Raw genomic sequence first — 54,958 nt, 5'->3', positions numbered from 1 at the left:
CATTTCAGATTATAATATCTTTAAAGAAACTAAATTTTTAGATTTTAATTAAGGAATACTTATTCATAAATTCATACGATCTAAGAACAAAATTGATTCTACCAATAATATGTAATTTAACTTTTCCTAATCTATATATTCAATTTATGCAACAAAATAATATAATGTTTAATTAATTACCTTGATGCAGAAATTTTAACACAAAGGAGAGAGATTTGAGGGTCTCCTTTGGTACTTGTGAAGAAAAGAGTGAAAGAGAGATGTAGCACAGAGAGGGGTTTAATTAAATGCAAATTAGTTGTGGTGCGGTGCGGTCTGGGTAATATTGACTGGGAACGCTATTTTCCAAAATATTGTTCGAGCCTATCGTAATTATTCAAATTTTGTTTAGGCTGATGCTATTATCGATAATAATAAAAGGTCAGTGCTATTTTCCAAAATATTTTTGTTGACAGTGTTATTTTCAGAAATAGTTTTCGAAAAATGTTGTTATCGAAAATATTGAATGGTCATTGTTATTTTCAAAAATATTAACTTGCGAACGCTATTTTCGAAAATATTATTCCGACTAATACTATTTTTAAAAATTAACGGACCATGAATGTTCAGACCAATACTATTTCCAAAAATATTGTTCGGAACAATATTATGTTCGGCCCGTCAATGCTATTTAGACACCATTTTCTTTGGGCTTTTTAGGCCGAACAAATTACCAGACTTTGCTAATATAAAAAAAGTGTATCTCAATTTTACGGGCCGTCAATATTTTCTTTGGGCTTTATTCGTCTTTCAGCTGGTACTTCGTTTTAATAGCTATTCGATCTGAATTATTTTTCCATTTTTTCGTCCTCTTTAGTTTGTCATGTCATCAAGTGTCCCAATTATCTACCTCCAAAAGGACTGCTTTCTCAATTGCTGAGTTGCGGCATCTGCAATTTGTAAAATTATGGTCTATACCAATTTGGGTAATGTATATTATATACTTCTGTCCCTTTTCCATTGTTCATTTTGGTCACAGATTTCATGTAATTACGAAATTACCCTTTATGAACCCTGTATATCTCACTTTATGACCAATTGACCATTATACTTGCAAAATAAAACATAGGAATTGTACAAATGCCCACACACATAATGAAGTCAAAATTTAGCATATATACCTTTACTGCAGAAAGTAATTAAGCTTCATTCTGGTAAATATTAGCTGCACCATGCTGGTAACTGTATTCCACTCATACAATAAAATACAGAGTAAAATACACAATTTTAACTAGCACTTGATTAAAATAGAGAGTATATTGCCTCCTATAGGGACTATTACCATAAGAGTAAACATGGCTGATAAGGTCAAAATCCAGTGGTGAAATGATCTCTAAAGCAATTTCTCAGACCTGAGGCATGCAACTTATCCTACCTTTTATCTACAGAAATTTCTCATAATTGATAACAATATTACCCTTTTATCCTCCCTTTTATATACAGCAAGTAATTGATAACATGATGAAAGAAAATGCTAACAAAAGCAAGAGAAAATAAAAATAAAAAAACAGTTGACTATTTGAGCAAGTCAAACACCACTTGACTATTTCAGCAAGACATACACCACCATATCAGTTCATAATTGGAAGCTTGATAATTGCAATTTAACACTTGCCCAACAACTACTACTATTAACTAAATACATAAAAACAGTAAGAACAACCAGTCCTGATCCAAAATACTGCAAGGACAATTGACCCTAGACACGGCCTTCCCAGAGGCACTGAAGCTTCGTGCCAGCTGTCGCTGACACAACGGCTGGTGCTGCAAGGAGATCACGCACATGAGGTGGTGGATGGAGTCCCATGGATGCTGTACGGGTAGGGCGTCTCTTATTTTCTCTTTTTTTTATTTTTATTTATATTTTATTGTTTTAAAGTAAAAAAAAAAAACAAAAAAAAACGGAAAAAAAACGAAAAAAAAAAAAAAAATACCCGTACCCGGACCGCCCTACCCGTCAAGGGTACACGGGTACGGGTATAGGACGGGTAGGGTATGGTTTTTGAAAAAAATACCCGACATACCCGTACCCGTCATACCCGTACCCGCCCGACCATTAATACACTAGACTCAGCATTCTACCTTTCGAATTCGTCTCCCCTAAAGTAACTCAAATAGTGACCATAGATCCGGATTGGTTCGGATTCTAATCGGACGGTCCTGATCTAAATACATAAATTGGGTTTCTCTATTGTCAAATATTAAAACACGGAATATAAAGTTAAGTTATTGACTTTTAAGCGGGTCATAAACCCTCCAACTAATGGGTGCGAAACATATGACCTTTTGAGGGATTCACGTCTAGCATGAAATAATCCATTATTTTTTTCTCTCTTAACTACTAATATATGCAAATATTATAAGTGTGCTCTCCACCAAGAACAGTTTATACTTTAGTAATCTAAAACTCGGGTCTTGGAATTGAAATATAAAATATGGACCTTAGAATCCAAATACACATTTTTCATTAGCAAAGTGTCGCAATTTATTGGGCCCAAAAAGCCCAAACAAAATCGAAATGCACACATCTATACTCTATATAATGTCTTGTAGAACACCATTTTTTTTAGCATTTCCAGTTATTTTCCCATTTCTACATTTTTACCTATTCCATATTTTCAATGTAACCCGTTGGGCGATCCAATTATTTTCTAATTTGTTCTGCTCAATCTTGTTCGTCTTTCGGTTGATAACTAGTTTTAATCTGAACTATTCTTACCCCTTGCAACTTCCCAGTTGAATTTAGATTTGAATTTACTACGTTAAGCAAAAAAAAAATGGTAAAAAAAAATAATTTTTCAAAAAAATATGTTAAGCCAAAATATTATACTCAAATAATCTAATAAATAAAGGATTTAAATCATTTAATGTTAACTTATGCATTATTGTAAGAGTAATGTCAAGATCAATTTTCAAATATTTGTAAGAAATACATTTTTTATTTAGTATTCAAATCATTCTTCAGAAAATTTCAATCTACGATGTTAAAATAAAATAGTGTACTTACAAAAAATAGTGTAATCTGCTTTACATACTAACATTCAAAAACTTATTTTTCAAAATTAAGTCAGGGTGAAAGATTTTATTAACATAATACACTAATATAGTAATTACAATCATACAAAAAATAATCAAAAAGCTATTACATTATAAATTGTTTAAATTAAATAAATGAAAAGAAAATTTCCTTATGTTTCAAAACACAGTGCATCACCTAATAAAATAAACTGACAATGAATACAAATTAACGTCCCAAAATCGTACAAAACTCACGAACTAAATTACGACAGGGGTAGGCAATGAACCCAGGTAGGGGTAGGCGACGATTTTTGGTTGACTGTGGCTCTGTCATTGGTTGTACATCAACATCTGTCGAAGATCCGAAAAAAAAACATAAAACAAGGAAAGCTAGGAATCTTTCTGACTCGGACAAAAAATCGGATAAATCAGCCGAGTCAACCCAGTTCAACTAATATTTGGTGAAAAAAATCACCCATGCGAGAAACAACTAAATAAAACCACAATGCAATACCAATACTTGCCACAAATGGTACGTACAACCTTTCAAGATGATGTTATAATCTCTATCAGGGTCGGATTTATGTATATATCAAAGGATGCTAAGTCACCTCATAATGTGTGCTTGTAGTCTAGTGGTTATGTTTCACTTGATGTTTATGAGATTTTAGATTCAATTTCCAATGACTAAACTTTTGTTGTCTTTGAGCTCCTACTCAAATTTTCTAGTTTCGCACGAGCTTAAACCGGCCCTTTAAATTAACCGCCATGCATCAAGTTATTTTAATTTGCATGAAAGAAAACCATCTTTAAAAATAAAGGAAGCGTCTAATTGTCCACAGCCTTTTGTCCACCATTTGTCCACAGCTTTGACTTGCGCGAATACTCTAAAATTACTTTTACATGCTGTATAATTATACAATATATCACATAAAATATATCAGTTAATCACAAAACATCCAGCAACTATTTGAAGTGGTCCCATGATAGTTAGAAAAAGATTGCAACTTGCACAACATGACAAAATAAATGTACTTTCAAACTGTACTTTCGAAAATTACAGTTATAGGAAGTTATTGGCAGTTAGAGTTAGTTATTAGCGGTTATTGGCAGTCAGAGTTAATTATTAGCGTCCGCACTGGGTTGAATCTTGTATACTGTAAAATTGAATCTTGTATACTGTAAAATTGAATCTTGTATTCTGTAAAATTGAATCTTGTATACCGTAAAATTTTAAATTGAATCTTGTATACTGTAAAATTGAATCTTCTACACAGTAAAATTTACAATTGAATCTTGTATACTGTAAAATTGAATCAGCAGAACTGTAAAATTGAATCTTGTATATAGTAGAATTTTCAATTGAATCTTGTATACTGTAAAAATTAAAACTTGTATACAGTATAATTTTCAATTGAATCTTGCATACTGTAAAATATATACTGTAAAATTGAATCTTGTATACTGTAAAATTTTCAAATAATACTGTAAATTTTCAATTGAATCTTGTATACTGTAAAATTTTCACATAATACTGTAAATTTCCAATTGAATCTTATATACTGTAAAATTTCTAAAACTAAACCATAAAATAATACCATCTATATTGTAAGATAAAATGTAACAAATGCTACATTTCAGTTTAAACTACAACCTATAAAGAATCATGTATACTGTAAAATTGCAAAACAAAACTATGGACAAATAACTTTTACATTCAGAATAGCATAATAGCAACAAAAAAACAATGAACAAATAACTTTTACATTAAAAACCTCTTGTGTTCATTGTTCGGATGAATAAGAAGCCTCTCTATCATCTCTTTCCTCCAGATTTTCACAAGATGAATACTATAAAATTACAAGATGAATACTGTAAAATTAACAAATCAATACTCCATATCGCCTTTCTATCATCTCTTTCCTCCAAATTTCCAGAAGATGAATACTGTAAAATGACAAGATGAATACTGTAAAATTAACGGGGCAATACTATAAAATTAACAGATCAATACTCCATATCGTCTCTCTATCATATCTTTCTTTCAGATTTCTACAAGATGAATACTGTAAAATGACAAGATGAATACTATAAAATTACCAAGGCAATACTGTAAAATTAACAGATTGATACTCCATATCGCTTCTCTATTATCTATTTTCACAAGATGAATACTCCATATCGTCAATACGTACATGTACTTAGAAATTAGGATCCGATTCACACTATTAATTCGTTTCTTTTCTAACGGTAACGGGTCACATATTGATATAATTAACTATTCAATGAAGTTTTTACTTTTCAACAAAATATATAGTTGAAATTCACCCGACCTACAACTAAAAGAGCAAAGATCAAGGAATCATAAGTGCTTAATTAGAAATTAGAAGTGATTTTGATACCTTCCGAAGGAGGGTTTGTTACCCGAGGTGGTAGACTTTGAGCCGGAGCCGGAGCTGCTGGAGCTCTAACTGTTAGCAGCGCCGCCCCACTATAGAATGAATAAATCTCGTACCGAATGTTACACCTCACACCAAGAACTCTCCCTCCTTGCTTTCCAATGAAATATTTGGGCATCAGATTGATCAGATTTTGCAAGCACGAGTTGCAGTCTGTGCCTGACATGTCTGGTGTACACTGAACTAGTCCCATTATCACTGGAAAAGAATCAGTGGAATTCATCTGTGACGTCCCAAACTTCTTTGAATCATTGAATGCCGCATAGTTGGCTGTGGAGTTCATGAGATAATCAACGCGATTATCAAAGAGGGTAAAGGATGTTGAATCAGAGAAGGTTATTGATCTAAGACGTGGATCTGTTGAATCGTGGAGCGAAAGAGAGATCTGTTGAATCAGAGAAGGTTATTGATCTGTTGAATCGCGCTCCACGATCGGAAGAAAATAAATAGAAAGAGAGAAAGAAGAGAGAAAGAGAGATCGGAACTTTTTGAGGGATCGGGTGTTTAAATAGCAAGACGAGGTGGGGACCGACAGTTAGAACGGAAGTTGGATAAAGTTGTGGACAGATGGTGGACAAAACCCAGTGGACAGAAACTTTTTCTCAAAAATAAAATATTGAGGTTCAAATCAAGCAAGTAATTCAAGAATGCATAGTACGTTTTCGAATGATTAATATTCACATTAAATTTCACCTACAAACAAAATTAAACAAGGGCACATTTTATTTGTACACTCTACAATTACAACAAGAGAACATATATATTCTCATACAATGAGACAAAGGAATGACGCGTAATTATTATTCATAGATCCCTACAAGTTGTTTCACAAGTTTCGCCGATTATTGTTTTCGCCAGAACACTTCAAGCACGGTTTTTTTTCTTAAAAACCGTGTATTAAAATACGAACCCTAGATAATTCATATTTTTGTTAATAACAAATACTAATGATGAAAATCCTAAATCTGAATTAAAATTAATTAAACACTACATTTACCAATATATCAAAAACACTAAACTAAATTAAACAAAAAAAACTATCAATTTAACAACAACACAATAATAACACTACATTTTACCAATATAAATAATATTTACAATTATATAACATATTATTAGTTACATAAATAACATTCTAATTATGCTTTTGCTTAACGAGAGACATCTCAGTAACCTCCTTTTAAGCATTTTTTAAATATTTTGTCTTTGTATACTAATTTATATCTACAATTAATGAATTTATAAAATACGTGTATATATATGTGTGTATGTATATATATAGAGGTTGGCTACTCTACTTACATAAGCATATGAGAGTATATGCTTATAAGTCATTTTTTCGTTTTCAAAATCCAAAAAGTTGATCTAAACCGTTAGATGTGATCTCTATATTGAAATGTGCTAGGAGACCAAATTTTACATTTTTCTAATTTATTTTACTATTTATTAAGCCACTTGAAAGTCGCTGATCTAACGGTAGCTTAACAAAACAGTAAAATCAGAAGCCACCGTTGGATCCGCGATTTTATAAGTGGCTTAATATATAGTAAAAAAATTCAGAAAAATGTAAAATTTGGTCTTCAAGCACATTTCAATATAGAAATCACATCTAACGGTTCAGATCGACTTTTTAGATTTTGAAAACCAAAATTTGACTTATAAGCATATACCCTCATATGCTTATGTAAGTAGAGTAGCCAACCCCTCTCTCTCTCTATCTCTCTCTCTCTCTCTCTCTCTCTATATATATAGAGTTAGGCTGGGGTGCTATGGATAGCATAGTGGCCTCTATGCTACGGCTCAATATTCGAGTTTTCAAAATCCAAACGGTCGATCCGAACCGTTCATCTTATTCTCCATATTAATATCTGCTTGGAGACCAAATTTTATAATTTTCTGAATTTTTTACTATTTATTAAGCCACTTTGAAAATCGCTAATCCAACGGTTTTACTGTTTTGTGCAGCCACCGTTGGATCAACAATTTTGTAAAATACTTAATAAATAGTAAAAAAATTCAGAAAAATGTAAAATTTGGTCTCCAAGCAGATATTAATATGGAGAATAAGATGAACGGTTCGGATCGACCGTTTGAATTTTGAAAACTCGAATATTAAGCCGTAGCATAGAGGCCACTATGCTATCCATAGCACCCCAGCCTAACTCTATATATATATATATATATATGAGTAGAACTAGGGTGTCGTTCTTAAGTTCACCAAGCCTCTTGGTGAATTCAAGTATAAAATCCGTCAAATCGGCTTTAAATAACGAATCCGAACTGTTGAAACCCGCCTACCTTACGAATGATGCATCTACATGTGAAAATTTTAAACATTCGAATTAATTTAGTATAAAGTCAAGTGATAAAAAAATATTCAAAAAATGAATGCATTAAAATTAATTTATTAACCTTCTAATTTTGACCGATTGACTTTATTCTAAATTAATTTGAATGTTTAAACATTTCATATGTAGACGCATCACTCTTAAGGTAGGCGGGTTTCAACAGTTCAGATTCGTCATTTGAAGCCTGTTTGACGAGTTTTAGACTTGAGTTTACAAAGAGGTTTGATGAACATAAGAACACCCTAGTTCTACTCTCTATATATATATATTATATATTTATTTATTTATATGTACATATAACATTAGTGTGGTGGACAAATTGACATGTGAGTGAATCACCTATAAATGCGCACATCAGAATTATTGAAGTCATAATATTCTTTTGATTCACTACTACAAAAATATTGACTATACATAGTTAAAAAATTAAAAAAATGAAGTTATACACAGTTTCACAGCCGTACCGTGGGCGTGTATGAAAAGCTCATTAAATTGTACACAATTATATATGAATCTATGTACATGTTTTTTCACAAATTTCGTGGATTTTTCTCGTCAAAACACATCAAACACATTTTTTTTATATTAAAAATTGCGTATGAAAATACTAATCCGACACGTTTTTATTAAAAACTATGTATAATTCAAATTTCTTTTAATAACAAATACTAATGAAACCCTAAATTTGAATTCAACTCAAACAATACATTACCAATATACCAGAAACACTAAACTAAATTAAAAAAAAAACTATGGATTTAAGAAACTCTACCTATCTACAAAAAAAGTATTAAATTAATTTTTTATTGGAAATGTAAATTTTAATCAACAAATATATTTTCATATTAAAATCATATTGAATGGTTCACAAAACACAATATTTTACCAATATAAACCACATTTACAATTACATCACATATTATTAGTTATATGAATAATATTCTAACTAAAAAAATTGAAAATAGAGAAAAGAACCCTAAATCTGATACATTATACTTTTTCATGAACAATGCCTAAGAAAAATTTTAATAAAAGAGTACAAAATAAAACAATAGAAAGGAAAAAAAAACTTAATAAAAAACATCAACTTATTTTTTTAGGCTCTTCCCTTTTTTTTGGATTGAAAAATGCGGTTAATTAGTCACACTCGTGTGAAGTTTCTTCATCCGAGATCGATCGATCGCCTTCTCAATGAATATATTGCCTCGATGAATATATCGCCTTAATTTCATTTGTTTAGATGAGATGTCTAAAGAGAAATACATATACATGGAAGAGATGCTTTAGAAATAAAAGAAATGTCATCGAAAAAGTAGCTAGAGACGCATTATAATATGAAGCCGCAGATCAATGATGTGTAAAATTTTGTATTACTTTCATTACACACGGATTATACAATAAAAGTATGTACAATTCTTTGAGTATTCATATACATTCCTTCAAAAATTCGCTTCAACATACATACACGGTTTTTAATAAAGAACCAAATTTATCTGTACGGTTTACAAACCGTGTATAAATGTTTGACCAAATTTTCGAAAGCACGTTTTCTTGTTTTGGACATGTATTTAATGAAAAATTTGAATTTTTTTTTTTATACATGTACAATGGACAGTGTATAATTAGTATTTTTGTAGTACTGGTTTTATATTTATTTTAAAATAAACAAGGATCAATGCTTCTCATCATTCTCAATTCACGGGAGTACGGTCGTGGTATGATACCTTTTATTATTTAACAAGTCTTAAAAGTTTTTTTTTTCAATTTAACATAAAAAAAAAACTATTTTTCTAATTGTCATAAAAAAGGTTTTTTCAAATATTATGAAAACAAAGATTGATTGATATTACTTAAATATAATAAAATTTTATCTTCTGGTCCGTTACTCTTAAGCAAGAATAGTCTCTCTTTTTCGAGACTATGCGGCCTAGCATCCTACATTCGTACCTTTGAAACAAGATCGATATTGGGCTTTCTCAAAGTAACATTTAGGCCCATGTAAGTTTATATTGGGCTTGTCGAAATTTATTATCCTCATTTTAAACCCCAAGAATGACAAGTGTTTATTGATGTTCCTCAATTCCACGCTATGTTATGTTATATGCTATTCCGATCCACTGTTAATTACAGGCACAAACACGCCATTTGCAATGAAGAGCTGCAAAACCACATCTCTCAACCACAGAAAGACTACTTTCTGACAGTGCTGAAACTAGCGTTTTCACAGGATGCATGCTGATATGCTGCTATATGCACCACATTTCAATCATGTCCTCAGATGTCTCATCGACTATTTCCAGTGGGACATGTCACATGGACAACTGCCAATTGCCACTGAAAATAGAGGAACTTTACCTTCACCTCTGTCATACTTGGATTTGGCTCGATGGCAGCTTAAAGGTCATTTTATAATGTCTTCTTTTGTGAAATTTTTTTGAAACAATAGTTTTTGTTATGTTTCAGGTGACTGTATAACTCTGTTCTTTACATGTTTGGTGTGAAAAAAAGGTTTCAGAAACAATGCGGTTTCTGTTTAATCTTTTTTTTTTAGCACATCTTTAATCTATTATTAATAAAGAATTTTTAGGCAACATCATAAAGAATAGAGTTATGTCCCCACATCATAAAGAACAATAGATTTTAGGCACAAATTCCATGACCCCATATAACGCTGATTGTAATTTATGTGTCATTAATTGACCAGCCAAAGTTCGCACGTGAAATATTTGATGAAAACTGAAATCTTATATATTTTTTGACCAATGATATATGATGATAAAAATACTTTTCAAAAATTGAAAGTTTGAAGGACCAAAAATTAAATTTTCAACGATACTTTCAAATTTAACAATTAAACTAACAAAACCTCCAAACTTTAATAATTACTTGTGTAATGTATTATATTAAAACAATCAAATTAAATAATATAATTTAAACCGTTTAAGTTAAATTGCACAAAAAAACTTAATTTATAGAAATTATTAAAATCAAACGTACGGAAACATAAAGAGTGTCTTGTTTCCAATAAATATAGAAATATCTGACTTAATAAGTCTGATCCAAATATATAGATCGGACTCAATGGTCCAAAATTATTTTTTTATTATGTAAGAGTATATTATTTTTACCATCTAAATTTTTACTAGCTGTAAGAATATATTATTTGTAACAATAAAATTAATTTCAGAAATTGAAAATTTTTAGGACCAGATATTAATTTTTAGGACCAGATATTAATATCCAGTACCTGAGTAGGCATTTATAAAGTAACTTCCCATGCAGGCCAACTGTTTCCCTTGGATCCCATAGCAGCAACACTCACACTCACACTCTCACTTCACCATCAACGCCACGTGTGCATTCCCTTGGATATCAGTGTATCCTCTAACATTAACATGGAACCGGAACAAATAATGCATACATCCCAATTAATTTTTTTGAAAACTTTCGCAAAAGCTATCAAGTCACGAGGAGGAATCGAACTGTCGAAACAAATCAACAGTCTTACGATTTTTTTCTAATCAACTATGATACCCATAGTAGGAAATATCGGCCTACCCCGATCCGATCCTGAGCCGATCCTCATATAGCAAATCATAAAGAAAAAGAAAAAGAAAACTCCGATCCTGAGCCGATCCTGAGCTGATACCGATCCGATACCCCGATCCCGTATCAGTATCGGCCGGGACCGATCCCGATCCCGATACCGATAATTCCTACTATGGTGATACCTTCTCTTTCTCATACATCCCAATTAATCGGTTTATATACCCAACAGTAATTTGAAAAGAATACTTGCATCAGTCCTCAAATGGAACTAACTATAACAAACAAACGAATAGAACTATCAAAGTTTCCGTTTCAACTAACAACAACGGAATTTATTCTATTGTAGGTTTTAAGTAGGCATCAAGGCCAACAAGAGCAGGTTGAAGTGTCTCACAAAACTAATAAAAAATCTTCACCAATTCCACAAAGACACGGCCTCACCCCATTCATGATCATCATCCAAATTGCTCAAACCGTCAACAGGGGGCTCCATCATCAGCCCCTCAGCCAGGTTCGCGTAGTACAGTCCCGAATTCATATCTCCATGCTCATCCACATTATTAAATTCTATTTGATCATGGGCAACCGAATTAGTAGATTCAGGCATATGCGTTGAAGCCACATCTTTCTTCTCTACCATCTCAACTGATGATGTAGAATCAGAAAAATTGTCAGCCGGGTTTGATGAATCACTTGAATGGAGCGCCTTGGCAACCTCGGCAGCTACCTGCTTCATCTCTTGCACACTGGAGAAGGAAGAAGGGATGTTGATCAGCGTTGCTGAGTCAGCAAAATTAAGGCAAGCAGAGCGGCCCCGTAGTGCCATCACTGCAACGTCATGTGCCCGAGCCGCCATCTCGGCAGTCGGGTAAGAACCGAGCCAGATTCTCAATTTATTATTGGGATTTCTTACCTCGCAGACCCACCGGTTCAACGTTCCTCGACGACGAACTCCTCTGTAGACAGGATGCCTTGTTTCAATATACTTGATACGTCCTGACGGCTTCTTTGGAGGTGCTGATGATACGGTCATGTAATCGGGTTCGTTGCTAGAGGAGGAGTCCATTTGAGAATTAATAGAGAAGAGTAGGAGAGTATGAGTTTAGACTTTAGAGTGACAACTGTAAAACTATTGGTGTTTTGAGTTTGAAGGGAAGACAGTATTTTATAGGTTGTGGGAGCAGAGGGCAGGGAGTCGCAACGCGGTGTTACAGAAATAAAGGCAGCGTTAAGCAATCTCTATGTGAGAAACAGCTGGGGACCAGAAAGTGACTCCAATGATGGAATCTTGACATTTGTTTGTATTTCCAGGATTTATCTGTTGTTTTTCTTATTTTGAGAAAGACCAATTGCAGATACATCTTTTACAATTTCAGATATTTTTTTTCCAAGGTTTATAAAAACATTTTATAATTGTAAATTATCTATAATTGATATGATTATTCAATTATTTTTTAGGCACAAGTGATCAAGAGAATATGAGCTCTAAACACAGAAATAAAGGCGGAGGCAAATACAAATTAATTTTGACATTTTTTTAATAATAAAAGACACAAGAAGAAGCAAAACGGGCAAATAGATCTATAATTTTATTAATTACATGTTTAATTATATTTTGAATAATATAGAATATGATTAATCTGAGTTTTTGTATATTTGATATATATTAAAATATCTGAGTTTTTGATATATTTGATATATATCTAAGACACAAGAAGAAAAAAGGGAATGCAAACGTGGCGTCGATGGTGAAGTGCGAGTGTGATTGTTGAGGCTATGGTATCCAAGGGATGAAGGGAAGCAGTTGGCATGGAAAGTTAATTACATTTTAATGCTATTTCAGGTAGTAGATATTTTTCTATTTATGTGTTATTTTCTCTCGTTACTCGCAAGTGGGGTACTATCCTTTTCTCTGAGCATGGGTGCGCATGAAAGGTATGGCTTAATTAGATTTTGATAGCTCTCACATTTTGAGCCCTACAATTTAACTTAACGGCTTAATATCTTAAATTCGATCTTCAATATACATCTGCATGTTAATGTTAGTTATTGAATTGTATGCGAAATATGTGATAACACATGCTAATAATGTGTCACAATAATTACTCTTAACTAAAATTTAAAAACTAATTAGCTATGTAACTCCGATACTTCATATTGGACTTCATATCCATATCAGATATTCATACGTATCTGATACGTCAGCTGGTTTATTAGTTTACGTGGCAGATCCTTACTCTACCAATACGGATTTATATCCGTGCACCGCACATGGACCAAGTCCTAAAAAATAAGTTTTAAAGCACTGCAGGTATCAAACCCAGCCCCTTTTAGTGTAACAACATATCCTTTTACCACTATACTAACTCATATTTGTTGTTAGAATAGAGTAGTTATGATATTTAATATACATACTGGATTATAAAAAACTGTGTATAATTTATATATTTTTTATAATAACAAATACTAATGAAACTCTAGATTTGAATTCAAATCAATCAATACATTACTAATATACCATAAACGTTAAACTAAATTTAGAAAAAAAAATGTATTTAAGAACTTCTACATATCTCAAAAAATTAGTAAAATAGTTTGTTAAAAATATAAATTTTAGTCATCAAGTGTATTTTCATATTAAAATCATGCCGAATGGTTCACAAAACACTATATTTTATCAATATAAACCACATTTATAATTACATCAAATAATATTAGTTACATAAATAATATTCTAACTAAAAAAATGAAAATACAGAAAATAAACCCAAAATCTGATACTTCATAATTTTTATGAACAATGCCTAAAAATATATATATATAATAATAGAGTACAAAATGGATAATTAAAAATGAATAAACTTAATAGAAAACCTCAACTTTAATTTTGAGCCTCTTCTCTTTGTTTTTTTGAATTGAAAAATGTGGATAATTAGTTACGCTCGGTTGTAAGTTTCTTCATTCGAGATCGATCACCTTCTTGAGGAATATATTGCCCTAGTTTCATCTGTTTAGATGAGATGTATACAAGAAATATGTACATATACATGGAAAAGATAAGATGTTTTAGAAATGAAAGAAATGTCATAGAAAAAGTAGCTAGAGATGCATTATAATATAAAGGCACCAATCAATAATGTGTAAAATTTTGTATTTCTTTCATTACATGCTGATTATATAATAAAACTATATACAATTTTTTTAGCATTCATATACGCTCGTTCAAAAATTCGCTACAACATTGATACATGGTTTTTAATAAAGAACCGTATATTTATATATGGTTAAAAAACTGTGTATAAATGTTCGAGGAAATTTTCGGAAGTGCGCTTTCTTGTTTTGGACATGGATTTAATGAAAATTTTGAGAAAACATGTATGATGGACAGTGTATAATAGCATTTTTGTAGTACTGATTTCATATTTTATTTTAAAATAAACAAGGATCAATGCTTCTCATTCTCTATTCCCGGGAACTGGCGTGGTATGATACCTTTTATTATATAACAAGTCTTAATGTTTTTTTTTTGTCAATTTAACTACATAAAAATAATATTTTTCTAATTGTCATAAAAAAGGTATTTTCAAATATTATGAAAACAAAGATTGATTGATATTACTTAAATATAATAAAATTATATTTTCTGGTCCATTACTCTCAACAAGAATAGTCTTTCTTTTTCGAGACTATGCGACCTTTCAAACAAGATCGCTATGGAGCTTTCTAAAGGAACATTTAGGCCCATGTATGTTTATATTGGGCTTGTTAGAAATTTTATATCCTCATTTTAAAACCCAATAATGGCGCAAGTTTTTATTGATGCTCCTCAATTCCATACTATGTTACAGGCACAAACACGCCTATCATCTGTTAAATGGGTGAGAGAGGCAAGAAAATCAAACAAATTTTAATAGATTTTAATGGATTCTGGATCCAGGGTGACTAGAACAGTTTATTCAATTGTGAAAATTCCAAGTACACTTTCTATAAGAGTACAATGGCTATTATGGAGTTTTATACTAGTATATATTATAATGAAAATTAATTTATTGTATGTGAAGCTTATGTATATATATATAAATAGCATTTACAAGATTGATACTACCAATCTTTTTTGAGATATACTAAATATCAGTATACACAAACACTAGAGAGAGCTGCAAAAACCACCTCTCTCAACTACCGAAAGACTACTTAATGACAGTGATGAAACTAACCTCTACACAGGATGCATGATGATATGCTGCTGTATGCACCACATTTCAATCAGTGCTCGATTCGGATGATTTGTGAGAGCACCTCATGTCCTCAGATGTCTCATCGATTCTTTCCCGTGCGGACATGGACAACCACCTATTGCCACTGAAAGTAAAGGAACTTTACCTCCACCTTTGTCATACTTGTATATACACTACAAAAATCTGTCACTATCCGCGAGGACAAAAGTGTTTTTTGCCGACGGGATTGTCATGAATATTTCTATCGGTAATGCAGATCATACACTTAGAAATAACACCTTTTCAAGGAAAAGACTGATGTTGGCAACTGTATTTGGCCAATCTGTAGATTCACATCACTCTTGATTCTGTTTACTGGTATTGCTGTCAGTCTACTAATTCCATCAGTTGATCGGATTTGGTTCAGAGCTGAACTAAAATAAATAATTAACTTTTCGTATATTACAACTGTATTTGGCAAAGTGGCATGTGCCGTTTGGCTAAACATTATTTTATATAAGAGAGGAAATGTGCCAGATTCAATTCTATATCGATAAACAGTAGGAAGGGGAAGGGCCGAAGGGATTCAATTGTATATCAATTGTATAAGATTAAACATAATTAATCTCGATTTTTAGTTAATTGGGTAAATTTGTGATGACTTATTAGAATTTAAGATGGTAACTAAATGCATAATTATAAAATATAGAGGGATAATACGTAATTTCATAATTTTAGTGGTATACGTTAAAAGTCCCTCCTTTTTTTATTGGATATAAATTTTGTTCTGTACATTTTACCTGCATAACGCTGAATGTAATTTATGTCATTTACGTGCCAAAGTTCGCACGTGAAATATTTGATATAAACTGAAATCTTCATCTATATTTTGACCAATGATGATGACAAAATTAATTTTTTAACAATACTTTAAATATTTAAGAAATAAACTAACAAAAACCTCCAAATTACTTTAATAATTACTTGTGGAATTTATTATCTTAACAAATTCTGAAACTAAATAATATAATTTAAACCGTTTAAGTTAAATTGAAGGGCTAAAAAAGTTATAACATATCGTTGTCATCATTTTCAAGGCCTTTTATGCAAACAGTAGGCTGTGAATGAGTGAATGCAAAAGACAGCGGACCCACATACCGAGCTCGTGGTCAGGAAAGGAAAGTGCCCCACATGCAAAAAATACAAAAATAGAAAAAATATCCAGGACCTGAATAGGTAAGTATTAATGATGTAACTTCCCATGCACGTCAACTGCTACCCTTTATTCCTTAGCAGCAACACTCTTTTTTATTATTATTAAAACGCGTTGGAGCAGCAACACTCAACAGTCTCACATCACCATTAACGCGGGTCCGGATCCCCTAAAGTAACCCGATCTTTGGGCTTTGGATCGAGACCGTTCGATTCGAATCTGTCGGTCGGAATTACTTCATGATTCGAATTCATCTTTCATAATGTATGCGCTCTACTTCAGATAGATTATCACGTATTCGAATCGGACAGTCTCGATTTAAAACCCAAAAATTTGTTTGTAGTTTAGTAGTTAGAGTTTCATTTGATGTTTGAGAAATCTTTGATTCAATTCCTCTATATTATTTTTGTCTTTTATCATATATGTATTTTATAATTTAGTTCTATTCTAAAAAAATTAGTTCCGCCCCGTACGTATATCTAGTGTAGCATGTCACAGTAACATGCATACATCAGATGAGACTTCAAGGTTTCTAGCAATCAATCAGTTTATATAAACAGTGATTTGAAAGATAATATACATCAAAGTCATCAAATGGGACGTGAACCAACTATAACAATTAATATATTCTCAGTAGGTACAAAGTTAACACGTACACAGAGCAGGTTGAAATATCTCTCGAAACTAATAAACATGTTTCTAAACCTTCGTTAATTCCACAGAGACACAGCCACACCTAATTCATTATCATCATCCAAATTGCTAAAACACTCAATAGGAGGCTCCATCATCAGCGCCTCAGCCAAGCTCGCATAGTACAGTCCCGAATTTATCTCTCCATTTCCATCCCAATTAAATTCCGTTTGATCATAGGTAACCGAATTGATGGTAGTTTCAGGCATCAGTGACGAAGCCACTTCCTTCTCCTCTACCATCTCATCACATGATGTAGAAACTGAAACATTATTTGCTGAGTGTGATGAATTGCTTGAATGGAGTGCCTCGGCGACCTTGACTGCTACCTGCTTCATTTCTTCCACACTGGAGAAGGAAGGAGGGATGCTGACCAGCCATGCTGAGTTGGCAAAATTAAGGTGGGCAGAGCGGCCGCGCAGCGCCATCACTGCAACGTCATGTGCCCGAGCTGCCATCTCAGCAGTCGGGAAAGTACCGAGCCAGATTCTAGATGTACTTTTGGGTTTTCTTACCTCGCAGACCCACCGGTTCAACGTTCGTCGGCGCCGAACTCCTCTATAGACGGAGTGGCTTTTTTCTATATACTTGATGTGTCCTGACAGGTTCTTTGGAAGCGCAGAACCTACCTTCATCTATTGTTTGTTGCTAGAAGAGGATTTCATTTTAGAATTAATAGAGCTGAGTAGGAGAAGGAGAGTATGAGTAGAATTTAGAGTTCTGAGTTTGTAAGGGAAGGGAAGACGGTATTTGTAGGTTCTGCGAGCAAGGGACTACAGAAATAAAGGCAGCGACTTTCTCCGTGCAACAAACAGCTGTGACTGGTATGGTGAAATCTAGATATTTGTTTTTAGAAAAAAATTGGATATATGCCCATTATAAGTAAGTATTTATAGCAACTCAATGGTCAGTTCTGTGCTACTTGTTCAAAGTCATGTGTTGTTGACTATGGAGAAGACAAACTCAATGCATTTAATACTTTTGCAAATAATTAATAGGCGGTCACTCTAGCTCTCCGCATTATTTATTTTCTCTTTGTGCTTCTTCTAGTATTTTCTATTATTTTTAAGTCATTTTTATTATCTTTCAAAAATAATAAAAATAAAACAAAAATTACAAAAATAAAAAAATATTATATTCTACAGATTCAACGTTTCGACTATGAAAATTTGAAATTTAGCTCTATGACATTTTGGTCGAAATGAAACCAAAAACATATTAGTCAAATCCTCCTCTCTATCTATCTATCTATCTATATATGAGAGAATGACTTAGCTCAAAATGTTTTTTTTTTCTAACCTCCGGAATAAACGACTCGATTTTTCTATTTTTAAAGTTCAAACAGTCAATCCAAACAATTAGATGTTCAATCTATATTAAAATGTGCATGGAGACCAAATTTTACATTTTTTTGCAATTGTTACTATTTATTAAGATAGTTTAAAATAATTGTTTTCATTAAAATTATGCACCATTGAAAAACAACGATTTCAAACCATCTTAATAAATAGTAAAAAAAAATTCAAAAAATATAAAATTTGATCTCCAAACATATTTTAATATAGATTGAACACCTAACGGTTTGCATCGACTATTTGAACTTTGAAAATTGAAAAAACCGAGTCTTTTGTTTCGGGGGCTAAGTAAAAACGTTTTGAGCTTAGCCATTCTCTCTCTCTCTCTCTCTCTCTCTCTCTCTCTCTATATATATATATATATATATAGTTGGGTTACAGTGAGTTACGAAGTAAAGGCCTTATTTTACTTCACGCCCTTATTTTCTATATTTGAAACTTTAAAGAGACAATGCGAACCGCTCAACATGATCTCTATATTAAAATGTGCTAGGAGACCAAATTTTACATTATTTTTCAAAATTGTTTATTAATTTTTTATAATAAATGGTCTAGAATCCGTCCAAAAATAACAGTTTTGTACCTATCTAAAAAACTAGTAAAAAATTCTAAAAATGTAAAATTTAGTCTCCAATCACATTTCAATATGGATATCATGTTGAGCGGTTCAAGTCGACTATTTTTAAAAACAGAGATATGAGCATGAAGTAAAACAAGATCCTTACTTCACAACTCACCATATATAGACCATCTCATATGTGTGTGTTGGCTACGGTGCTACGCGTAGCATAGAGAGTCTCCATGCAACGGTTCAATATTTGAATTTTCAAAATCCTAACGGTCAATCCAAATCGTTCAATATGATCTCCATATGAATATGTATTTGCAAACCAAATTTTACATTTTTTAGAATTTTTTTTTTCTATTTTTTTAGATAGGTAGAAAATCACTTAATTTGAATGGTACATAATTTTCATATTCAGCTTGAGGAGTTCATCATAAATTGAAGAATAATGGACACAATAACTGAATATAAAAAATCCATGAACGGGAGTTGAAAGCAGGCTGTCTGATATCTTTATAGCAGATGAACTTCTATTTAAGTCTACTCTTTCTCTAACGATTGAATATAAAAAATCCATGCACCCGCTGGTTGACAAAAATTAAATATTTGATCGATCAAAACTGAAATCTTCTTCTATTTTTTTTACCAGTAATGATGACAAAATTAATTTTAAAATTTTTAAAATATTAGGACCAAAAATTAATTTTTGAACGATACTTTTAAAATTTAAGAATTTAACTAACAAAAACCTCCAAACTTTTATAATTACTTGTGTAATTTATTATTTTAAAAAATTCTGAAACTAAATAATATAGTTTAAACCGTTTAAGTTAAATTGAAGGGCTAAAAAAGTTGACATATATATATTTGTGATCATTTTGAGGGTAGATGTGGAGTCTAAGTCTACTGGAAAGGAGAGCAACCAAAATCTAAACAGTAAACAGTACCTTTTTATGCAAACGGTAGGCTGATCGTGGTTCAATGAATGCAAAAGCCAGCGGGCTCTCATGCTGCACCCATGGTCAGAAAAGGATATACATAGCGCCTCACTTGCGAGTCAAGACATACATAAATAGAAAAATATCCAATGCCTGACTAGTGACTAGGCATTCATAAGGTAACTTCCTATGCAGGCCAACTGTTTCCCTTGGATCCCATAGCAGCAACACTCACACTCACACTCTCACTTCACCATCAACGCCATGTCTGCATTCCCTTGGATATCAGTACGTGTAGCCTGTTACATTAACATGGAACCGGAACAAAGAATTAATGCATACATCCCAATTAATTTTTTGAAAACCTTTGCAAAAGCTCCAAAGTCATGACTCATGAGACCAACAATCTTAGAGCTTTTTCCTAACCAACTATGCTACCTTCCCTTTCTCATACATCCCAATTAATCGGTTTATATACACAAGATTGATTTGAAGAATACTTGCATCGATCAGTCAAATGGAACTAACTATTACAAACAACCGAATAAAAGTATCAATTTTTCCGTTTTATCTAACAACAACGGAATTATTCTATTCTCAGTTTTAAGTAGGCGTCAAGGCAAACCAGACCAGGTTAAAATGTCTCACAAAACTATTCAAAAATCTTCACCAATTCCACAAAGACGCGGCTTCACCCCATTCATGATCATCCAAATTGCTCAATCCCTCAACAGGAGGCTCCATCATGAGCCCCTCGGCCAAGTTTGCATAGTACAGTCCCAAATTCATATCTCCATGTCCATCCCAATTATTAAATTCCATTTGATCATAGGCAACCGAAGTGATGGTAGAATCTGCCATCTGTGACGAAGCCACTTCCTTCTCCTCTACCATCTGAACCGATGATCTAGAAACAGAAATATTCTCGGCCGGGTATGATGAATCATTTGAATGGAGCGCCTTGGCAACCTCAGAAGCTAGCTGCTTCATCTCTTGCACACTGGAGAAGGAAGGAGGAATGCTGATCAGCGATGCTGAGTCGGGAAAATTAAGGCAAGCAGAGCGGCCCCGCAGTGCCATCACTGCAACGTCATGTGCCCGAGCTGCCATCTCAGCAGTCGGGTAAGAACCGAGCCAGATTCTCAATTTATTATTGGGGTTTCTGACCTCACAGACCCACCGGTTCATTGTTCCTCGGCGACGAACTCCTCTGTAGACGGGATGCCTTGTTTCTATATACTTGGTGCGTCCTGACGGCTTCTTCGGAGGCGCTGACCATACGGTCATGTAGTCTGGTTCGTTGCTAGAAGAGGATTCCATTTGAGAATTGAAAGGGGTAGGAGAGTATGAGTGGACTTTAGAGTGACAACTGTAAATTAAACTGTTGCTGGTGTTTTGAATTTGCAAGTGAATGCAGCAAGAAAGTATTTATAGGTTGTGGGAGCAGTCAACGCGGTGTTACAGAAATAAAGGCAGCGTTAAGCAATCTCTATGTGAGAAACAGCTGGGGACGAGAAAGTGACTCGAATGATGGAATCAAAACATACACAGTTGAAATCTTTTACAATTTCATATTTTTTTTTTATAAGGTTTATAGTAACATATTTATAATTGTATATTATCTATAATTGATATGATTATTCAATTCTTCATTTCTTTTTAAAATAGTTCTCAATTCGTCGACGTTATTCTTTTGGGTTTGTAATTCTAATATAATTTTACCTTCATAAAAATAAATAAAATAATACTATTACTCACTGCAAGTAATTTAAACGTATTAGATCATTATTATTAGATACATCAAACATTATCGTTCATCTTGAAAATACTATATCTCTCGCTAATCCCTACCTCCTCATTTATGTCTATAAAATCATGTAACCAAAATTGCACACAATAGTACTGACCAAAAAGCTAATGACACACAGTTCCACGATTGTACAGTAAACATCGTTTATGGATAGGTTGGTACATTAACACAGTTTTCGAACCGTTTCATTATAGTACTAACATACACGGTTAATTGACTTGAACTATGTCTAATCTTCAAATAAAGGCGCTGAAAATGGTGATTTCTACAAGGTAAAAGTAACCATGTATAATAACAAGAGTTATATACATGGTTTCTACCGAAATTTTATTAATATCCAAAAAAAATTATGAAATTCAGAAACTATCTAAGTTGCAAAAAATGTTGAGCTGGGTTATTTGTAACAGTTTTTCTAATAAATCAAATTATATAGTATTCCATCTATTTTTTCTTATGAAATTTATAATTTTACAATAATTCATAATTCTTATGAACTATCTAAGTATTCCATCAAGTTATTATGAAATTCATAAAGAAATATACTAATTTTTCTTACAGCTGCAAAAAATCCGGTATGAAAAATGTTGATATAGGTTATTTGTAACAGTTTTTCTAAGAAATCAAATTATATAATATTCCATCTATTTTTAAAGAAATATATAAAATATTTCTAATATTTCAATACAAAAAATAAATTATAAATATTTCTATTTAAATTAAAAATATGAAAAATGCAAAAAAATATTTGCGGTTTGGAATTTCAAAACTGCAAAAAAAAATTGCAGTAATTCAGTCTAAAACCGCAAAAAAAAAATTACGTGAAAACTTGGATATAGTTTCTGAAATTTCATATTTTTTTGGATATTAATTAAAATTTACGGTTTCTACAAAGCATCCGTGTCTTATATTGAAAACCATACATGATTTATTATTTAAAACCATGTATGTTTTGATTTTGTTTAAAACGATTTATAATTGGCAGTCATCCATTATTGCTAGCCATTAAACATACAATATTACACATCCATAATTCAATAAATATTCAACATTCATGGCATACGTAATCAATATTCATTTATAATTCAAAAAAAATTATTGAACAGGTGAGCTAGAGAGTGTGAATAAATCAAACACGGTTTACTTAGCTAAGATTGTGTTTGGAGATTGGGCAAAATCATACATGGTTTATATCATTAAAACTGTGTATAGATGGTTGCAATCATGCAGTGTTTGTTAATAAGAAATTGTATATAAATACAGGTGCCTTTCAAACACGGTTCACAACTAATGGACCGTATGTGTATGTTGAAGTTTATTTTTGTATACACGTCTTCTTTCGTGTATATTTAACATTTTTGTAATAGTGTATTTAGAGTAATTAATTGTACACATTAATTCAGATTAGTGCGTCACAATAATATAAGCAATCGAATTTAAACTGTTAAGTAGTATATTTCATGGCTCAAAAAGTTATAATATATCGTCGTCATTATTTTCAGGAAAGATGCCGACACAACAAGAATAAGACACTTTTCGCGAGGATAAAAAAGTGACTTTTTGCGACGGACTACTCTCATTGTTCAGCTTTTTCTTTTTGCGACGGTACTTTTTGTGACGGACAACCGTCATAAATGCGTTTTTTTCCTCGCAAAAAAGTGTCTACTTTGTTGTAGTGCGAGTCCATGTCCACTGGAGAATAGTAGGGGTGTCAATGGTATCCTTTTAACTGTTTGTTTGATTCGTATTGTATTTGATAAGACGGATATGAATAAGGTTTTTTTTGTTAGCTTATTAGATATGGGTTTGAGTAAAGATTTTTTGTCATTAACTACACGGATAAAGGTACAAATAAATGTTATTTCATAACCATTATCCTATAGTGTAATTATATAAAATAAAATTGTATGATAATTTTCAAAAATAATTAGTGATGGTGAAAATTATTTGGATATTTATATAATAATAGTGACATCCTTTTGTTAATTAGTATATTTTTTTGGTTATAAGAAAAATAGTAAGCATGTTATTTTTATCTGAATATCTTATTATTTAGTTAAATAATTGAATTTGACCGAAGATATATTCGTGTTTTTTAATCATCTTATTCTATAAATAAAACAATTTAGTTGGAATTTGTTGCACATTTATTTTCTTTAATTTTTTTTATTAGTAATGTGATTACATATGTGTGAAATGAATGAATTTTGATGTTCTATTTGTAAAATATAATAAAATTAATTATTATATTAATATTATTTGTGATTCATCTGCTACCATTTTGTTATCCGATAATTTAACGGGTAATAGTAGAATAAAGTAAGATTAATTTTTAAAGAATATAAATAAAATATGGATAAGATCAATTCTTAGTGAATATGAGTATAAAAAATAATTTTTTGTGGGGCGGGACCATTTGGATCTAGGGCAGATGCCGAGTCCATGTCCACTGGAGAGTAGTAGGGGTGTCAATGGTATCCTTCTAACTGTTTGTTTGATTCGTATTGTATTTGATAAGACGGATATGAATAAGATTTTTTTTGTTAGCTTATTAGATATGGGTTTGAGTAAAGATTTTTTTGTCATTAACTAAACGGGTAAAGGTACGAATAAATGTTATTTCATACCCATTATCCTATAGTGTAATTATATAAAATAAAATTGTATGATAATTTTCAAAAATAATTAGTGATGGTGAAAATTATTTGGATATTTATGATAATCAAATCATTTTTTTTATCAATTACTTAATTAGTTAATGAATTTAAATTCAATTAGCTATTTAAATTCGATTCGATAAGCCTCCCTCCTCCGACGAAAATCCTGGATCCACTCTTGCTTTTACAGCGCTCATATACCCATTGACATCCCTAGAGAGTAGGTTGTGAATCAGTGAATGCAAGACAGCGGGCCCTTAATTATTTTGCATCGATGGTCAGAAAAGGATAACGCCCACTTGCAAGTCAGGATATACATAAAGAGAAAAATATCCAGTACCTATATATAGGCATTAATAAGGTAACTTCCCATGCAGGCTAACTAATTCCCTTGGATCCCACAGCAACAACACACACTCACTTCACCATCAACGCTATGTCTGCATTCCCTTGGATATCAGTGGAGCCGGTCACAGCAACATGGACGGTATTACAATAATCTTACAAGATTAAAACATGGAACCGGAACAAAGAATACTTACAGCACAGTTCTCAAATTGAACCTGAAACAACTATAACAATTATTCTATTCTCTTGTTCTCAGTAGGCATCAAGTTAAAACAGAGCAGGTTGAGATATCTCTCCAAACTAATAAAAAGTATTCCTAAACTTCTTCAATTTAACAGAGACACGGCCCCACCGAATTCATTATCTTCATCCAAATTGCTAAACCACTCAACAGGAGGCTCCATCATCACCGCCATGCTGCCCCGCAGTGCCATCACTGCAACATCATATATACACCCAAGCTACCTTCTCCGGCAGTCAGGAAAGTTCCGAGCCAGATTCTCAATTTATTATTGGGATTTCTCACCTCGTAAACCCACCAATTCAAAAATTCCTCGGCGCCGAACTCCTCTGTATATGGGATGCCTTGTTTCTATATACTTGTCGTGTCCTGACAGCTTCTCCAGAGGCACTGACCATGCAGTCATGTAATCTGGTTCGTTGCTAGAAGAGGTTTTCATATTAGAATTAAAATAGCGAATTATTTGAGTTGAGTAGTACGAGAGTATGAGTGGAGTTAAGAGTGACAACTGTGAATTGAAAGAGCGAATTAGTCCTCTCTCTCTTAGGGTTTCGGTGCCGCTAGGTCTATCTTCTTTTCCCTTTTACTCTTGAGAATCTCTCAAGCTCTCTCTTGTTCTTGTGGGTCGTGAGGCTGACCTATCTAGGATTTTGATTGGGTTGTCCATGTGGCAGATCATCCTTGGTACCGATCTTTGTTGCGACATGATTTGGAAGCAAATCCCAGTAAATTTAACTCCTAAATGCGGTCGCATATACATATGAGGTAGGCTGTCGTATTCAGAAGATCAAACAGTTCCTTCCATGCGGATTTAAATATGGGACTGTATGAGAGATGTGCAGTCATAAGTCATAACAATTCTTGCTATCTCCTTGAAAATATACCATTATTATTATTTTTTATTATTCCATAAATCTTGGATAATAAACTAATATGTGTTGGATTTTTTAGGCCCAAACGGCCTTGGCCCATTTCTCCTTTCCTTATACCCCTCTCTTAATTTTGGTGACCTGCGTTTTTTTGGAGATGCTTGTGCAGGTCCTCCTTGTGCTAAGCAGAAAAAGAGAAAACGAGAGAGAGGAAGAGAGATAGAGAGAGAGACTGATTGTTTTTACTAACAATTGAAACACTTGTAATTCTTTATAACCTCTTGTTTAATAGTGAAGTTCGTTGGTTGTTTGCCTCCTAGTAGAGTATGCTTGACCGAATCACCTAATCTTTGTGTTTGTTTCCTCTTTTTGTTCTTTGGACTCGATCTATTCCGTAATAATATTTTTTTCTATTTTGGTATTTTTGGTTGTATGCAAGGTTGCATTTGTCTCTAACTCCTCGGTTCTTGTTGGTGTAAGGAATATTGGGTCTATTACGCGGTTTTTTGTAATTGGTATGAAGTGTACTGGTATTCTGCATTTCTAGATTAACTCCAACAATATGTTTTTTTTTTTTCAACTAAAATTATCTAAAACATTTATTAAGTATTGTAAGTTTTATTTAGAGTAATTAATGTCCAATTTAGTAACTAACATATGTATATTCATAAATTCAGATTAGTATAATAAATCGAATTTAAAAAGTAAAGTTAAATTGTAGGGCTCAAAAAGTTATAACATATCTTTGTCATCATTTTCATGAAAGATGCGGGCCCCATGCCCCACCCATGGTCAGAAAGCTAACCCACTTGTGAGTCACCACAGACAAAAAAAATACATAAAAAGAAAAATATCTAGTACTTGAAATGTCACTAATTAGGTAATTTCGCTTTCATCCCATATATATCCTAAACACTCACACTCACTTCACAGTCGACATTAACATGAACAGTATTACAAACAAGATTCAATGATTCTAGCAATCAATCAGTTTTTATAAACAGTGATTTGAAAAAGAATACTTACATCACAGTCGCTCAAATGGAATATGAACCAACTATAACAATTATATATTCTATTCTCTGTTCTCATCAGGAATAATGTTAAAACAGAGCAGGTTGAAATATCTCTCAAAACTAATAAAAAGTATTCCTAAACCTTCTTCAATTCCACAAAGACATTGCCCCACCCAATTCATTATCATCATCAGCGCCTCAGCCAAGCTCACGTAGTACAGTCCCAAATTTATCTCTCCATTTCCATGTAGATGCTGGATTGCGTTGATGATACCTTGAGTACATAGGGATTCAGATCCTCCCATGTACCGTAAAAGGGAATCTTATACAATTAGTAGATTCGGACAGTTATTTTAACTTAGCATGAATCTCAAAATACAATTAATACCGTTTTTTATTAATCTGAAACAGTAAAGTAATGGTTCCACCATTCAATACATGAGTTTATACTTGTCAGAGAAGTAGCCCTCCATGGTCAGAAAATGATAGGGCCCCACATGGAAGTCACGACAGAAAAAAATACATAATAGAAAAATATCTGGTACTTGAAAAGGCATTAATTAGGTAACTTCCCACACCAACTGTTTCGCTTCGATCCAATAGCGGCAACACACTTTCAATTCCTGGTGTTAGAGTGGAAAAAAAACGTGACGTGCCGTGATCAAGTGAACAGTGATACGTGCCGTGACTAAAATGTTGAGGGGTGGTCACGGCACGTGTGACTCGCGTGCCGTAACTATTCGGTCCAAATGTAACTGTTACGTTTCTCACGTTTAACTATTTTGTTTCATAATTTAAGTTAGTTTATTCAATATTCACAAATTGATTAAAACCTAACGGTTCTAATTACACGTGACTCGTATGATTACGTGCCGTGTCGTGATCAGATCTTTTGCGTGACGTACCGTGCCAAATTTTTCAAAAGTTGATCACAGCACGCGATACGCGAATCACGACACGGAACAGTCAGACGTGCCATACCATTCCAGGTGTCATTTTTCCCAGTCTACCTAGTGTCGACATTATTTTTGTCTTTTAATATATTATATATTTTATAGTTTAGTCCTCCTATTTAAAAAAATTAGCTCCACCCCTGTAATACAGGATATCAGTGTAGCCTGTTACACTAACATGGACGGTATTACAAACAAGAATAAAACATGGAACCGGAAGAAGAATGCATACCTCAGATAAAACTTCAAGGTTTCTAGCAATCAATCACTTCATATAAACAGTGAATTGAAAAAGAATACTTACAGCACAGTCCTCAAATGGGACCTGAACAAACTATAACAACTATAACACAGCAGGTTCAAATATCTCTGGAAACTAATAAACATGTTGCTAAACCTTCGTTAATTCCACAGAGACACAGCCACACCTAATTCATTATCATCATCCAAATTGCTAAAACGCTCAATAGGAGGCTCCATCATAAGCGCCTCGGTGAAGCTCGAGTAGTACAGTCCCGAATTTATCTCTCCATTTCCATCCCAATTAAATTCCATTTGATCATAGGTAACCGAATTGATGGTAGTTTCAGGCATCAGCAACGAAGCCACTTCCTTCTCCTCTGCCATCTCATCACATGATGTAGAAACAGAAACATTATTTGCTGAGTGACCATGACTGCTACCTACTTCATTTCTTCCATACTGGAGAAGGAAGGAGGGATGTTGATCAGCCATGCTGAGTTGGCAAAATTAAGGCGGGCAGAGCGGCCGCACAGCGCCATCACTGCAATGTCATGCACCCGAGCCGCCATCTCAGCAGTCGGGAAAGTACCGAGCCAGATTCTCGATGTACTTTTGGGTTTTCTTACCTCGCTGACCCACCGGTTCAACGTTCCTCGGCGTCGAACTCCTCTATAGACAGAATGCCTTGTTTCTATATACTTGATGTGTCCTGGCAGGTTATTCAGAAGTGCTGAACCAACTGTCATGTCTGGTTTGTTGCTAGAAGTGGATTTCATTTGAGAATTAATAGAGCTGAGTAGGAGAAGGAGAGTATGAGTTAGTAAGTGCTGAACCTACCGGCTCAAATCGGCTCAACTCGGTGTAACTCGGCCGGAAAATCGGAAAATCGGCCGATTCTGACACTGTTCATCCGATTTTTTCTGAGAAAATCGCACAGACCCGAGAATCGGGTAAAAATCGGCCCGGTTCCGTCCGATTCTGAGTTGAATCGGCCGAGTTGACTTGAAATCGGCCGATTTTTTGAACTATGGTTGTGGGAGCAATGGACTACAGAAATAATTAAAGGCAGCGACTTTCTTTGTGCGAGAAACAGCAGGGACAAGATAGTGACTGGTATGGTGGAATCTAGATATTTGTTTCTACAAAAAATTGGATATATGCCCATTATAAGTATTTATAGCAACTGAATGGCCAGTTTTGTGCCACTTCAAAATCATGTGTTGTTGACTATACATGGAGAAGATAAACTCAATGCATTTAGCACAGCAAAATTTAATACTTTGGAAAATAATTTATAGCCGGGTCACTCTCTCCGTATTATTTATTCTGTTTTTGTTTCTTCTGATATTTTCTATTTGGTTTTTCTTCTGATATTCCTGCGCTTTTGGTCTTATTTTGTAGAAAACAGACGAAAACAGAGAAAAATCTGGAATTTGAAGGTTTACACAAGAACCGTGCAACATCCTATGTAGACCGTACAACCCCTGCCCGACCACTGACACGATCACACACTATCCACCAGACCAAGACATAGGCACACAGTCTGTATAAAGCATTTCCGAAAATAGATTCAGAAATTGGAAATAGAGATGAATTGAAGGAAGGTCAGCAAAGGAAGCATATAAGCGGGTTTTTTAGCAACAGAGAGAGGATTATGGAGGTAAGGAACAAAACCTAGGGTTTGGAGAAGACGACAAGCTTGCAGACGATGCAGAGAGGAGAAAAACGCAAGTTTTGCGACAAATCTTCTTTGTTCTTCGAGTTTTGTCATGACTTATTCTTTTATCATTTGTTTTGTTTGATTTAGAACAATATTAGGCTAAACTTTTTAGTTTCTAGGGTTATGATGTAGTCGAATGTTTTGTTTTACATGCTAGTTATTGGAATTTGTGTTAAAATTTGTGTTTGCTTGATTGTGTAGTATTTTAATTACTTAGTTAAACTTGTTTGAATTTGATTGGTCTACCGCTAGATGCATGGCCAAATCTTGATGGTAGTTAAAGCCTTGATATTCTCTTAACCAGACTATGTATATGAGGTAGGTTTGTGAACCGACGGGTGAAACCAAGTAGTAGCCGACAGGTGAAAATTTCCTTGCGTCGACGAACGGAGGTTACCTTTAATAAACCAACCAAGTAACTTAGGTAGTAAAACCAACAAATGATAGTTGAGGTTTAAAACTCTAAGAGGGCAGAAATTGCAATTCTAGTACCGAGTTTATTAAGCCAACAGACGACAGTTGAGATTTAGAGATATTAGGTACGGTTAATAGAATCCTACACAAAGGAACAACACAGAACTACTAACTACTGTATCAACTCGAGGGCCACACGGACCGTGTGCGATGGTACACGACCCGTGCATGAGAGTGCACGAACCGGGCACCAAGAGGCAAAGCTGAGATGAAGTCAGAAACCCTATGAACACCTTTTTTTATCAATTTAAAAACCAAATTTAAACTTCTTGTAGTCATTTTAATTATTGTTATTGAATTTATTAGGAATCTAAATACCCCAAACCAACTTTTGCAGAACTTTCAGATTTTAATTAACTTAAGTAAAGTTCAGTTAAGATCGAACCGTCTTTAGCATCGATACCTAATAATACTACACGATAGAATTGTATACTTATAATCTGAGTCAAAAGTGTAATCAAAGTCAAAAGATATAGTTTACTGTATACTGAAACTTTGTGCATTACTCTTTTGGTGCAACAATTATCATTTTCAGGGTAGATGTGGAATCTATGTCTACTAAAGAGTAACCGCATATCTAAACAGTACCTTTTATGCAAACAATAGGCTGTGAATGAGTGAATGCAAAAGACAGCGGGCCCTCATGCCGCACGCACAACATGGTCAGAATTTAATGTTAATATATCGAACGAGTTAGATCGGACATTGAATAAATATAGTTATAATATTTACACATACTTTTACTTTATAAATGCAAAATATATTTGAAATTTAAATGGAGAATTTTATATATACAACTAAAAAACTATGAAATTACGTAATAATTTTCTCTCCAAATTCTAAAATTACATATTTATCATCTTAAATTCTAATAATTTATAATTTTTTATGAAAGAGTTCCGATACACCTCAAACATCTTTTTCATGTTATTCTCAAGAATTGAACATCCTCCTCAAGATGAAAGCTCGTACCACTGCATGAAGCCCGCAGTTCCTAATAACTCACTATTTATCATGTTAAATTATAATAGCTGATTGTCATTTATGTCATTCACCTGCCAAAGTTCGCACGTGAAATATTTGATCAAAAATGAAATCTTCATCTATTTTTCAACCAATGATGATGATAAAATTATTTTTTAGAAATTAAAAATTTTAAGGACCAAATATTAATTTAATTTCAACGATACTTTTAAAATTTAAGAGTAAACTAACAAAAACCTCCAATCATTTAAACGTTTGTATTTTTATTCATGAATTTAATTTGAAAGAGAAAATCGAGTAGAAAATATTTATATTTTTAGAATCAGAAAATTCATCACGAGTCGTCGGAACATTGGACGAGAATTATCAGAGGAAAAAAAGAGTAGATAAAAAAAATCTTTTCTTTTACTTAAAAACAAAAGTAGTTAGAAGTTAAAACTACTTAGATTTTAGAATTTAAACGTTTGCATATAAACATTTAAATGTTTGTGAGTATCATTGTAAAATGTTATAAATAGAGTTTTAAATACTTGAATATTAGAATTGAAAATTAAAATTAGATATTAAATATTTGGGATGCCCATTCGGAAATTTATTTGGGGGACAACAGACTCCATAATATAATGTAAACCGTTTAAGTAGAATTGAAGGGATAAAAAGTTGTACATATCGTTGTCATTATCTTCAAGGTATGTGTGGAATCCATGTCTACTGAAGAGCGAGCAAACAATGGGCTTTGAATGTGATAAAAAAAAAACAGTGGGCTTTGAATGAGTGAATGCAAAAGACAGCGGTCCTCATGCCGCACCCATGGTCAGAAAAGGAAAGGGCCCACATGCAAACAATACATAAATAGAAAATTATCCAGTACCTGAAAAGGCACTAAAAAGTTAACTTCTCTTGCCAAATGTTTTCCTCTGATTCCCTTGGATATTTTCTTCACCATCAACGCCACGTCTGCATTCCCTTAGGTATATCCTCAAAAAAAAAAAAAAAAAAAAAATAGTACTGGAAGAAGAATGCATATATCAGAATAAGACTTTAAGGTTTATAGCAATCAAACGGTTTATATAAACAACAGTGATTTCAAAAAGAATACTTACATCAGTCCTCAAATGGAACTAACTATAACAAACAAACGAATAGAACAACGATCAAACTTTCTATTCTCAGTTTTAAGTAGGCATCAAGTCAAACCAGAGCAGGTAGAAATGTATCTCACAAAACTATTCAAAAATGTTCCTAAATCTTTACCAATTCCACAGAGAAACATCCTCACCCCATTCCTTATCATCATCCAAATAGCTCAATTCCTCAACAGGAGGCTCAATCATCAGCCCCTCGGCCATGTTTGCGTAGTACAGTCCCGAATTCATATCTCCATGTTCATCCGAATTATTAAATTCCGTTTGATCATAGGCAACCCAATTGATGATATATTCAGGCATGTCCGAAGAAGACACTTCCTTCTTCTCTACCATCTCAACCGATGATGTAGAAACAGAAACATGCTCGGCCGATGATGAATCACTTGAATGGAGCGCCTTGGCAACCTCGGCAGCTACCTGCTTCATCTCTTGTACACTGGAGAAGGAAGGAGGGATGTTGATCAGCCTTGCTGAGTCAGCAAAATTAAGGCAAGCAGTGCGGCCCTGCAGTGCCATCACTGCAACGTCATGCGCCCGAGCCGCCATCTCGGCAGTCGGGTAAGAACCGAGCCAGATACTCAATTTATTTTTGGGATTTCTTACCTCGCAGACCCACCGGTTCAACGTTCCTCGACGACGAACTCCTCTGAAGACGGGATGTCTTGTTTCTATGTACTTGATGCGTCCTGACGGCTTCTTCGGAGGCGATGACAATACAGTCTTATAGTCTGGTTCGTTGCTAGAAGAGGACTCCATTTGAGAAATGAAATAGCGAATTAATAGAGCGGAGGAGTATGAGTAGAGTTTAGAGTGACAACTTTAAAACTATTTGTGTTTTGAGTTCGTATATTATAAGTGAAGGGAAGACAATATTTATAGGTTGTGGGAGCAGATGGCAGGAAGTAGCAACGCCGGGTTACAGAAACAAAGGCAGCGTTAAGTTCTCTACGTGGGAAACAGCTGGGGACTGGAGAATGACGTACTGGAATGATGGCATCTATATATTTGTTTTTATTTTCATGATTTATCTCCTGTTTTTCTTATTTTGAAAAAAACATCAATTTAAGATAAATCTTTTATAATTTCACATACTTTTTTTCCCAAGTTTATAAAAACATTTATAATTGTAAATTATCTATAATTTTTATGATTACTCAATTCCTTTTTGAGGCACAAATGATCAAGAGAAGATGAGCTCTAAAGACCCCCGAAAAAAAAGGCAGAGGCAGTACAAATTTTGTCATTCTATTTAAGAATAAAAGACACAAGAAGGAAAAGGGGCAAACTGATCTATAATTATATTAGTTACATGTTAAATTATAGTTTCAATTAATATTATAAAACATGATTAATGTGAGTTTTTATATATTTGATATATATCAAAATATGTGAGTTTTTGGTAGATTTGATATATATTTAAGACACAATAAGGAAAAAGGGAATGCAGACGTGGCTTTGATGGTGAAGTGAGAGTGTGATTGTTGAGGCTATGGTATCCAAGGGAAACAGTTGGCATCATGGCATGGAAAGTTACCTTAGTAATGCTATTTTAGGTGCTGGGTATTGTTCCATTTATGTATTCTTCTCTCATCACTCACAAGTGGGGTGCTATCCTTTTCTGACGGGAGTCCGCATCGTCTGCATTAACTGAAAAGAGAATATTTTGATTTAACTCATCTCGGTCATCTGATTATAAACGGAGTTAATCCAGTTACAGTTTATAATTTAAGGACCCTTTAATATTAGTGTCGATCTAGTCTGCACAGATCTTAAAATGAAAATGAATTAGATAGTTCAGATGCATTAACTCAAAAAGATTTTTTTTGAGTTAATGCAGAGGATACGAATTCTTCTTGCCATGGGTGCAGCATGAAAGGTATGGTTTAATTAGATTATGATTGCTCTCACTTTTGAAGCCCTACAATTTAACTTAACAGTTTAATATCTTAAATTCGACGTTCGATATACAGATGCATGCATGTTGGTCATTGAATTGTATGCCAAATATGTGATAGCACATGCTAATAATGTCCGAATAATTACACTAATTAAAATTTAAACATTAATTAGCTATGTTATTTCGGTACCATATTGAATTTCATATCCGTATCGGATACCCATACATATGTATTCGATACGTCAGCTGGCATATCGGCTTACGTAGTGTATCCTAGCTAGCTTACCCGATACGAACATCGATACAGGTTGACACTGCAGGATACGGCTCTGACTGTACTAGATATGCATCTGATACGGGTCGTGCACCCGTGCCAGACCTGTGGACCGTGCATTGACCAGCGCCAGATCCCAGATACGTGCACTGTGTATGGACCAAGTGCTAAAATTTAAGTTGTAGTGCACTGCAGGTATCAAACCCGGCCCCTTTAGTGTGGCAACATATTCCTTTGTCACGTCTACACTAACTCATATTTGTTGTTAGAATAGAGTAGTTATGATATTTAATGTATAATTGGATTATTCCTCATCCAAGATTTTTTATATTTAATAAGTGTTGAATTAATAAAATAAAATTATATATATAGAGAGAGAGCGCAAAGCTAGGGTGTGATAGTTTGGTGAGCACAACTCCAAAAGTATATCGAATAGACTTCAAATGTCGAATCCAAATTGTTGGAATTAATCCATGTACTTCATGAGTAATACATGTACATGCAAAATTTTGAAAGTTTCGAGTTTATTTGCTACAAGATCAAACGGTCAAAGAAATGATCATTTTATAAGTTAATTTATACGTTATTTTATATATTCAATTTTTATTATTTCTTTGACTGCTTGATCTTGTAGCAAATAAACTCGAAATTTTGAAAATTTTGCATGTACATGCATCACTCATGAATGACATGGATTCTAATGATTTGGATTCAACATTTGAAGTTGATCCAATATACTTTTGGAGTTGTGCTCACCAAACCCTCCTTGGCTTGGTGAGCACATCACACTCTAGTTTTGCTCATATATGAGATGGGCTACCATACATTGCAATGTATAAACATTTTTTTGCATTGGACTATAAATCACTGGATTCAAAGTCCAAATAACTGATCCAAACCATTCATCTTGTTCTCTATATTAATGTGTTTGGAGATCAAATTTTACATAAAAATTTTTACTATTTTTTTAGATTTATTGAAAATCGTTGTTTTTCAGACAAATGTGGACCATAAAAAAACAGCGATTTTCAAAAAAATCTAAAAAAATAGTAAAAAATTTCCAAAAAATGTAAAATTTGGTCTCCAAATACATATTAATATGGAGAACAAGATGAATGGTTCGGATCGACGTTAGAATTTTGAAAACTCGAATATTGAGCCGTAGCACCGTAACCCTCTATGCAACCCAGAGCACCGTAGCCTTACCCTATATATATATATATATATATATATGGGTTGGGCTAAAATGAGCCATGGAGTAAAACAAGTTTATGCTCCATGGAACTATATTTTCATTTTGAAAATCCAAACAACCGATCCGAACCGCTCAACATGATCTCCATATTAAATGTGCTTGGAGACCAAATTTTATATTTTTTGGAATTTTTTTACTATTTATAAAGCCACATTGAGAATTGCTGATCCGGCGGTCCAGAAATTTTTACTGTTCACAGTAAAACAGTGATTTTCAAAGTGGCATAATAAATAGTAAAAAAATTTCAAAAAATGTAAAATTTAGTCTCCAAGCACATTTCAATATAGATAACATGTTGGAAGGTTCGAATCGGTTGTTTGAATTTTCAAATGAAAATATGGCGTGGAGTACAAACGTGTTTACTCCATGGCTCACCCAAGTCAACCTCTATATATATATATATATAGTATGGCTAAATTGCTGCCGATAGCACTTCGACCTAAGTGCTTACAGGGTCAAATTTTAGTATTTGATTTTCAAACAACAAATCCAAACTGTTAGATGTTTAATTTATATTAAAATGTGCTTGGAGACCAAAATTAACATTTTCTGAAATTTTTTTACTATTTATTAAGCTGGGTTGAAAACCACTATTTTTCAATGCTGCAGAAATTTAATAAAAATAGCGGTTTTCAAACTAGCTTAATAAATAGTAAAAAAATTCCAAAAAATGTAAAATTTGGTATCCAAGCACATTTTAATATAGATTGAACATCTAAAACATCTAACAGTTTGGATTTATTGTTTCAACATCAAATACGAAAAGTTGACCCCGTAAGCACTTAGGTCGAAGTGCTACTGGTAGCAATTTAGCCATACTATATATATATATATGAGTACGGCTAACGCGCTTCCTCTAGCATATGGGCCGAAATGCTTCCGGTAGAAATTTGAAATTTCAAAATCCAAAAAGTCGATCTGAACCGTTCATCTTCTTCTCCATATTAATATATGCTTGGAGACCAAATTTTACATTTTTCTGAAATTTTTTACTATTTATTAAGCCATTTTGAAAATCGCTGATCCAACGGTAGCTTCTGATTTTTACTGTTTGGTAAGCCACCGTTGGATCAGCGATTTTCAAAATGGCTTAATAAATAGTAAAAAATTTCAGAAAAATGTAAAATTTGGTCTCCAAGCAGATATTAATATGGAGAAGGAGATGAACGGTTCAGATCAACTTTTTAGATTTTGAAATTTCAAATTTCCACCGGAAGCATTTCGGCCCATATGCTAGAGGAAGCGCGTTAGCCGTACTCTATATATATATATATATATATATATATAGAGGTTCGTTATTCTACTTCCATAAGCATATGAGGGTATATGCTTGTAAATCATTTTTATATTTTTAATGTCCAAATGGTCAATCCGAAGCACTCAACATGTTCTCCATACTAGAATCTGCTTGGAGACCAAATTTTATATTTTTTGGAATTTTTTTACTATTTTTTTAGAATTTTCAAAATAGGGTTTAGAGTTTAGGGTATATGCTTATAAGTCATTTTTTTTGTTTTCAAATCCAAAAAGTCGATCTGAACCGTTAGATGTGATCTCCATATTGAAATGTGCTTGGAGACCAAATTTTACATTTTTCTGAATTTTTTACTATTTATTAAGCCACTTTGAAAATTGCTGATCCAACGGTGGCTTAACAAACCAGTAAAATCAGAAGCTACCATTGGATCAGCAATTTTCAAAGTGGCTTAATAAATAGTAAAAAAATTCCAAAAAATATAAAATTTGGTCTCATAACACATTTTAATATGGAGATCACATCTAACGGTTTGGATCAATCATTTGGACTTTAAAAATTGAAAAACAACTTAGTTGCACGGGAGGCTAGGAACAATCGATTGTTTATTAGCCTACCTCTATATATATATATATATATATGAGAAGGGATCAAGTTACAACAAGTTATTACAACTATTTTCTATATTTTCAAAGCCCAAATTGTTGATCCAAACTATTAGATGTGATCTCTACAATAAAATGTGCTTGGAGACCAAATTTTACATTTTTTTTGGATTTTTTTACTATTTATTAAGATGGGTACTGTTCATACAAAAGCGTATGGTACAAAACCTTTTAAACCTTGACTCTACTTTTAATTCAGATTGCAAGTATACCATCCTATCGTATAGTATAATCAAGTATCGATTCTAAGGACGATTCAATTCTTGACTGGACTCTACCTAAATTAATTAAAGACTAGAAGTTCTGCAAAAGATTGATTTGGGGTATTTAGTTTCCAAGTGATTTCAATAACAGTAATTAAAATAACAGAAAGAAGATTTAATTTGGTTTTTAAATGATAAAAAGGTGTTCCTAGGGTTTTTGACTTCATTTCAGTTCTGCCTCAAGGTACCCGCTCCATGTAGTGTCTTACACGGTCCGAGTACTGTCGTACACGATACGTGTGGCCCCTGAGTGAATGGAACAGTTACTATTTCTTTTTCTTTGTGTTGTTCCTTTGTAGAATTTGAATCCTACAAATTTAGGTAGAGTCTTAATGTTCCTAAACTTCAACTGTCATTTGTTAGTTCATTAACTTAGTATAGAATTACAATATTTGCCCTTGTCGGGTTCTAGACCTCAACTATCGTATATTGGTCCGAATTACCTAGTTACTTGTTTGATATACTAAAGGTAACCTCTATCCGTCGATATGAGGAAATGTTCACCTTTTGGCTACTACTTGGTTTCACCTTTCAGATCACTAATCCAACCTCATGTACTTAGTTTGGTTGAGAGATTATAAAGGCCAAAATACCTTCTAGATATGGCCATGCACCTAATGGTAAACTAATAAAAATCAAACACAATCAAGCAAATACAAATTTCAACACAAAAATCCAATAACTAATATGCAAAACAAAACATTCGATTACATCACAATCCTAGAAACTAAAGAGTCTAAACTAACATAGTTAAAGAGAAAACAAAACAAATAGAAAGAAGAAATAAATGATAAAACTGTAAGAAATCAAGCTCCAAGCCAAGCCTCCTCTTTCCAAGCCCTCGAAACAAAGTGGAGAAGAATGGTGGTATCTCAGAGATGGCCTCCCCAAAGGGGAGATCTCTTTCCTCCTGCTTCCTCCCTCTCATTTATAGCTATTTTGTGACTTAGGGAGTAAGTAACCAACGATGGAAGGTGAATCAATCAAGATCTCATGAGTTATGGCAATAAATTTCAGCTGATGGCTCTCTAAAGCGGAGTTCGTATGACCAAGATATGGACAAAATATGAAAATATGTCGAAAACTGGAATTTCTATATATGCGCGATCGCTCTGTCTGGGTTGGTGCACGGTCCGTGTGCCTTCTGTGCGGTCCGTGTACAGCTTCTGTTTCGACTATGAACCAAACTTCAAATGAACATAACTCATTATCCGTAGCTCCATTTTGATTGTATGACCACTTTTTGGAAAACTTACGAGAAGATCTATAATTTGCTCCATTTTCTGTAAATTAAATAGACTTGGACAGTAACTTGATTCTTGGTATAATTCTAAATTAAATTAAACTAAATTAACCTAAATGCGTAGAAATTAATCAAGTTAACCCTAGACAAAAGTATACATAACTTATGCTCATCAGGTATAAAAACTAGTCAAATTCAGACCATTGAATTTTTTACCCATCTTAATAAATAGTAAAAAAAATTCCAAAATATGTAAAATTTGATCTGGAAGCACATTTTATTGTGGAGATCATGTTGAATGGTTTGGATCGACGATTTGGACTTTGAAAATGTAGAAGATGGTTGTGGTAACTTGTTGTAACTCAAAAATTATTGTAACTTGATCCCTCCTCACACACACACACATACATATATATGGTGCTATGGGTTGCATAGAGGGCTATGGTGCTACGGCTCAATATTCGAGTTTTCAAAATCCTAGCAGTCGATTCGAACCGTTCATCTTGCTCTCGATATTAATATGTGTTTGGAGACCAAATTTTACATTTTTTGGAAAGTTTTTACTTTTTTTAGACAAGTAGAAAATTAAATATTTGAATGGTGCAAAATTTTTTAGATCAAGTGAATTTCTACCTATCTAAAAAAATAGTAAAAAATTTCCATAAAATTTGGTCTCCAAACACATATTAATATGGAGAGCAAGATGAACAGTTCGAATCGACCACTAGGATTTTGAAAACTCGAATATTGAGCCGTAGCACTGTAGCCTTACTATATATATATATATATATATATATAGAGAGAGAGAGAGAGAGAGATGGGCTATGGTGCATTGCAATGCATGAAGCCCCTTATGCATTGCACTATAATCACGGATTTAAAGTCCAAACGACCGATCCGAACCGTTAGATGTTTAATCCATATAGAAATGTGCTTGGAGACCATATTTTACATTTTTTGGAATTTTTTTACTATTTATTAAGCATTTTTGAAAATTGCTGTTTTGCTGTGAACAGTAAAAAACAGTAAAATTTTCTGGACCATCAGATCAGCGACTTTCAAAATTGCTTAATAAATAGTAATAAAATTCCAAAAAATGTAAAATTTGGTCCCCAAGCACATATTAATATGAAGAACAAGATGAACGGTTCGGATTGGTCGTTTGGACTTTAAATCCATGATTTAAAGTGCAATGCATAAAAGGGCCATGCATTGCAATGCACCATAGCCCATCTCTCTCTCTCTCTCTCTCTCTCTCTATATATATATATATATATATATATATATATATATATATATATGTAGAGAGAGAGAGAGAGAGAGAGAGAGAGAGAGAGAGAGTGACTAATGTACATTCGAATGTATATGGGCCGAAATACATCGGTCGATTCGAACCATTCATCTTGTTCTCCATTTTAATATGTTTTTGAAGACCAAATTTTATATTTTTCTGAATTTTTTTTTACTATTTATTAAGTATTTTACAAAATTGTTGATCCAATGGTGGGTTAACAAAACTGTAAAATCAGTAGCCACCGTTGGATCAACAATTTTGTAAAATACTTAATAAATAGTAAAAAAATTCAGAAAAATGTAAAATTTGGTCTCCAAGCACATATTGGTATGGAGGACAAGATGAACGGTTCGGATTGATCGTTTGAATTTTGAAAAGTCGAATTTGGACCGTATATATTTTGGTCCATATACATTCGAATGCATATTAGTCACTATATATATATATATATATATATATATATATATATATATAGGATTTGGCTAATATGCTATGGGTAGCTAAGAGGCCTCCCGTGCTACGGCTCAATATTCGACTTTTCGAAATCCTAACGGTCGATCCGATCCGTTCATCTTGTTCTCCATATTAATATGTGTTTGGAGACTAAATTTTACATTTTTTGGAAATTTTTTACTATTTTTTTAGATTTATTGAATATCGATGTTTTTTATGATCCAGATTTGTCTGAAAAACAGTGATTTTCAATAAATCTAAAAAAAATAGTAAAAAATTTCCAAAAAATGTAAAATTTGGTCTCCAAGCACATATTGATATCGAGAACAAGATGAACGGTTCGGATCGACCGTTAGGATTTTGAAAAGTCGAATATTGAGCCGTAGCACGGGAGGCCTCTTAGCTACCCATAGCACCGTAGCCAAGTCCTATATGAGGAGGGTTCAAATGCCTCCATGTTTTTGTGCCTCCATCATGCCTCCATCTCTCTCCATCATTTTCAAAGTTCAAACAGTCGATCCGAACCGCTCAACCTAACCTCCATACTAAAATATGTTTGGAGACCAAATTTTATATTTTTATGAATTTTTTTACTATTTTTTTAGATAGGTACAAAATCAGTAAATCTGACGCTTCTCGGCGCCCCTTCTGACGCCCCTCCAGCACCCTTTTAGGATTTTCACACCAAATTAAAGAAGCACATGGAAGGGGCATTATTCAAAAAGCTGGTGCATAACAAAAATTATGTGCAATCACTACTCTGTTTCTGATGAGCCAACCAAAAAATTTGTTGAAACTCTAATTTGAGACTACTCAAATGAACTAGAGAGAATAATCGAAGCTTTAGATGTGCAATTTTTGTGCATAACAGAAATAACAATAGTTTATTGTGGAATGAATTAGAGAGAATAATCAAAGCAACTTATCCAATGGTGGTGCGAATTGTTGATTGAAGGTCGAAATAGTGGGAGGAGAGAGAGGATAGAGCAACAGAAAGGTATGGGAGGTTAGGAGAGGGGTGTGGCGCGGAACGGCGCCGGGGAGTGAGGTGGGCGGACTAGAGGTGAGGTTGGGAGGGAAACAGAGTATAGAGGTCAGAAGGAAAAGATCAGGAGGGATGGGGAAAAGAGCCAAACGGAAAGGGAGTAGGGGGCTCAAAAAACTGGAGATTACACAAATGAGTTGGATGGATTTTTTTCGCTGATCAGATTTGTAGTCTGAGCCGTTCATCAATACTTTATCGTGCGGTTTAAATTTGGAGGTACAATGGAGGCTTGAAAAATTGAGGCAGTGGAACCCTCCTCTCTCTCTCTCTCTCTATATATATAGAGGTTGGCTAAGATCAAAGTGGTACCAATTCATTTTTTAATTTTTAAAGTTCAAAATGTTGATCCGAATCGTTCAAGTTGATCTCTATATTAAAATATGCTTGGAGACCAAATTTTACATTTTTCTAATTTTTTTTACTATTTATTAAGCCACTTTGAAAATCATTCATCCAACGGTGGTTTCTGATTTTACTATTTTGTTAAGCCGTTATTGGATCAACTATTTTCAAAATAGCTTAATAAATAGTACAAAAATTCAGAAAAATGTAAAATTTGGTCCCCAAACATATTTTAATATAGAGATTAACTTGAACGGTTCAGATCGACATTTTGAACTTTGAAAATGAAAAACAAATTTGATAGCACTAAAGTTCAGGAACTACCACATTGATATCATATAAATACGTGCATATTACTAAAAAAAAAAAATTGCGTAAACCATATATACATTATCGTATTTAAATAATTAAGCAGACAGACGATTCCACGATTCCACAACAAATCAGTGTAGTTCAAAAGAAAACAACGGTAAGCAACAACTCTTTATACCCAAACAGCTACAAGCAGAGGCGGAATTAGCAATTCATGATATATAAGGGCTGCTAAAATATAAAATAAACTCATATGTTGTTGGTGGAAATTGAGTCCAAGCTCTCCACAACTATAAAATAAGGTCTAACCAATAAACTATAAGTAGACATGGGATAGTTCTGAGATAGGCTAGACTATATAAAAAGTTTTAAAAATATAAAATTCGATTAAATTTCAGTATACATAACTAAACTTTTGAAATTATATAATATATTAGCACCCATACAGATGATCACTAAAATCACTCAAGTAATCACTAAAATCACTCTAACTCAACAACAATTGAGAATTTTTATCACTTAAAAAAAAAAAAAAAATTTTGCAGCTCAAACCTATCAAAAGTTTCTATTTATATGAAGGGAATGAAATCCAGAGTTTTGCCCTTAGCCATTATAACGGTTGAAGCAACTCAACTGAATTTCAAATTGTGTATCTAACTAGTGCTTCACTTTAACCGTTTACCGTTTGGTCAACCATCGGTAACGGTTGTCCTCTGATTGTTTTGTGCTGAAATTGTCTTTTTTTTTTTAAAACTTGGTAGTGGCTACCAAGGTTCGTGAGGGGAATTGAACTCTCGACCTTTAGGTATAACAACTCTAGGATATTTTCCTAGTCAATTGTGCTACCTCCCCTTTCTCGTTTTGTGCTGAAATTGTCGAGAGATTTAAATTCTGAGAATTTGATATTTAATTTTGGCCGTTACAACGTTTGGTAAATGCTATAACGGCTGATCTCTAGTTGCACAACCTCAAATTTACTTTATCATGTTTTTAAATACGACTGCATATACGTATGAGATGGGCTTCCATACTCAGGAGGTCATGTAGTTCCTCTCATGCGGATTTGGATATGCGACTGTATGTGCAGTCCGTATGTTCATGCCAATTCTTACATCAAAATGTTTAATTTCCTTGAAAATATACTATTAAATTTTTATTTTATTATTCCATAAATCTAGCATAATAAACTAATATGTTGCGTTTTTTTTTCAACTAAAATTATGTAAAACATTTATTTGGTAAGCTTTTAAATTTTATTTAGAGTAATTAATGTACAATTTATGTCCAATTCAGTAACTAACATATGTATATTCAAGATATAAATTCGTATTAGTGGGTAAGAATAGTACAAGAAATCGAATTTAAAATGTCAAGTTAACTTCTACGGCCCTCATGCCGCACCCATGGTCAGAAAGCTAACCCACTTGTGAGTCACCACACTACCACGGACAAAAAAATACATAAATAAAAAAATATCCAGTACTTGAAATGTCACTAATTAGGTAATTTCCCTTTCATCCCATATATATCCTAAACACTCACTTCACTATCAACACGAAGTCTGCATTCAATGTTTCTAGCAATCAATCATTAGTTTTTATAAACAGTGATTTGAAAAATAATACTTACATCAGTCCTCAAATGGACCGAGATTTTTATATTTACCCAAAAAAAAAAAAAATTTATTAAAAATAACCACGGTTTGGCGAAATTTTTCAAAAATACCTAACCCGCGGAAAAAATCCGCAGCCCGGGATTTTTTATTCTGCCCCGTGGAAAATATCCGCGGCCCCGAAATTTTAATAATTTTTTTTTTTTAGATTATGTTGTTCAGTTTATTTGGAATTTAGATTAGTTTGAATTGTTAAGTTGGAGTTTTGTATGAATTTTATTTGTATGAATTGTTAAGTCAGAGTGTTTCTGAATCCAATTTTGCACCTCTGGTTAACATAGCAAAAGATTTTCAAAAATTATGAAAATTGACCCACATGCAGTCTTGACATCGTAGAACATGACTGTGAAGTTTCACAAAAAAACTCAAAACAGATCGCGAGATATTATCTCTCAAAAATTGCCCGAACTGCTGAAGGAGTGCTTCTGAGCCCATCTTTGCACCTCTGGTTAACATACGAAATCATCTTCCAAAATCATGAAAATTGACCGACATGCAATCTTGACATCGTAGAACATGACTGTGAAGTTTCACAAAAAATCTCAAAACAGATCGTGAGATATCATATCTCAAAAATTTCCCGAACTGCTGAAGGAGTGTTTCTCAGCCCAACTTTGCACCTCTGGTTAACATAGCAAAGCATCTTCAAAAATTATGAAAATTGACCGATATGCAGTCTTGACATCGTAGAACAAGACTGAAGTTTTATGCAAAATCTCAAAACAGATCGCGAGATATATTTCTCAAAAATTGCTTGAACTGCTGAAGAAGTGATTATGAGTCCAACTTTGCACCTCTGGTTAACATACGAAAGCATCTTCAAACATCATGAAAATTGACCGACATACAGTCTTCACATCGTACAACATAACTGTGAAGTTTCACACAAAATCTCAAAACAGATCACGAGATATCATCTCTAAAAAATTGCTCAAACTGCTGAAGGAGTGCTTCTGAGTCCAACTTTGCATCTCTGTTTAACATATCAAAACATCATCAAAAATCATAAATATTGACCGACATGCAGTCTTGACATCATAGAACATGATTTCATGTCAGTCAATTTTCATGATTTTGGAAGATGTTTACCTATGTTAACCAGAGGTGCAAAGTTCGGCTCAGAAGCACTCCTTTAACAGTTCGGGCAATTTTTGAAAGATAATATCTCGCGATCTGTTTTGGATTGTTTTTTTGAAACTTCACAGTCATATTCTACGATGTGAAGACTGCATGTCGGTCAATTTTCATGATTTTTGAAGATGCTTTCGTATGTTAACCAGAGGTGCAAAGTTGGGCTCAAAAGCACTCCTTCAGCAGTTCGGGCAATTTTTGAGATATAATATCTCACGATCTGTTTTGAGATTTTGTGTGAAACTTCACAGTCATGTTCTACGATGTTAAGATTGCATGTCGGTCAATGTTCATGATTTTGGAAGATGCTTTCGTATGTTAACCAGAGGTGCAAAGTTGGGCTCAGAAGCACTCCTTCAGCAGTTCGGACAATTTTTGAGAGATAATATCTCGCGATCTATTTTGAGATTTTTTGTGAACCTTCACAGTCATGTTCTACAATGTCAAGACTGCATGTCAGTCAATTTTCATGATTTTTGAAAATGTTTTGTTATGTTAACCAGAGGTGCAAAATTGGATTCAGAAGCACTCTGACTTAACAATTCATACAAATAAAATTCATACAAAACTCCAACTTAACAATTCAAACTAATCTAAATTCCAAATAAATTGAACAAAATAATCTCCAAAAAAAAATTATTAAAATTTCCGGGGCACGGATATTTTCCACGGGGCAGAATAAAAAATCTCGGGCCACGGATTTTTTCTGCGGGTTGGGTATTTTTAAAAATTTCGCCGAACCGTGATTATTTTTAATAAAAAATATATTTTTTTGGGTAAAAATAAAAATCTCGGTCAAATGGAATATAAACCATATATAACAATTATTACATTCTCCATTCTCATTAATTAGGAATAGAGTTTTTGTTTTTCGAATACGGATATAGATTTGATTGAATATTTTTTAAATAAAAATATAAATATTATAATAAAAATATACCATATAATTTAATATATTATAAAAATAATTATGTTATTTATCATTACAATTAGATAAATATTATGAACTTTAGTATTTCTATAAACAGTGATTGAAAAAAGAATACTTACATCACAGTCCTCAAATGGAATATGAACATATATAACAATTATTCTATTCAAAAAGTTACAAGTAGTTGTTACATAATATTAGACAACGAGTGTCTTTAAAAACATTCAGCTGTAAACAAATAAAAAACACACAGAGATACAAATTTAATCATCATTGCTTGATTGTAATTAATTGTTGGAGCCTGATGATTGTTTTCTCTGTGTGCTTGTCTTGTTTCTTCTGGTAGACTACAACGAATGAAAGCCGAGAAGGCATTGAAACAAACCGGATCGGGAACTGAATCAACCGAACCGGGATAGTCACCGATCAAAGGAATGTGCAGCTGAGAAGGCTCTGTATCAAACCGAGCTGAGAACTGAATCAACCAGATCTGGATAGTCACATCTTAGAGGAACTAGGAACTGAATCAACTCGATCGATAATTTAGCGCATAAGATTTGGAATCACTACCATTAAATAATCTGGAGATGTCACAACTTCAAGCGTGACCATAAAAGCGATCGACAATAACTTCGTAATATCCAGTAGTTGATCAGATGAATCAATCGAAATAAATGAAAAATATTTTGTGGGTGTGAACGGATAAAAAGAATAATCTTTCTCATTTTCTTTCTCGGATACTAACAAAAAAAATTATTCTTATTCCAATAGAGGAGTACTACAAGAATGGGATAATAACAAATTGATTGCATGGTAACAAAATGTTAATCTAACGATATGAATAAGTATAAAATATATATAAAGGTCGCATAGTACAGTCCAAAATTTATCTCTCTATATATTTCCATGCAGATGCTGGATTGGGTCGATGATACCCCTGAGTGGGATTCAGATCCTCCCATGTACCGTAAAAGTTAATCTTATACAATTATTGGATTCGGACAGTTATTTTAACTTATCATGAATATTAAAGCACAAATAATATCGTTTTTTTATTATTTTGAAACCTAAGAGTATAGTTGTCCGAGGAGTAGCCCCCTCCATGATCAGAAAAGGATAGCATCCCACTTACGAGTCACGACAGACAAAAAATACATAAATAGAAAAATATCCAGTACCAGAAAAGGCATTAATAAGGTAAGTACCCACACCAACTGTATCGCTTGGATCCCATAGCCGTAACAGTACTCTAATTTCACCATCAAAACCACAAAGGATCCATCAACGGATATTGAGGCAAATCTACGTGTATGTCATGGCACAATAACAACAGCCGAGTTTTCGCGACGATATTTTTGGCAACCGCGAAGCTAATTCCTCTTAAAAAACTATACGTGAGGATAGCTCCCTGTGAAAAGTATCCTCTCAAAAACAGCCATCGCTAATGATACTATTCCTCGCGAATAGTTTTAGCGAGGATATTGGGGAACGTATCTGCGAGGATAGCTTCTTGGGAAAAATATGCTTGCCACGTGGCGATGTTTGCAATTTGGGATTTGTTATACTTTTACCATTAAATATTCCACGGCAATAATGTATTGTTGTGCATTGTGCTGTACTGATACCATTAAATAATCCACAGTAATAATCTGGTTATTATCATGGTTAATCAGTTGGACTTCTACCATAGAGTCCACAGTAATAGTCCCATTATTGTCGTGGTTATTCAGTCCACAGTACTAGTTCCATTATTGTCGTAGTTATTCAGTCCACAGTAATAGTCTCATTATTATCGGGGTTATTCAGTCCACAGTAATAGTCTCATTATTATCTTGGTTATTCAGTCCACAATAATAGTTCCATTATTATCGTTGTTATTCAGTCCATAATAGTCTGATTATTATCGTGGTTATTTAGTCCACAATAATAGTCTGATTATTATCGTGGTTATTCCCCATGAGGTGCTAAGTCACTCCATAATTTTAAAAATCTTAATCATGTATAATAAAATTTAATTAACTTTTATTTTCTTTTCTAAAGTTTATATATAGTCTAACTTTTTTCATAAAATAATAAATATTTGTTTGTAGTTTAGTATTTTATAATTTAGTTCTATTCAAAAAAATTTGTTCCGCCCGGTACGGATATCAGTGTAGCATGTCACAGTAACATTCATACATCAGATGAGACTTCAAGGTTTATATAAACAGTGAATTGAAAGATAATATACATCAAAGTCCTCAAATGGGACCTAAACCAACTATAACAATTATTATATTCTCAGTAGGTACCAAGTTAACACAGAGCAGGTTGAAATATATATATCTCGAAACTAATAAACATGTTGCTAAACCTTCGTTAATTCCACAGAGACACTGCCACACCTAATTCATTATCATCATCCAAATTGCTAAAACACTCAATAGGAGGCTCCATCATCAGCGCCTCGGCCAAGCTTGCGTAGTACAGTCCCGAATTTATCTCTCCATTTCCATCCCAATTAAATTCCGTTTGATCATAGGTAACCGAATTCATGGTAGTTTCAGGCATCAGTGACGAAGCCACTTCCTTCTCTACCATCTCATCACATGATGTAGAGACTGAAACATTATTTGCTGAGTGTGATGAATTGCTTGAATGGAGTGCCTCGGCGACCTTGACTGCTACCTGCTTCATTTCTTCCACACTGGAGAAGGAAGGAGGGATGCTGATCAGCCATGCTGAGTTGGCAAAATTAAGGTGAGCAGAGCGGCCGCGCAGTGCCATCACTGCAACGTCATGTGCCCGAGCTGCCATCTCAGCAGTCGGGAAAGTACCGAGCCAGATTCTAGATGTACTTTTGGGTTTTCTTACCTCGGAGACCCACCGGTTCAACGTTCGTCGGCGCCGAACTCCTCTATAGACGGAGTGGCTTTTTTCTATATACTTGATGTGTCCTGACAGGTTCTTTGGAAGCGTTGAACCTACCTTCATGTGTTGTTTGTTGCTAGAAGAGGATTTCATTTTAGAATTAATAGAGCTGAGTAGGAGAAGGAGAGTATGAGTAGAATTCAGAGTTCTGAGTTTGTAAGTGAAGGGAAGACGGTATTTATAGGTACGCGTTCTGCGAGCAAGGGACTACAGAAATAAAGGCAGCGACTTTCTCCGTGCAACAAACAGCTGTGACGGGATAGTAACTGGTATGGTGAAATTTAGATATTTGCTTTTAGAAAAAAAATTGGATATATGCCCATTATAAGTATTTATAGCAATTGAATGGTCAGTTCTGTGCCACTTGTTCAAAGTCATGTGTTGTTGACTATGGATAGGGGTGTCAATGGCTACGATACAAGTTGAATGGAGGCATTTTCATACTCATACTTATTAAAATTGATTTTATTCATATTTTATTCATACCTATTAAAAATTGACTTTATCCTACTCCACTCTTATTCGTTAATATTATCGGATAACAAAACGGTAGTGGGTGAATAATGAATAATACTATTATAATAATTAGTTTTATTATATTTTATAAATTAAACATCAAAAATTCATTTATTTCACACATATGTAATTATATTTCTAATAAAAAATAAAAGTAAATGTCCAATTAATTCCAACTAAATTGTTTTTTATAAAAGAAGAAAATTCAAAACCACAAATATATATTTAGGTGGGTTGGAAATTGAATTGAATATATATTTAGATTTTACAAATATCCTATAGGGCGGGCATTTTTATTAATACCCAAAAAATAAAACCTAATTTTAAAAATAACCAGCAATTCTGTTTTTTTTTTAAATAACCTAACGTCCTGGCCCACGGGCGGTCTCCTTTTTATTTCTTTATTTAGAGATCTGAGTATTTTGATTTAAATAATTTTGTGAAGAAAAAATGAGTTTATAACACATGCGTTTATATATATACATATATTATAAAAAAATGAGTTTATAACAAAAAAAATTGTATATATGTATATGTATATGTATATGTATATGTATATGTATATGTATATGTATATGTATATGTATATGTATATGTATATGTATATGTATATGTATATGTATATGTATATGTATATGTATATGTATATGTATATGTATATGTATATGTATATGTATATGTATATGTATATGTATATGTATATGTATATGTATATGTATATGTATATGTATATGTATATGTATATGTATATGTATATGTATATGTATATGTATATGTATATGTATATGTATATGTATATGTATATGTATATGTATATGTATATGTATATGTATATGTATATGTATATGTATATGTATATGTATATGTATATGTATATGTATATGTATATGTATATGTATATGTATATGTATATGTATATGTATATGTATATGTATATGTATATGTATATGTATATGTATATGTATATGTATATGTATATGTATATGTATATGTATATGTATATGTATATGTATATGTATATGTATATGTATATGTATATGTATATGTATATGTATATGTATATGTATATGTATATGTATATGTATATGTATATGTATATGTATATGTATATGTATATGTATATGTATATGTATATGTATATGTATATGTATATGTATATGTATATGTATATGTATATGTATATGTATATGTATATGTATATGTATATGTATATGTATATGTATATGTATATGTATATGTATATGTATATGTATATGTATATGTATATGTATATGTATATGTATATGTATATGTATATGTATATGTATATGTATATGTATATGTATATGTATATGTATATGTATATGTATATGTATATGTATATGTATATGTATATGTATATGTATATGTATATGTATATGTATATGTATATGTATATGTATATGTATATGTATATGTATATGTATATGTATATGTATATGTATATGTATATGTCTATGTCTATGTCTATGTCTATGTCTATGTCTATGTACCGATTTTTTTATTTATATCCAAAAAAATATATAAATTTAAAAAACTAACCAAACCGCTTGTTTTTTTTCAAAACTACCCAAGCCGGAAAATATTTTTCCGGTTTCAATACCAATTTCCGGAAAATAAATTTGATATGCAAGCACATTTTAACATATATACATATATTATATATACATATATATACAAGTAAATTGCATGTATATCAATATTTTTGAAAAAAAATATGCATATATATTTTTTTCAAGTAAATTTATATTACATTTAACATTTAAATTAATATTGTATTATATTTAATCTAATATTTTATTTAATAATAAACTAAAATTAGTTACAACTTATTAGTTACAACATAATTATAAAAAATCGAATTAAAATATATCATATTATAACTAAGCAAGTTTAAAAACTAAGCAATTCCATAGACTAGCAAATTAATAAGGATCCCTGGTTGTCATAAGGGGAGTGGTGGTGGTACTCCTGGTTGTCATAAGGGGAGTGGTGGTGGTACTCCTGGTTGTCATAAGGAGAGTGGTGGTGGTATCCCTGGTTGTCATAACCCGAATTGTCATAACCTGAAGGCCCAGCCCCAGCCGCACTTGAAGGTCCAACCCTAGTCTGGGGAACCCTCTTCGAATATATTTCCATTATCGGGACCCCACTAGCCGCAAATTGAGTGTACACAACTCTCCACAAATTCGCATCTGTTATTGGAAACTTCACAAAGTAAGGTCTACCCCCCACCCCAGGTGAGTTGTCAATCTGTGTAGCCAATTCTATTTCATACATGTTGGGGTTTACAGCAGTCTTTTCGTATATTAGCTGCTTCAGTTCCTGAAATGTGGTATTTTCATTAACCTCGAAGGAAAATGCGGCATCTTTCGTGTACTGCACGCCATCTTCACCCCTTTGTAGCCTGCCGCCCACATACAGTACAACTAACATCTTTTCCTTAACAAACTACATTTAAAAAATTATTTCATAAGGATTAAAGTTTTGTACAGTAATTATAACGGGTACAGTAATCAATGGCAAATTAGAAAATAAAAAAATAAAAAAATTACATATTGCTACAGTAATTTATGTTGATACAGTTACAGTAATTGTAACAGTAAATTTGCTACAGTTACAATAATTATAGTAATTTAAAAAATTGCAACAGTTACAGTAAATTTGTACAGTAATTGCAACAGTTACACACAGTAATTAATAATTAGCAAATAATTAACAAGAAACTAAAAAAAAACCTGTTGCTACAGTAAAATCGCCTTTCAATCGCCCAACAATCGCCATAGCTCTCTCTCTCAAACAGTAAAATCACAGCACAGTAAAATTTTTGTTTACAGAATGGTTGGAGTGGGCAGGTGTCACACCCCGCGGCCACGGGTCGTAACAGTCCCCCGCCGTAAGCATACAACGCCGTGTATGCTTACAAGGCAATAAACAATTCAAACAAAACAACAAGTAATATAAAGCAAGTTTCTAATATATAATCAGAGTACACAGTCTGGACAGAAATTAATACAACAAAAGTATCTCATCCGGATACCAACCATGAGGCCTACCCTAAATCTATACAACAAAACATATCTAGGGTCATGTATTGGTAAGCTACTAAGGCCTACTACTCGCGTGCCTCTTTGGAATCAGTCGCACCAGTACCTATAAAATAACCCAAGGGGTGGGGGTGAGAATAAAATTCTCAGTGCGAATTTGCCACAGTTTAGACTATTGGACTTGCAATCAAACTCCATGTTCAACAATGAAACCCAAACCAAAACAGTTCAAACAGATATATATTCACAAATAAGAGAATGCCAATGCTCGACAACAATTAATCCAATTTGAACCACAGTTAACGGAATTTCCGAGATGAATTTCAAACACAACACATATTCTGGCTTAACTTGACTCATTATGGCTTGTAGCAACTACAGATGTTCTTTCGAGCTGGACCCTTTATCAAACCCTCGTCTGTAGGGTTACTGATAGGGCTGATTAATGAGCGAGCATGAGCGAGTTAGGGTATGCTCATGCTCGCTCATTAAGTAAATGAGCGAGTTGTTAATGAGCGAGTTTAAATGAGCGGATAAATGAGCGAGTTGTAAATGAGCGAGTTTTTAATGAGCGAGTTATGAGCGGCTCACGAGTTATGACTTATGACTCATAACAAAATTATATAGTGTGCCCACGCATAACAAAATTTGTTAAAAGACATCATAACAAATTATCATAATTTATTTAAAATAAAATATAATAAAAATTCAACAAAAATATAATTATATTACAAAAATAGAATAATCCAACAGAACCTAACAACAGAAACTAATAAAAATTCAACAGCTATCGTCTTGTCGATTTTGACGGTCCTACTTGTGACATACAGATAAATATTTCCTTGTCAAATACCTACAAATTTGTATTATGAAAACAATAATGAAAATTCATCTTAAACAAGTAACAAGCAGTTGGGATTTTAAATTGCTAGTTTAGAATTAAACCTTCATCTTAAACAAGCAACCTTGGTTCTATCGATTTACAAAAAAATGAATATGAAATCATGAATATTAGTATATTACACAAGATTAAATGTTACATTGTGCTCACTATATTACACAGGATTAAATATGAAACTATGCTCACTATCTATCAATCTTAATGAGGCAAGGTTGATGTTACACAGAATTACACATGATTAAATGTGGCAGGGATTAGATGTGGCAAATTCTTAATGAGCGAGTTATGAGCGAGTTGAGTCATGCTCATGCTCGCTCATTAAGTAAATGAGCGAGTTGTTAATGAGCGAGTTTAAATGAGCGGATAAATGAGCGAGTTTAAGCGAGCTTTTAATGAGCGAGTTATGAGCGGCTCACGAGTTATGAGCGATTTACTCACCCCTAGTTACTGACACCTACAGACGCTCCACCGAGCTGGACCATTTATCTAACACCCATCTATAATCGCTTGGCTTAACAGTTATTAAGGTCTGGTTCAAGTCACAGAAAGAAAATTCTGTTTAGAATCGTTTCCAATATTCGCAATATTCAATTGACCTTCCAAATGCATTAACACGTAGGAGAATGCCACCGAGCCACAGACGTTACACACTCGTCACCCATGATTCCAATTCACACATC

General features: G+C 33.2%; 4 protein-coding genes across 6 annotated transcripts; all 4 read right to left on the bottom strand.

The window, feature by feature from the left end:
• Positions 1 to 11,606: 11,606 nt before the first annotated feature.
• Positions 11,607 to 21,778, bottom strand: LOC144544874 (dehydration-responsive element-binding protein 1B-like). Its single transcript, XM_078293410.1, has 2 exons — positions 20,919 to 21,778; positions 11,607 to 11,685 (listed from the first exon to the last, which is right to left on the bottom strand). The coding sequence occupies exon 1, from the start codon at positions 21,712 to 21,714 to the stop codon at positions 21,061 to 21,063; it is 654 nt and encodes a 217-aa protein (XP_078149536.1). The 5' UTR covers positions 21,715 to 21,778; the 3' UTR covers positions 11,607 to 11,685; positions 20,919 to 21,060.
• On the bottom strand, positions 11,755 to 12,506 carry LOC144544875 (dehydration-responsive element-binding protein 1B-like). The gene has a single exon (XM_078293411.1). The coding sequence runs from the start codon at positions 12,477 to 12,479 to the stop codon at positions 11,826 to 11,828; it is 654 nt and encodes a 217-aa protein (XP_078149537.1). The 5' UTR covers positions 12,480 to 12,506; the 3' UTR covers positions 11,755 to 11,825.
• On the bottom strand, positions 17,495 to 33,713 carry LOC144544872 (dehydration-responsive element-binding protein 1B-like). Of its 3 annotated transcripts, none has more exons than XM_078293408.1 (2): positions 33,170 to 33,713; positions 17,495 to 17,763 (listed from the first exon to the last, which is right to left on the bottom strand). In XM_078293408.1, exons 1-2 carry the CDS (start codon positions 33,608 to 33,610, stop codon positions 17,554 to 17,556), a joined length of 651 nt encoding a protein of 216 aa, XP_078149534.1. In that variant the 5' UTR covers positions 33,611 to 33,713; the 3' UTR covers positions 17,495 to 17,553. The 3 variants fall into 3 exon arrangements, with proteins under 3 accessions (XP_078149534.1, XP_078149535.1, XP_078149533.1); XM_078293409.1 differs by lacking the exon at positions 17,495 to 17,763 and adding an exon at positions 28,658 to 28,897; XM_078293407.1 differs by lacking the exon at positions 17,495 to 17,763 and having other exon boundaries at positions 32,754 to 33,709.
• Positions 33,714 to 49,244: 15,531 nt separating this feature from the next.
• LOC144544791 (dehydration-responsive element-binding protein 1B-like) lies at positions 49,245 to 49,682 on the bottom strand. Its single transcript, XM_078293344.1, has one exon. It carries the CDS (start codon positions 49,680 to 49,682, stop codon positions 49,245 to 49,247), a length of 438 nt encoding a protein of 145 aa, XP_078149470.1.
• Between the last annotated feature and the right edge of the window lie 5,276 nt (positions 49,683 to 54,958).

Source organism: Carex rostrata, chromosome 27 (genome assembly GCF_964058835.1).
Source record: "Carex rostrata chromosome 27, lpCarRost1.2, whole genome shotgun sequence".
NCBI classification, from domain to species: domain Eukaryota; kingdom Viridiplantae; phylum Streptophyta; class Magnoliopsida; order Poales; family Cyperaceae; genus Carex; species Carex rostrata.
The sequence above is the reverse complement of the archived record's forward strand: the minus strand, read 5'-3'. Positions and strand labels throughout refer to the sequence as shown.

Bases quoted from the DNA above. Each gene is read 5' to 3' on its own strand.
- LOC144544875 (XM_078293411.1), bottom strand. From the start codon at position 12,479: ATGGACTCCTCCTCTAGCAACGAACCCGATTACATGACCGTATCATCA.
- LOC144544874 (XM_078293410.1), bottom strand. From the start codon at position 21,714: ATGGAATCCTCTTCTAGCAACGAACCAGACTACATGACCGTATGGTCA.
- LOC144544872 (XM_078293407.1), bottom strand. From the start codon at position 33,610: ATGGAGTCCTCTTCTAGCAACGAACCAGACTATAAGACTGTATTGTCA.
- LOC144544791 (XM_078293344.1), bottom strand. From the start codon at position 49,682: ATGGCAGCTCGGGCACATGACGTTGCAGTGATGGCACTGCGCGGCCGC.